The sequence below is a fragment of the Dromiciops gliroides genome, chromosome 5 (genome assembly GCF_019393635.1).
Source record: "Dromiciops gliroides isolate mDroGli1 chromosome 5, mDroGli1.pri, whole genome shotgun sequence".
NCBI classification, from domain to species: domain Eukaryota; kingdom Metazoa; phylum Chordata; class Mammalia; order Microbiotheria; family Microbiotheriidae; genus Dromiciops; species Dromiciops gliroides.
In genome coordinates, this window is record NC_057865.1 from 129,956,786 (window position 1) to 130,028,874 (window position 72,089).

The following is a 72,089-nucleotide window of genomic DNA, read 5'->3' on the forward strand; positions in this document are numbered from 1 at the left end:
TTTTCATGCTGCCTCCCTCTTTAAAACGTGTTTCCTAAGAGAAGGGCCATATTTTACTTTTTAAGAAAATTGATTTGGTTAGTTTTAGCACTTCTAGCACTTACCACAGTGCCTGGTTGGCTGACCATAATCTCAAGGTACTCTATCTCTCCATGTTTCCCATAATTCGTGCTCAAACTTCACTTCACTCCCTTACAAATCTTGAAACTATCGTTACATTCAACTCAATTTTGAACTCTACTCTCACATCCTTTGTCCTCTTACTGCTCATTATACTTTTCCAAATTCTGATCCCAGATTTTCCATACCATCTTCTTTGTTGCCTATTCTTAGACTGCCAAATATTCTTTAGATGATTGTGTGAGCTAAAAACATGTTATCACCTGAGACCTTACTGTTACAATTATCTGTGTATTTTTCCCTGACTCCCTATTACCCTCCCCAGAGTACTTGTTCCAAATTTTTTCCTCTCTCCTCGAGGTGTCTACACAACTCCCTCCCCTAAACCCGCAGGGAAACCTCTTTTCCATAATTCTACACCTAAATCACCTCAAAATCATTTCTATTCTGCCAGCTTTCACTCTAGCCTCTGATGAAGAGCTGATGGCCTTCATTAATAAAGCTGACGCCTCTATTTATCTTAGTTTTAGACTTCCCCATATCCTACAGTATATGTCCCCTTTATCACCCCCTTCTCCACTGGTTCTTCTCCTACTATTAAATGTTTTAATTCAAATTTATTTTATTTTCAGTTTCAGATTCTTTCCCTTCCTGCCTATGCCTTTCCCCATCCATTGAGAAGTCAGGTTCTTTTCCTATTGACTACACGTCTTGATATTACCTATCCTACAAAACAGAACAAAACAAAAACAAAAGTTTTCTCTGACCCTGCCAGTCCCTCAAGCTATCTTCCTATATCATTTTTTCGCTTTCATTGTCAAAGCTAGATCATTTTATGTACTCCATTTATTGCCTCCACATCTTGACCTTCTCAACCCTTTATATGACTTTTTGTTTTTTTAGTGAGGCAATGGGGGTTAAGTGACTTGCCCAGGGTCACACAGCTAGTAAGTGTTAAGTGTCTGAGGCCGGATTTGAACTCAGGTACTCCTGACTCCAGGGCTGGTGCTTTATCCACTGCGCCACCTAGTCGCCCCCCTTTATATGACTTCTTAACACTGGGCTGAAACTATCCCCACAGAGTCTATCAATGACTTCATAATTGTTAAATTTTAAGATCATTTCTCAATCTTCATTCTTCTTGACCTCTCTGTAGTGTTTGACACTGGTGAATATCCCCTCTTCCTGTACATTTGAGCTTCCTTTGTTTTTATGACACTACTTTCTCTTGATTGTCCTCTGACCTCTTTGATCATTCCTTCCAATTTTCTTTGGCTGGATCCTCCTTCATACTCCAGTCTCTGTGTACACTAGAACCCCCTCTTTCACTCTCTATACCTTCCCTCTTGATACTATTATCTACTCCCATGTATTAAATTACTATATTAAATAAGATAATTCCAAAAATCCATGTATCCAACTCTCATCTCTCTTCTGAGCTCTATTCCTGCTTTAAAAACCCTACCTGCTATGTATCTCTTACCTAGATGTCCAATAGTCATCTCAACCCAAAATGTCCAAAACAGAAATCATTTACTTTCACCCCAAACCATCCCATTTTCTAAATTTCCCATTTCTGTCAAGGGCAGCACTGTTCTTCCTTTTTACAATTTTGGAATCTTCCATAACTTTTCAATTTCACTTACTACCCAAATCTAATTAGTTTCCTAGTCTTTCTTGTTGATTCTACCTCCACAATATCTCTCACATCCATTCCCTTCCCTCCAATTGTATTACTGCCACTCAAGCCCCAATCACTTCTCACATGAACAATTTCAAGTCTCCTCATTTAACTTCTTGCTTCTACTCTTTCCCCATCTCACTTCTTTATATAGCTTCTAAAATTATCTTTCTAAGGCACAGCTCTGACAATGGCATCCCATTGCTCTATATTCTTCAGTGACCTATAGAATAAAATACAAACTCTTTTAGGTTGACATTTGAAGATGCTCATAGTCTAGCTTCAGCCTACTTTTCAAAATTTATTTCACATTACTCCTGTCATACATTTTACATCTTGTCCAGCTTCCAACCCACCCTCACAGTTATCATCAGGGAAGTAATTCCTATGCAGAAAGAGCCAATCATTCTTACCAACTGTTAACCAACTGCCAAAGAGAGGGCAGGTAAGCCAGTTAGCTCAAGCATCAAGGTACCCTGAGGGAAAGGCTGGAGGTAATATGTACTAGGCAAGTCAAACCACCTCCACCACCTTGACCACCATCTGTCTTCTGACCATAATAGAGTTAACCCAAGACCCTGAACACAAGAGTCTTGGAAGTTAGCACTGCTTCCAGCCATGAACCCTTAATCATCATCCTGGGAATTAATATCTGTGAAGATGCAGTCTGGTAAGCGCTCTTGCAGGTGATACAGCCACAGCTACTCACGGTCTAGAAAACAAAGTTCTCCTCACCAAGATCCTCAGCACTGTCAAATGGTTCAACATGGTAAACTGACAAGATTTATTAGTGGAAATAGCATTAAAGAAAAGGTATTTCTCTCTTGTTTGCCACTGCACCCAAAGACCATAGAATTCTTCCATGCGGTTTACAGCTGAAATAATTTAAATATGTTGTCTCCCCCATTAGACTATGAAATTTTTGACAGTAGGGACTATTTTAATTTTCTATTTGTATTCCCAGTGATTAGCAGAGTGCTTTGCACACAGTAAGTACTTAACAAATGGTTTATTTATTCACTCATTCATTCAGATAGGTTTCTTCAAAACTCACTGCCAATACCACGTCCAACATGAAGCCTTCCTGGATTCCCCAGTTGTTAGTCTCTCTCGCCTGAAATTAACTTGCATTTATATATACATTTGAATGTTGTATCTCATATTACTAAAGAGTGTAACCATCTTGAAGGTAGGGATTTTTAAAATTATCTTTGTAATACATAGAATAGAGCCTTCTCAGTTGGCAAGTATTTAATTAATGTTCATTGAATTGAAATGAATTTCTAGCCTCTGATTGCCATCAGCTGAAAGAATGTAAAGGAAAATGGGAATGGAGTAGTAGGCATAGGATAAGAGGAATTAGAGTCTTAGGGGAAGGCAAGTCTTTCATTATTTTCAGTGAACTTCAAGATATAGCATCTTTCCCATATGGAACTCTCATTGTCAGCATTGCGTAAACTGTAGGTGTCAGTGTAGAAAGAAAATTGCTGAAATTAATGGCTAGCCTTCCTACTAAGGATGGAAAACAAGCACTACAATACCTACCCAATAATCAATAATAATCAATTATTGAATTAGGATCAGGATTTTTCCCCCAGAAACCTCACTGGAGAACCTTACAAAGGTTTATTAATTATCCAATACAATGATTAATAAAATGACTAATTACGCAAAAACTCTGTCTCTCAAACCTTCTATATGTCACACCAACTCCTGAAGCTTGCCTCAGGATGGTTCTGCTCTGGGCCTACATCAAATTCTACCTCTTCTATAAAGCCCAGCACTAATGTAAACACCACAGCACATGGGGATCTATTCCTCCTTTGAATGTCACAGTATTGGGGCAGCTAGGTGGCGCAGTGGATAGAGCACCGGCCCTGGAGTCAGGAGTACCTGGGTTCAAACCCGGCCTCAGACACTTAACACTTACTAGCTGTGTGACCCTGGGAAAGTCACTTAACCCCAATTGCCTCATCAAAAACAAAAAATCAAAAAAAAAAAAGTCACAGTATTTATCATACATAGGACTCACTTGGCACATCATTATTTTTGTATTGCCAGTTGCATTTTCATATACATATGAATGTATATATATGTGTGTATATATGTGTATATATGTGTATGTATGTGTATGTGTGTGTGTGTGTGTGTGTGTGTGTGTGTGTATTAGGTTAGTTCTGTAGGGATCTTCTAGTGAAGAAATTCCTTCTACCAATAGAGATTGGCCCTTGTTCTTCAATTTATGGTTTTAGGGGATTGAGTGGCTGATAGGAAAGTTAAATGACTTTCACAAAGTCCCAAAGCTAATACATATAAGAGGGAGGATTAGGACCTAAATTTTTCAGACTCTGAGACCTACTCACTAAGCCACACTTTGAATGCAACTATTCAACAAGAATTTATTGGCTGCTTATTAAATTATCAATGTACACTATGCCAAGGAATGTTGACAGGCCTGAAGACCTCCATTTTGGACAGAGAAAAACAAAAGAGAAGCTGGAACAAAGTGGGAATAGAGAATGGTGCTACTGCTGACAAAGAAAAAAGCTCCTACCATAAACTACCTAGAGTTAATAGGATCCCCAAAGGCAGTTGAAAGGGACCTTAGATATCAACTAATTGAACCGCTTCATTCAATAGATAAGGCAGGTAAGTAGTGCACTGTGCTTGAAATCAGGAAGACATTTTTATGAGTTCAAATCTGGCCTCAGACACTTACTAGCTATGTGACTCTAGGCAAATCACTTAACTCAATCTCAATTTCCTCATATGTAAAATGAGCTAGAGAAGGAAACAGCAAAGTACTACGGTATCTTTGCCAAGAAAACCCAAATGGGGTCACAACGTGTTGGATGCCACTGAACAACATTTGATAGATGATGAAAGTAAGTCCCAAGATTCTACACTATTTAAGGATGCCACCCAAGAAATTCTCCTCATCATTTCCTAGCCAGATGCTTTCTTGGACTTCATTATTTCTGGAAAGTCATCATTCTGTAAGATAAAGTAAACCCAGAAACTCCTACCTCCTCAGATAATTTCCTACCCTCTCTTTGCCATCCCCCAAACCCAACCCCACCATCTTCAGGTTCTTTATATAGCTGTCTTCTCCATTACAATGGGAGCTTTTTGATGTCAGGGGCTGTCATACCTTAGATCCCAGTGTTTAGCACAGTGCCTGACACATAGTAGGTGTTTAATAAATGATTATCAACTCCAACTTTGACCTGTATGAAGGGATGTATAATGAAGTCAACAGAACAAGGAGAAAAGCTTAAAGAAAAACAACAACATTGTAAAAATTAACAAAATAGATGCTTAAGAACTGTGATCAGTGCAATGACCAAACATGATACTAGAGGACTGGTGATAAGGAATGCTACCCACCTCGTAATACAGTGGTGTCAAACTCAGAAACAGGGGCCACTAATCCATACACAAAGATTCCTGTAGATTGCATATTGACTTAGTTTTTAAATATAATGTTACCTATGTTGAATTTTTATTGGTTTTGTTAAATATTTCCCAGTTGCATTTTAATCTGATATCTTGGCACTGGAGTATTGAGGTCAGCATGCACTCCACATTTGACATCTCCATAAGAGAATGCTATCCATCACCTAACAAGAGAGGTGATGGACTCAACATGTAAAATGAGACATACATTTATGAACAGGGATAATATGGGATTTTTTTTTCTTGGCTATAAATATTTATCATAAAGGTCTTGTTTTTCTTTGTTTTTTCCCCAACAAGAGTGGGGAGGGATGGAGAGAAAAGGTTGTTTTTATTAATTGAAAAAATAATTTTAATATAAAAAGGTGAAGCAGGCTTCATAGAGGTGTGTATTATTGAAACATTAATAAAAATTCTATACTTTAAAAAATAATATATCCATTGTATTATCTCAAAATGGAAATTTATACTTTTTTTTTTCCTTTCAGGGTTTATTGCTTATTCTTTCCACACCCACAAAGCTGCTGTGAGGATGAAAAATCCCATTATTATGGAGAATTGCAGACTGAGTTGCTGCACACAGGAAGTATGGGTGAAAAAGAATGCAGGTGTCAGGTCTCCCAGCATGCCAAAGTCTCTCTGGAGGAAAAAGTGCAACAATTATGGGCAATGATGAAAATCACAGCTCAACAGGATGCCTTGTAGTTTGTTCAGACAGTACCTCCCATGTCTTCCCCAGCAATAGCTCTTCTGGCCTTGAAGCCCATGATTGTAGAGTCATCCATTTTCTCAGGACAACAGATGTTATCTTGCATTGGACAGCATTGGACATTCTTTGATGTTCTGTCCTGCATTTATCTGTCTAACCCTTCATTTGTCTGGCACAAGTGGCTGCCATCCTTGGGAAATTGGTGGGGATTATACTTAATTGGGCAGTATAAGTCTTTGCTGAGGGGATGATTGGCACTCTCAAATTATGTAGGGTTATCTTTGCAAGAAATCTGATGCTGACCTAGCAATGATAGGTATAAAGAAGAGAGGGAGGTTATTTTTATAAAATTGTTAAGAAAGAACCACATGAGGAACATGATAGCCAGTTATCAAGAATGTCACTCCAGACATCTTCATCACCCTGATGAACATGTTCATTTAACTAAATACCAGGCTGGAAGAGGGGAGCAAGCTAAGTGCAAAGAATTAGAGGGATGCCAATGGACAGACAAGAGAGGACCGAACCTATGCAGCTAGGACCCATTTGGCAATGGTAGGCTGATGATACCTAGTTTCTCATGACCCAGATTTCTGATGCCATACCCTGATCATCTAGCCCTGAAGTATGAGTTGACTCTAGGTAAGTGGGCCTGAAATAAGGACCATAGTCCTTTGGATGCCAGGAGAATTATGGAAATGAAGCATGAGTTCTTGATCTGTAGTCCATGAACTTGGTTTTGAATATGTGCATATGTGTGTGTATAAATATATATATGTATATATATGTATGTATATATGTGTTATATATATACTGTTGTATTTCAATATAATTGGTTTCTTAATAATACTATTAATTTTATGCACTGAAAAACATTCTTCTGAGATGGAGTTCATAGGCTTTACCACACTGTCAAAGCTATTTATGAAACAAAAAAGGAAAACCCTTGCAAAGGAGCAATAGAACCCAAGTGCTCTGATTCCAAACCCAGTGTTGTGTTGTACTTTTTTCCATTATACAATATTGAGGGACTAATCTTGAAAGCCCAAGTTTAGGAATTTGATTCTTTTGGAAAATGGACTTTGAGAGTATTTGCTATTTAATGTACTGTCCTGATACTTATTCTTTATTTCTATTTTAAGTAAATTTTCTTTTTTCAGCCCTATGGTGATTGCCATATATTTAATATTAGCTTGTTGTGGGAAGAGTCTCAGACAGGGGATGAAATAAATAATATGAATAGGAGTTGAACATGAACAGGTTTGAAGAGCCAGGATACAGCTGTGGGGGAGGGGGGAGGGGAAGGAGACATTAACATGGTGTAATGTTACTGGGCTTGAAAGATAGTAGTCCAGATGAAGGTAAATTGGAGTATGCTTAGTTATAAAAAGTTAAAATAAAATTTCAAAACATAGTGCATAATACTAAGAATGGTTCTCCAATAATATTGGTGCTATATTATCAATTGAATCACAATAGTAAGTATGAGAGCCTGGTTGAAATTATTAATAGATGGAAAGGAAAATGAAATTAACCTATTTTCAAGGCTAGATTTTTTTAAAACTAAAATGAATCCCACAAACACTTTCAAATGTGTCCTGAAAAATCAACAGGAAAGTGACAGACAATACCACATAATTAACACAGTGTGCTTGTTTTTCTGGGTGTCATTATTATGCTATAAAAATACTATCAATAGTTGCTGTTGTTGTTGTTGTTTTTAAATAAACCGGCTGTTGCTTGTCCCCACAAAAGATAATATATAAATGTTGAAAACAAAATTGTGTGTGTCGAATTATGAAGGCACTATGTTGTTTGTTTAAAAAAATGAGAAAAGCAAAATTTTATAGAAAGTTCTGCTCCAGAAAGTTTTGTTGCTGAAATTTAATTTTATTTCCTATTTCTCCAACTAAGATTTATATTTCCATTGCACTGGACTAGAAACAACTGAAACTAAATCATTTTCAAGTTAGAACAGAAGACAAAACACCAAATAACCAAATATTAATGGTATATTGGGATTGAATCTTGTTGCATTAAGACACCAAATTTGTATGGCTACAAAGTTCTTTGTGAAGGAGATCGCTTAGGTGTTCAGGCTACATAATTATGATTCAGGAGTCTGAGGAGAAGCTGGCCAGAATTTTCTTTTTTTGTTGTTGTTTTTGGGTTTTGGTTTTGGTTTTTTTTTTTTGTTTTGTTTTGTTTTTGCTGGGCAATGAGGGTTAAGTGAATTTCCCAGGGTCACACAGCTAGTAAGTGTCAAGTGTCTGAGGCCAGATTTGAACTCAAGTACTCATGAATCCAAAGCCAGTGCTTTATCCACTGTGCCGCCTAGCTGCCCTCAAGAATTTTCTTTATTTCCCCACTATTAGCAAGGCAAGACTCCATGGTCAATGACTGAAAGGATAAGACCATTTTGTTCTATTTCTAAGGCTAAAAATGACAAAGCACATTGTGGCTGGCTCTCTGACTCTGGTATTCTGAGGCTTGGCACATGGGAGGATCTCCTGGGCCAGGCTAACTATAGTCAGTGACCAGTATTTGAGTTTAGGGTTGGAAACAAGGTGATGGAGGAAAGGAAGCAGCACTGATTGAAGAGGTTGGGAGGAGAGGGAAGAAAAAGGGAGGGGAGATGCAGTAAAGTTCAGTGAAAAGTGAGCTGCATTAAACTCAAAGGAGCTTGGTTGGGATCCTGGCTATACCATTTACTTACCTTTGTGATTTAGGGAAAGCTATTCACACTTTCTGCACCTCAGTTTCCTCCTCTGTTTAAAAAAAATTCTATTTTTAGTTATTGATTCTCTGAAGGTGTCTTCCAGCTCTCAAACTGTGATCAAAAGTTCATGGGTTTTCAAACGTTTCCTGAGCCAAGATTTAGGTTATTACTTGAAAAATACTTTTTTTTCTGTCTTTAGAATTAAATTACTTGCCTGTCTATCCAAGATGCCAAAAATATTAGAACGCTGTACACCACAGTACAGATTCATTGTGCTAATGCTAACTATTGATATAAGTGCAACAAAAGATACATTTGCTTATATCTAAAGAGCAATCTCTATATTTTTATCCTTGGTATTCACCTTTATCTTCCAAGGTCTCAAGTGCCTAAAGAAAGCATTCAAAAACATCTTCAGACATCCCTTGAACCATATTGGTCATTTCTTTCTTTGGATAATGTATAAAAAGATATAAGTAGTATCTACATCCCCAAACCAGACTCTCTGCAACATAACGAATACAGTGTATTTCACAAGCTATAGACTTTTTAACTGCTCAGGTGCAGTCACTTGCGTTATTACCTGGCACACTTTACTCAGTTCCCTTAGATAGTGCCAAAGGAACTGTTAGCTCTCCATAATGGCCTTCACTTCCTACCCAGTGGTGGCAATTACCTGTCTCCTCCTCTTTCATAGGTTCTTAATCTCTAAACTGAAAATGTTGTCAGCCAAATTTATGAGACTCCTCCATAGAGGCAAGGACATCAAAGCTGGAGATTATGTCTAGGGAAGAGTATGCCAACAAACCAGGCCCATGACATAGAAAGTAAATAACACAGGAAGGTTGCCCAACAGGCAACACAGGCAACGCACGGCTGCCAAGGGATGGCTGCTTGAACAGAGGCAATGGGCCAGCTTCTGAGGATTGGGCCTGAATTAAATGATTAACCCACAGGGTTGGAAGAGCTCACTGGGATACCAACTAAAATCCCGGCATCCAGAGGGAGTCCCACAGACTAGAGCAGCTGCTGCTCCTGCTCTAAGTCAGGCTTCCAGGAACACACAGGTTGAATTCAGCTCTATCTTTTAACTTACCACTGAACATCCCAATCCTGATCCCTTCTCTACTCTATGTCCGCTCAGCATCGAGGTGACTCTTTGGCGTTTGATAATTTCTCCCCATGCTTTATGTTTCGAATATTTTTGAAGGAAACCTAAATAGATATAAAAGGGACAGGCTGCCCTAAATGGAAATTCTCCAATATAATTCCAGGCACTCATATTTCTGAGGCAAGGAAGCTGCTGTTTACTGCAAGGCAAGCACTGAGATGTCAGAATTCTGGGAGGCTTTTGATGCCATGGGAATTAAATCAGGCAGAGCAGATTTGGAAAAAGAAGATAAAAGAGGGAGAAGCACATGGAAGGGGACAGCAGAAAAAAAAATAACCAGTTCTGTATCAAATTGACAAAGATATTTGTAACAAAAAAAAAAACAGAAATAGGCAGCTGTAACAAGACAATATATTAAACTACTCTTGGAGAAGCTTTGGATTGTACCAATCTGTCTGGAAAATAACTTGGAATTTTTTGAGAAAAGTGACTAATCTGTTTGACTCAAGGAACCCACCTTTAGGGTATAATGAAGAGGTCAAAACACAAAAAGAAAGATTTTATAAAATACCAAAATATTAATGGCAGTAGTTTCATAGGAGAAAAAAATGAAACAAAGGCTATTACAATTGTTGGGAGATGGCTAAATTAATTCTAATAAATCTATGTAATTGGGGCAGCTAGGTGGCACAATGGATAAAGCACTGGCCCTGGAGTCAGGAGGACCTGAGTTCAAATCTGGCCTCAGACACTTGACACACTTACTAGCTGTGTGACCCTGGACAAGTCACTTAACCCTAATTGCCTCACCAAAATATTGCATATCCTGTTACACTTTATTTTTATTTTTTTGCCGGGGGGCGGGGGTCACTACTTAAATGTTTTGCTTTATTACAAGAAAGGATTCAAAGGAGAGGATATATCCAAAAGTCACTGAAGTAGAAGGAAAAAGGGCAATAATTTAGGGATAAGAAGGGTAAGCTATAGTTGAAACATGAAGCCAGAAGGTAGGCTTGGCATGATGTCCCTGAACTCAGAATTCTTAGCAGAGTACTAATGACCTAACAGTACAAGAGAGCCCTAACATCACACAATGGAACAACACTGGATCGGACTTAGAGGACCTGAGTTTGGATCCTGATGTCACTTTAATTACTGTGTGAAATTGGCAAGTCACTTAACTGAATGTTAGGACCTCAGTTTTCTTATGAGGGAGTTGAACTAGATAATCCCAAAGATCCCTTACAGTTCTAAATTATGATCTCACAAGTTCCATGAAGCAGATTGCATTGAACCATAACCTTTTACCAAAAGGTCTGGAATTGGGGAGGGACAGCATTCCTTTCATGATGTTTCTTTCTTTTTTTTTTTTTTTTTGGTGAGGCAATTCGGGTTAAGTGACTTGCCCAGGGTCACACAGCTAGTAAGTGTTAAATGTCTGAGGTCGGATTTGAACTCAGGTCTTCCTGACTCCAGGGCCAGTGCTCTATCCACTGTGCCACCTAGCTGCCCTCATGATGTTTCATTAGAGGGACTTGGGCAGTATGGCATTAAGCCAACAGGAAACAGGATACTTAACCATGCTCAGAAGTTTCAAGAGAGCTAGAGGAATTTCATTAAAAATGCCTCAAAGAAGGATCACCAAGACTCTACATTAATTGGAAGTGCATAAGGAATATTTGTCCATGTTCTAAGGAATGTGCGCTCATTAACTAGTCCTCAGTTATATTACAATGGCATGTAGAACTGGGTCACAGAGAGTTTTCAGAGCTGAAACCAACTTTTAAAATCTTCTTGACCAGCACTTTCAGGTTATAGATATGACAAAACTGAAGAACAGACAATTTAAACAATTTTTCTAAGGTTATTAAGCTAATGGTGGCAGAACATGGGTCCTAGGGCAGTGTTCTTTGGCTATGGCTACATTGGTATTTCTGTCTCTAGTCACTGGACCTTTTAAATCTCTTTAGACTAAAGAAAATGAAAAAAAAATGAAAAAAAAATCTCCTAAAACTGACAGGTGTCTCTGTCCTACTCAGAAACTCTTTTTGGTTATCATTGCCCATAGGATCAAGTTCAAGCTCCTTACCCTGGCTTTTAACACTCCTAATTCCATACAGAAACTCTGTAGTCAAGCTAGATGTTTCTAGTCACTGTCCCCACAGTGGGCTTCATGCTTTCCTACCTCTATCTCTTCATATACCTTCCTACTCTCTGCTGGCATTCGCTTCGTTTGAGAAAGTAGACTGAGCCCATTTAATTTTTTTTCTTCTATAACCAGACTTGGAAACAATACTCACAGCATAATCAATCCCCAAACCTAAGAAAATGCCAAGGCCAAATTGGCAAGAGGGTCACTGCACAGAAGGATCAAAAACAAGGAATAATGGGTTGTTTTTTGTTTTGTTTATTGTTTTTTTGCTGATGATTCTGGGCTGAAAACAGAAAGGACAAAAGGTATCAGAAATGTATAGAGTGCCCAAATGAAAAATGAGAAAACATGCTGAAGGTGTTGGAGTGGAGAACAGGAAAATAAGGCTATTCTCTCAGAAGAAGGGCTATCCAAAGAGAGTATCAACAAATTGACTCCAATTTCCCTAAACCTTGCATTTTACCATGCCAATGTAGCATTATTTTTTTTTCTTTTCTATGTCCTTTATCCAATAACATTGCTAGGTGCGTTCTATGCTTTCTTGGTGTTTTTGTGATCACAGCTGCCACACAGAGGCTCACCATAAATATACCCATACCCAAAGTTAATCAGTAAGAGCATCTGCAACAATTACTCATGCAGAGAATAATGATTTAGCAGCTGTGCAGGCTACAATAAGGCTGATGTAAGGTTGGGAACGACAGAGATAATATACATATTACCCTGACAAATGCTCCAGGTTGTGCAATTTATTTTTTTCCTTTAAAAATAAATACAAATTACTCCTACTGAGGAAGCCAAATAGTGTATGTTTGCCTCAAGCAATGCCCGTGGCTTTTAATACCTTGAAGTATATTCTCAAGTAACCACGTTTTATTGTTGTTATGGTGGTGGAGGTGGCAGTAGTACTTTTCATTATTCTCCCTAAAAATTGTCTTCTTTGTCCCCGAATCTACTTCTATTATGTGGACACAGCCGTAGGTAGGAATTAGTTCACCTGCGATAAAAATAGTTTCCAGGATAGAGGGCAATAGTTGATTATGCAATTGACTATTTGATTTAGGGTAGGGGGATGGCTAGGCAGAGGATAGTCTGAGAAGGGAAAGGAATATAGTATCAATGGCACTGAAGACTGTTAGGGTTGGCTTTTGATGCCAGGGGAATTAAATCAGGCAGAGCAGATTTGGAAAAAGAAGATAAAAGAGGGAGAAGCAACTGGGGATACAAAACAAAACAACTGGGGATATGGGCAGCTACCAGACAAAGAGACATCCTGGCCACAGAAGCAGTAACTCTAAGAGGAAGTCCAGCTTTCGTGCTTACTTGCTGCTCCTATTACTTTTTGTAGGAAAGGTGAGCACTGGATGAGGATGGTTATAGTGATGTAACATTTGGGTGACTGCCTGGAAGCTGTAACATATGGTGGCATAAGCTAGAAGACAAATGCTAAAAGTAGCCTGAGGAAAGTATCCACAGCATCAAAGAACCAAGGCCCCTGGATTTGGGTATCCTGAGGGAATGTCCCATTTGCCACACCTGAGTGACAGCATTGCCTCCTCATATTAGGAAAGGCCATCTGGAGGACATGAAACTTGAGCAGAGTCTGAAAGGAAGTTAGAGATTCTAAGAATCAGAGACTGGAAAGAAGAGGATCCCACACATGGGAAATCGCCAATGCAAAGTGACAGAAACTGAGATGGAATGTCCTTGAATGAGCCATTATGTCTGGATCAAAAAAAGTATATGGAAAGGAATAGAATAGAAGAAGATTGGAAAGGTAGGAAGTGGACAGAGTTGTGAATGCTAAACAGATTCTATAATGGATTCAGAAGGAAATGGGTCTAATGGAATTTACTGAGCCAGAGGGATGACATGGTCAGACCTGAGTTTAAGGAAAATCATTATGGCAGCTCATCAGAGTATATATTGGACTGGGGCTAGACTTGAAGCAGGGAGACTAATTAGAAGGCTACTGCCACAGACCATGTGAGAGGTGAGGTACCTATTGCTGAGCTACGGTAGTGGGCTGTGTGAATGGAGAGAAGACACAAATGAGATGTATTGGAGAGAACTAGGACCAGGAGCATCAGGTTGTTTCTTTGTCCTGTTTTTGATAGTTATATCCTGACAAGCTAAGTAGATCTTCTTTAATCCTGTGTCAGGCCTCTGAGAAATTTATATAACTGATACCAAAGTTGAGAATGGCTGCCAGGAGCTCTCCTAAAGTACTTCTCCTTCAGACTTCTTGCTTTCTTACAAACCCCTTTCCCCATTTTATACCCCTCCTTTCTATACCTGACCAGGGACTTGAGAATTTATAGAATCTTGAGAAAGGCAAAAGATTAATGAAGGGAGTGGAGCACACATGGACTCCCAAATGCTCCAAACCATCAAACTTCTTGAAACTCATTCACTGAGCTATGGAGGCAAAGTCATGTGCCAGTTTTATGAATTAGAGCCTTTACGGAAAGGGGCTAGCAATAGTACTCCCCGATTCCCTCTTTGTTTTTAGCTACACTTTTCCCCCTTGACGTGTAAACCCTGTACATCTCCTGCCATGCCAGCTTCTTATAATCTAAATTATTCCAGCCTGGGATCTTTCACTTCCAGAAAGCTGACCTCAAAACCACTCATCATATCCCATGTTTTCAGAAATTATGTCTTTGAATATAAATTTATCCCAAGAAGAAAATAGGAAAGAAACATATTTTTAAAATTATAATGCAGAGAAATTTTCTCTCCACTTTTTAAGATGGGCTTAAATTCACAGGTATGTATATTGAAAGAGACATGTTAAGATGGGGAGTCACTTACACGTACTTTGTAAATCTTCATTGATAAATTCCTCTGGACTGAAAGGTTACCAGAGTATTTAGTGTTCAAGGCACAGTGTTTCAAATAAACAAGGGCCCAAGTCCAGCAGACTGAATTAGTTCTTCATATTGGTTTTGCCTATGATTCTCAACAGAGTTTTCATATTCCCATGTCTTGTCTCATTGGCTTCTAGAACAAGTTAAGAAAATATTTCCAAATTAAGTAACTATGTATAGATAACCCTGTAAACAGTCTGAGCAGTCTGAGGTCTCTAACCAGCTGTGCTGTGAGCAGTTGGAAGTCTTTTTGTATGACAGTAGTCATTTTATTTAATGATTTCTTATACAAACTTGTAAGCCTAAGCAACAAAGCTATAGACACCATATGCAGGTCAACAATAATGTAAATGAAAATAGCACTAAAAGACATTCAAATGCAGACCAATATAATAACCTATCTTGACTCCAGAGAACTGATGATGATGAAATGCAGCTTTCTCTCTTCTGGGTAAAGGTGTCAGACTACAGATGTGGAATGAGACATATGTCATCACACTTTGTCAGTGGGCAAGTCTGTACTTTGTGATAAAAGAGAATTGTATTTGCCAAGGAGTTATTGGGAAGTAACAGACTTTTTAAAAAGCATAAATAGAATTTTTTCAAAATAGATAAACCAGAGAGGCAGAATGATAGTCAATAGAGAGCTGAACTCAAAGTCAGGATGACTTATATGGAAAGCCTACCAATCCCTGTGCCCTGATCCTGGGCAAAACACTTTACCCTCTCGCTGTCCCCAGACAACTTTCTCAAGTTGTAAATTGCATAATGGCACAATACTGGAAAAAGTCAATCAAACAATCAGCCCATAAACATTTATTAATCACTTTCCAGGCACTACAGAACTACATTAAACAATAGGGATTCAAAGAAAAACAAAAACACAGAAAGAGCTCCCATTTGAATGAGGGAAGCACCATGCAAGTAAATATATCCATGCAAACTTATAGGACAGAGGAAAATACAGTTAGTAACCATAACTATGAATGTAAATAGGATGAACTCTCCCAATAAAGTGGAAGCAAATGGCAGAGTGGATCAAAAATTAGAATCCTACAATATATTGTTTATAGTAAACACATTTGAAACAGAAGGATATACACAGAGTAAAGGTAAAAGGCTGGAGCAGAATATAATATACTTTAGTTAAAGTAAAAAAAAAATCAGAGGTAGCAATCCTTATCTCAGACAAAGTAAAAGCCAAAATAGATCTAACTAAAAGAGTTAAGGAAGGAAACTACATCTTGCTAAAAGGTACCATAGACAATAAAGTAATACCAATACTAAATATATGTGCACCAAATGGTATAGCATCGAAATTCTTAGAGTAGAAGTTAAGTGAATTAAATGAAGAAATAAATAGAAAAATATACTAGTTGGGGGTGGGGGCAGAGCTAAGACAGTGGAGGAGAGGCTGTGACTCCCACAAGCTCCTGATAAACCTGTCCACACACTCCCAAATAATGTGGTTACAAAAACAAGCAGGGGCAGCTAGATGGCACAGTGGATAGAGCACCAACCCTGGAGTCAGGAGGACCTGAGTTTGGGTCTGGACTCAGACACTTAACACTTACTAGCTGTGTGACCCTGGGCAAGTCACTTAACCCCAATTGCCTCACTTAAAAAAAAAAAAAAACAACGAGAAATAAAACAAAACAAAACAAACAAACAGCAACAACAACAACAAAAAAAAAAACAGAGCAGCCTAATGCACATAAGAACTGAGTGAGACTGTTTTTCAGCAAAAGACAGCAATTGTGATCACCTACTGACCAGGCTGAACAGTTTAGTGTGCAGTCCGGACCCAGCCAGGAACAGACAGTGCTTCCAGAACCCGTCAGAGTCTTCAGTGCCAGTAGTTTCTGAGGCTCCAATCACGAACTGGTGAGGGGGTTCCATGATAAGCCAGGGTGAAGTGGAGGCAGTCTTTGCTAGAGTAGAGGCGAAGTGCCTTGGTTCTGAACCAGTGGGCTGAATCGAGTGGTGGTGGCCCAGTGGGGGAGGGGCACAGGCACACCAAGCTTCTGACCATAGAGAATCAGTGTTCAATCAGACTTCTGTTTCTGGGTCAAAGAGAAACTGGCCATGGTTACTCACAGGCCAGGCAGGCTAAAAAGAAGCCCAATCACCCCCTGGGCCACACTGGAGCTCTAACAGTGTGTCCTGGAAGCAGCGATACACTTTAAGAAAGAGTTAAAAACCAAGAAATAGCTGGCCAAGATGAGTAAGCAGATAAAGCAGCAGACCATTGAAAACTTCTTTGAGGGAAAGGTAGACCACAATACACCCTCAGATGAAGAAAATAACAAAGTCAAAGCTCCAACATTCAAAGCTTCCAAGAAAAATATGAATTGGTTTCAGGCCATGGAAGCACTCAAAAGGGACTTTGAAGAGTAAGTAGGAGGGATAGAAGGAAGATTTAGAGACATGGAGGAAAGAATGGAAAGAGAAATGACAGCAAGAAGGAAAGTCATGAGAAAAAAGTCAACAGTTTGAAAAGCTAAATGGGAAAAGAAATAGAAAAGCGCTCTCAAGAAAATAATGACCTAAGAATTAGGATTGAACAAATGGAAGCAATTAACCTTATGAGAAATCAAGACACAGTAAAGCAAATCCAAATTAAAAAAAATAGAGGGTGATATGAAATATCTCCTTGTAAAACATATGACCTGGGAAACAGATCCAGGAGAGATAATTTGAAAATCATTGGACTACCTGAAAACCATTACACTCTTTCAGAGGAAAAAGTGGAAATTCAATGAAAAAGAGGACTTTCAAGCATTTGTGATGAAAAGACCTGAACTGGATAAAAAATTTGACTTTCAAATACAAGATCCTGGGGAAGCACAAAAAGGTAAACAGGAAAAAAGACTTCATGAGGGATATTAGAAGATCAAACTGTTTACATTCCTACATGGGGAGATAATACTTCGAACTCATAAGAATTTTCTAAGTAAAGTATTCACAGAAGACACAGGCCTGAACTGAATATGAAGGGATGATATCTGTAAAGCATTTATGTTTCAATCTTTGTGAGGAAAACAGGGTGGGGTGTCTTGTGTATGGGGCCGGATTTGGGCTTGGGGCGCCTCCTGGGTCCAGGGATGGTGCTTTGTCCATTGTGCCACCTAGCTCATCCATGATGACATCTTTAAAATAGGGTTAAGGTGTAGGAGGAATAGACTGGGGGAAGAGTAAGGGGAGAGATAGTCTGGAGAGAGGTAGTTCACATGAAGGAAACAAGAGAAAACCTTATAGAGGGGAGGGAAAGAGGGGGAAGGAGTGGGGGAGTTAGTGAACGTTAATATCATCAGAATTGGCTCAAAGAAGGAATAACATACATACTCAAGTAGGTATAGTAATATTATTTTTGCCCTGAGGGAAGGGAAGGAGATTGGGGGAGGGGTGGGGTGGGAGAAGAGTAGAAGGATTGAAGGGCATATTGGGGGAGAGAGCATTAAAAGAGCAAAAGACTTTCGGGTAAGGTGAAGATGTTCTGCCTTACTGCACAAGTATGACATGTTGAATTGTTTGATTCCATGGGGAGGGTTGAAGAGGGACACAAGAAAAATTTAAAACACAGAATTAGCTCAAATACCTTAATCTCATCAGAGTGGGCTCAAGGAGGGAATAACATTCACACCCAATTGGGAGGAGTAATCTATTAAACCCTACAGGAAAGTAGGAGTGGAAGAAGATAAGGAGGGAAGGGTGAAAAAAGGGACTGCAGAGCGGGGGAGGGGACAGAAGTAAAATACTTTTGAGGAGATATAGGTTAAAAGAAGATAGAAAATAGAGTAAATATTATTTGAAGGTAATAGGATGGAGGGAAATAGTTATGATGATTGATTATAATGGCAAAATGTATGGTACCTACTTTTCTGGGCTAATATGAAGAAAATTCTTTGTCAAGTTTAAGGTACTATATTCAGGTTATGATGAACAGGATACTATCAGAAAAACTTAGAAAGACCTACATGAACTGAAGCAGAGTGAAATGTACTGTATACAAAATAACAGCAATAGTATAAGATTATCTGCTGGGAAGCATGAGGTTATTTTCAGCAAGGCAGTGATCCAATATAACCATGAAGGACTTATGAAAATTGCAATCCATCTACAGAAAAAGAAATGATAGTATCTGAAAACAGATGGAAACAATTTTTTAATTTTTTTTTTTGTTTTGGGCAATTCCTTAATCTGAAGTTTTGTTTTTTGACTGTTTTCTCTCACAATCTAGCTAATGTGGGAATGTTTTCCATGACTACTCATGTATAACTTATGTAGAATTGATTGAGTTCTTGTGAGTGGGGTGTGGGAAGGGAGAAAGGAAGAGAAGTTGGAACACAAAGTTTTAAAATATTGATGTCAAAATTTGTTTTTACATATATTTAAAAAATAAAATTCTATTCAAAATTCAAAAAAATATATACTAGTGGAGGACCTCCAACTCTACCTCTTGGAACTAGATAAATATAACAAAAATAACCAATAAAGCAGCTAAAGAGGTAAACAGAATTTTAGAAAAATTAGATATGACAGACCTCTCAAGAAAACTAAATGTGAATAAAAAGGAATATATTTTTTTCTCAGGAGTACATTGTACCTACACAAAAACTGACCATGTATTAGGGCACAAAACTCTCACTTTCAAATGCAAAAAGGCAGAAATAGTAAATGCATCCTTTTTCAGATCATGATGAAATAAAAAATTGTGTGTAATAAAGGGCAATGTACAGATAAAGCAAAAAATTAATTGGAAACTAAATAATCTCATCCTAAAGAATGAGTGGGTCAAACAACAACTCATAGAAACAATCAATAATTTCATGAAAGAGAATGACAATAATGAAACAAAATACCAATATTTATGGGATGCAACCAAAACAGTTCAAAAAAGAAAAAAATCAATGAATTTTGTATGCAATTATAAAAGCTAGAAAAAGTATAAATTTTTAATACCCAATTAAATACCTAATTAGAAATCCTTGAAAATCAAAGGAGAGGTTAAAAAAATTGAAAGTAAGAAAACTGTAGAATTAATAAATAAAACAAATATCTGACTTTATGAAAAAATCAATAAATAAACCTTGCTTAATTTGATTTTAAAAAAGAAGAAAACCACATTACCAGTATCAAAAATGAAAAGGGTGAATTCACCACCAATAAAGAGGAAATTAAAGCAATAATTAGGAGCTATTTGGCTCAACTGTATGCCAGCAAATCTGACAATTTAAATAAAATGGATGAATGTTTACCAAAAAAAAAATTGCCCAGATTAACAGAAGATGAAATAAAATATGTGAATAAGACCATTTTAGAAAAAGAAATTGAATATCCCATCAATGAACTCCCTAAGAAAAAATCTCCAGAGCCAGTAAATTCTACCAAAACTTTAAAAAAAACAATTAAATATAATACTATATAAACTTTTTGGAAAAATAGGAGTCCTACCAAATTCCTCCTATGAGACTAATATGGTGCTGACACTTAAACCAGAAAGAGAGAAAACAGAGAAAGAAGAATATAGACCAATTTCTCTAAAGAAGATTAATGCTAAAATTTTAAATTACATATTAGCAAAGAGATTACAGCAATTTATCACCAGGATAATGTGCAAAGACTAGGTGGGATTTATACCAGGAATTCAGGGCTGGTTCAATATTAGAAAAACTATCCATAAAATTGACCACTTCAATAATAAAACTAATCTAAATCATATTATTATCTCAATAGCTGCAGAGAAAACTTTTGACAAAATACAGCACCCATTGCTATTAAAAACACTAGAACACATACTAATAAATTGAGCTTTCCTTAAAATGGTAAGTAGTATTTATCTAACACCATCAGCAAGTAGTATATGCAATGTGGATAAGTTAGAAGCATTCCCAATAAGATCAAGGGTGAAACAAGGATGTCCACTATCACTGTGTGATTTAATATTGTGCTAAAAATGTAAGCTTTGGCAATAAGAGAAGAAAAATAAATTGAATTAATTAGAATAGGCAAGAAGTTAAAACTGTCACTTTTGCAGATGATATGATGATATACTTAAAGAATCCCAGAGAATTAACTAAAAAAACTATTTGAAACAACTTACCAAAGCTGCAGGATATAAAATAAACCCATGTAAATCATGAGCATTTCTGTATATGACCCAATGAAGTTCAGCAGCAAGAGATAGAAACAGAAATTCCATTTAACATAACTGTACACAATATAAAATATTAAGGAGTCCACCTGCCAAGATGAAAACAGAAATTATATGAACAGATTTACAAAACACTTCACACAAATAAAATCATATATAAAAAATTAGACTTATCAATTGCTCATGGGAGGAGTGAGCTGATATAATAAAATGATAATTCTACCTAAATTAATCTACTTATTTAGTGCCATAACAATCAAAACACCAAAATTATTTTATAGAACTATAAAATATAATAACAAAATTCATCTGGAAGAACAAAAGGTCAAGAATATTAAGGGAACTAATGAAAGAAAATGCAAAGGAAGGAGGCCTAGCTGTACCACATCTAGAACTATAGCATAAAGCAGCAATCATTGAAACTATTTGTTGCTGGCTAAGAAATAGAGTGTTGGATCAGTGGAACAGGATAGGCACGTTGAGACACAGGACTAAATGAATACAGTAATCTACTGTTTGATAAACCTAGAGACTCCAGCTTCTGGGATAAGAACTCACTATTTGACAAAAACTGCTGGGAAAACTGGAAAATAGTTTGGCAGAAACTTGGCATAGACCAACATCTTACACTGTATACCAAAATAAGGTAAAAATGGGTACATGATTTAGACATAAAGAGTGATAATATAAGCAAATCAGTAGAATAGGGAATAGTTTATCTGTCAGATCTAGAGAGGGCAAGAATCTATGACCAAATAAGAGAGAGAGAACAATATGAAATGCAAAATGTATAATTTTGATTACATTAAAATAATAAAATTTTGCACAAACAAAACCAATGTGACCAGGATTAAAAGGATAACAGAAAGCAGGGAAATAATTTTATAGCCAGTGTTACTGATAAAGGCCTCATTTCTCAAATATATAGAGAACTAAATCAAATTTATAAGTATATAAGTCATTCCTCAGTTGTGTTAAGGGCTAAAATTCTAGCTAAACTGTCTAAAATATCTAATGAGTGGTCGCCAATAAATTATAAGCTTTAGCAAGAGTTAGATTTTTAAGCATTTATTAAGGAGAATAAGAATTTGGTAAAGAGAGAGAGAAAGGCCTAGATTCCTATCTAGTAAAGGGAGAGCGCATTTCTAGCTCTCCTCTCCACCAGCGTCCTCAGGAAAGAGCCCGAGACCGAGCGCCAGTCTCTTCCCTCTTCCTCCCATTAGCCAATGTCACTTCCTGATGCCAAAGAAAAGACTCCTGGTCTTGCCCTCAAAGACCTTCGCTTCATGGGCAGAACTCTTCTACAGTAAGTCTCCAGCAGGTGGCGTCATTCCAATCATTACAGTTGACAAATGGTCGAAGAATATGAATGGGCAGTTTTCAAATGAAAAAATTAAAGCAATCCATAGTCATATGAACAAATGTTTATATTAAAATATTTGTTACAGAAATGCAATTTAAAACAATTCTGAGGTACCACCTCACATCTAAGTCATTAGCTAATATGACAAAAAGGAAAATGATAAATGTTTGAAAGTTGAGGGAAAATTGGAACATTAATGCATTGTTGGTGGAGTTGTGAACTGATCCAACCATTTTGGAGAACATTGTGGAACTATGCCAATGTGGAACTATGCTATGGTGCTCTGCATACCCTTTGACCCAGTAATACCACTACGAGGTTTATATCCCAAAGGGATCATAGGGGAAAGGACCCACATGTACAAAAATATTTATAGTAGTTCTCTTTGTGGTAGCAAAGAATTGGAAATCAAGGAGATGCCCATCCATTGGGGAATGGCTGAACAAGTTGTTATATATGAATGCAATGCAATATTATTGTGCTCTAAGAAAAGATGAGGAGGCAGATTTCAGAAAACCCTGAAAAGACTTACATGAATTAATGCTGAGTGAAATGAGCAGAACTAAGAGAACATTATAAACAGTAACAGCAACATTGGGCAATGATCAACTATGATATGCTTAGCTCTTCTCAGCAATACAATGATCCAAGACTGTTCCAAAAGACTCATGATAGGAAATGCTCTCCACATTGGAGGGGGACAAAACAAAACAAAACAAACAAACAAACAAACAAACAAAAACTATGGTGCCTGAATGCAGATCATTGCATACTATTTTTGCTTTATTTGGTTTTTTTTCCTTGTGCTTGTTTTCCCCTTTTGTTCTGATTCTTCCCTCGCAACATTACTAATGTGGAAATATGTTTAATATGATGGTAATGTATAACCTACATCAGATTTCTTGCCGTCTTGGGGAGGGAGGAGGGAAGGGCTAAAAGGAGAAAAATTTGGAACTCAACATCTTTTTTAAAAAATGAATGTCGGGCATAGTGGATAAAGTACAGGCCCTGGATTCAGGAGGACCTAAGTTCAAATCTGGCCTCAGACACTTGACGCTAGCTGTGTGACCCTGGGCAAGTCACTTAACCCTCATTGCTCCACCCCTCCCCTCAAAAAATGAATGTTGAAAAGTATATTAACATGTAATTGAAAAAAATATTAAGGAAAAAAGGCTATTGCAATCATCTAGGTGAGAAGTAAGGGAGGTTCTTCACTGGGGAGCTCCCTACACTAATTAAATGACTCTTTCCCCATTTTTAATAGGTAGATTCCTGGTGGCTACTTTCTGGGCTCTAGGCTATGAAAGACTGTATTAACTATTCCCATATTTAATATATAGAATCATTGGATGCTGTATTTAGAAAGTATCTTTGAGATCATTTAATCCAATCTCTTAGTTCATTCAGTAATCTCTTTACAATTTCCCTGGCAGGCAATCATCCAGCCTCTGCTTGTTTCATGAGAACAGGGACCAGACGATATTTATTATTTGCATACCCCCCCCCAATATTAGCACAATGTTCTACATATTGTAAGCACTCAATAACTGACTGTTGTGCTGAATTGCTTGGATGCTTACAAGAAAAGGGGTATTGGCTTCATTCTCAAGCAGCGTTAACAGTTAGCCTCTACTTCCAATTGAATGAGAATCTGATTCTCTACCACCTTCACCCACTAGTCTTGGTTCTGCTATGCAGAGCTATGTGGATAAGAACCGCACACCCACACATATATACATACACACACACACATATATATATATATATATATATATATATATATATATATATATATATATATATACACATACATATACATATATAGTCATATATATACTTGTATACATACATTTATATACATACATATTTTCTTCCATAATATTGTCCGTTAGGGATTTTAAGACATCTAGCGTATCTCCCACATCACTTTTTCAGGATAAACATCCCTACTTCCTTTAAACATTCATCAGTATGGACAGAGTTTTGTGACCCCTTAACAACATTTTACCCTTTTTGGCATATATTAGCTTGTTAATGCCTCTCTTGAAGTTTGCCACTCAGAAGTAAATCTGTTCAATCAGTGATATACTTTGTTCATTGCTGTATTTTTTTTACTAAGAAGCATGGCTGAACTAATCTAAATTAGGTTTGAACACATATAATTTTTGCCTAATTTTTATCCCATCTAAGCAGCACCCCCAGAAATATTAGAATTTGGATGATGTCTACAAAGACTTCAATTCCCATTCAAGTACACAGACTAAAAACAGTTTTATTTATAAAATGAAAGAGAACTTAATTAAAACAAAAATGCTTATGTCTGCACTTGTAAACTGAGCAATGCTTTTGCCTCTCTTGTGGGCTTCCACCTTAGGCAATGACCCATCTACAATTATTCTCCACTGTCTACAATTCCATGTTAATATATTCTGTATTTCCATTGCACACTTATTTCTCTTTTTCTGGGATAGATATACAGGCATTGTTTTGGGTTATTGAGTATGTCTATGGTCCCTTTCCTCTCCATTTTCTCTTTCCTTGCCTCTTGCTCTCCATTTTTAAAGCTAAGCCCAATGTGACCTTTTAGTTTTCAGCTTTCATACCTCCAACTACTCTTGGTATCTTCAATAACGTCTTAAATTATACCTCTTGATCAGTGGTCATGCTACATTACATGTCTTCCCCTTACCATCAGCAAATATTTTGACTAGACCACGGCAGCAGAAATAGCACTGTGTCACATCATAAGAGTTTGGCATTTATGCATTTACCAATAGAATATTCAATTTAATTTAACAAACATTTATTAAATAGCTACTATGTGCAAAGCATTTTTGCAGAATGTTCATTCAACAATCTTATCTACAAGGACTTTGTCAAATGTCTTGATGAAACAGGTAAAATATGTCTACATTTCCTGAGATGCCAGCCTAGTTTTTCTATAAAAAAAGAAAATTAGGTTAGTTTGGCATGCCTTACTTTTAGTGAAAGTGAGGTTGCTCCTAATAATCACCACTTCTTTTTAGAAGTGTTAATGAACTATCACTTTAATAATTCATTCTATAATTTCACCAAGGATCAATGTCAAGCCCACTGGTCTCACTGTAATTAAAATAACGATAACTATAAGCTCACTTTGAGATCTCTGTGCTGTCACTGAGATTTCTTGCTCTATGGCCAAGTTCATTTATATTGTTGATCATTTTCTAGCCAAGCTTGCACTGTTCTGCCCATTGGCCTGTGGAGAGAAATTCTGTTTATCTTTGCCTATATTAGCTGAAGAGACAGATGCCCTCCCCCATACTTAGTGGTATCATTTGCCAAGATTCCCCCTTCACCATATTCTCCCATACCTGCTACATGTTTTTGCCTGCCAGCAGCTCAGGAAGTTTGCATATTTATTGTTTCCTGATGATTCAAGTGACAAATATTAAGTCTTTTCCTTTATTGCCTCTTAAAGATAATGAACTTCAACTTATTTAGCTTGAATGACCTTAATATAAAAAATTGTGCATTTTCTAGTCTGTAGAGAGCATGGTGTTTTTGGTAAACAAATATATTATCCAATTGTGTCCATGATTCAACAATTGATAAATGCTTAATGTTTATGAAAAACTTTGTTCACTGTACAGAATGAATACCCTCTCCTCTACCTTTGTATCACACTATATTATTCTATGAAGCACAGGTAAAAAACACTCTTTTTTTAGGAATACAATTCAGAAAAAAAATAAAGTGAGCTGGCAAGAGAAAACAGGGAACTCAATATTTATCAAATGACATCGTACATAGCACTGTTTTATTATGGGGCTATGAAAAATCTTTGTCTAACATACTGCAGCCAATTGTGTTGTCTAAAATGATTTTTTTCTCTTCCAATATGCTTTATTAAGTAATAAAATGCAACTTTCTGAGCATTCACCCTTTTGGGAAGCCTATAACTTGGCAGATATAATTTCCTTTGAAGTTCAAATAATCTATTTTAGAGCTTCAAAGATTCCTCATATATGAGACTTTCATAAGGGAGGCCCTCATGACTGTTCCATGTAGGCAGCAAATTTTACATAAAGAAGATGGTCGAAAAGTTACTGAGCATAAAGTATACATAGAATTGATGATCAAGTGGACTTACCCATCTATAGTCTGAAGGAGAAAAATAATGTATGAATGGCATTTCCTCTCTTATTACTTTCCAAAAAAGTTCAGTTGTTCCCATGAGACTGATGTGTCTTAGTTAAAAGGAGCCAAAGGCACAATGGCATGCTATTGTTTATCCTTCCTTCTCAAAGAGGACCATGACATTAGGGTGATGTCAAGACTTGCAGTGAATTGTATTTAAGTAAGGGAGGGCTGTGCAAAGCTTCCAACCTCACTCTCTCCTCCAGAGCCATCTGGGTCCAGTGATAATATATACATCAGAACCACTGGAGAAGGTCCGGTATGAGGCAACGGGGGTTATGTGACTTGCCCAGAGTCAAACAGCTAGTAAGTGTCAAGTGTCTCAGGCTGGATTTGAACTCAGGTTCTCCTGACTCCAGGGCTGGTGCTCTATCCAATGTGCCACCTAGTTGCCCCTATGAAGCCATGGATTCTGGCCAGGACGAACAGGAATGGCAAGATGAAAATTGAAATGAAACTACCAACAAAATTTCCTGTTAATGTCCCCATATGTTACTTGGCAATATCTGGTACTGAAAAATGAAACAAAATTAAGAGTTCTGTTACCTCATGTTACAATGGAAATGAATTCACTTTTTAAAGGAGATTGTATTTAATATTAAGGGGCAGAACAAGAGTAATAAGGAATGGGGGCAGCTAGGTGGCATAGTGGATAAAGCACCGGCCCTGGATTCAGGAGAACCTGAGTTCAAATCCAGCCTCAGACACTTGACACATACGAGCTATGGGACCCTGGGCAAGTCACTTAACCCCCATTGCCCCGCAAAAACAAACAAACAAACAAACAAAAAGAGTAACAAGGAACACTAGATTTAAAATAAGAAGAAGCTGGGTTCAAATCCTGTCTCTGCTACTTTGTAATTATGTGAACTTGATCAAATAACTTACCCTCTCTGGGCTCATTTCCTAGTCCATAAAATCAGTAGATTCAACGGAAATTCCTTATACTTTTAAATTCTCTGGTGCCCCATCCCAAAGCAATGATGAAATAGAATTACATTTCTCAGGTTTTGTGAATTTTTATAATACTTTTTCAAGCAATGGGGTGACACTAGTCATCACCAGAACTTCATCCACACATGATCTAAGTTATGTAAAGAATTTAGGAGTAAGCTCTCAAAACTCACGAGATGATCACTCCAAAAAACCTCCAAATAATGCCATAGGACCATTCCTGGAGCAGCACAATCTACAAAAGAATGGGCTGAGATCATTATCCAGCCAAAGATGGCTTAAAAGGTCAGCTAGAGGGGGTAGCTGTGCAGGGGCAGGAGTGGAGCTAAACCCCCTTGTCACGCTGACACAGATCCAGTCCCAGGCAGTCCAAGCAAGGAAAGAAATCCCCCAGATCCTCTGAATGAGCTGCATAGCCAGTGTCTTCTGGAACTAAGCTTAAGGTCTTGTGAGAGGGCTGAGCAATTGGCAAGGGGGAGATTACAGGGGTCTCTGCTCATGCTGAGGCAGAACTTGGGTTTTTTTTCCCCTTCTGGGAACCAGGAAATAGGCTTGAGTGTTGGTGGCCCAGGTAGGGGAGGGGTGCAGGCATGTTGGAGCTAACAACCATAGCAAACAAAATTTTTGCTGTCTGGTTAATTAGCAAGTTGGCCTGGGGTTATCTACAGACAAGAGAACAGTCCAGGTAAGTGAAGAACCTGTCCCTCCTTAAATCATACCACCTGAGACCCCCCTGTAGCTTGTAACAGTGCAGCCTGGAAATAGTGCCTCATTTTAAGGAGTTAAAAGTCAACTAAAAGACGGGAAAGATGAGCAGATAGCAAAAGGTGAGGAACATAGAAAGTTTCTTTATTGACAAGGAAGATCGAGGTGCACACTCAGAAGATGAAAGAATTTAGAGAAAAATGCATGGAAAAATCTGTCACAGGTCAGCTTTGCAGATAAAACCAAATGTATATATTAACACCTTTTGCCCCACTGAAGGCAGTTCTCTTTTGATTGCTGATCGTGATGTAGATAGGACATTAGGTACTCTAGGCCTCTATCAGCAGAGGAGAAACTCTGCTGGTTTCTTCTAAGATGGAAATGCCATTGAATGACCAACTTCTAATTTTAGAAAACTTATAGTCAAAGGTTTAGCCTCCTTATAATGATTTTTTTGTTGTCATCAACTTATGAAACTAATAAGTCATATAGGGGTTACAATCTATATTGGTGAAAAGAATGTAAAATTAAATTATAGACCTTTTGAAATACTACAGAATATGGAGTGGCTAGGTGGCGCAGTGGATAAAGCACCGGCCCTGGATTCAGGAGTTCCTGAGTTCAAATCCAGCCTCAGAAACTTGACACTTACTGGCTGTGTGACCCTGGGCAAGTCACTTAACCCCATTGCCCCATTAAAAAAAAAAAGAAAGAAATACTGCAGAATAGTTATCATTCCTATCAGATACCATGATTTAGATATTAAATATAACTCTGTATGAAACAGATGATTCCTAAACATTTGGATGGGAAAGGGAAAAAATTCATAAATATATTTCTAAATTCAAAGATGTTACATACATCTTTAATATAAATTTAATTCTAACCCAATAATGTTATCTCCAAAGGGGAAAAATGTGAACCAAAATCCAAGGACTGTTTTATTCAACTGAAGTTGCATCAAATAAAGCAGAGTATATGTAAAAAAAACTCTCTGACATACTTTTTTACATTAGCATAGTGATCAGAAATTGAATATGAGAATGAATAGATTCATCAAAGGGAAACCAGATTTTAAAATGTACTTCATCACAGATTATTTTTTTTTTGCAGGGCAATTGGAGTTAAGTGACTTGCCCAGGGTCACACAACTAATAAGTGTCAAGTGTCTGAGGCTGGATTTGAACTCAGGTACTCCTGAATCCAGGGCCAGTGCTTTATCCACTGCACTACCTCACTGCCCCCACTGATGATTTCTTAAAGAGCCTATTACTTTCTGACTTCTTTTGTCCACTATAGTTTTAAAAGAGGGAGTTTCTTTAAAAAGACCAGTGAAAACATTCAATTCTCATAATCTTAGAATTTTTAGCCTATACAATAAAGTATATAAAAGGTTTATTGCAATTTTAAATTGTTATTATTTATTTTCAGATGAATGTTATTATCTGCCCAAAGCATATTGCACTGTTATGAAGGGATAATTTAAGATCATACAGATGATGAGACATTGTTATATTTCTGGTCTCTAGATAAGGGAGATAATAAAGACCAGTTTAAAGTGGTTCAAATTTTTTAGTGAATAAAAGACATTTTTTTTATTCAATTTTTTTTCTTTTTAACAATAAAGATTTTTGGCATTTGTATTTCATAGACAAGTTTAGAGCAAATTTTAGAGGTTAAATTTGAGAAAGGATTTACAGAACTAATATTTCACTGTTCATTGGTACATGTTTAATTTTAACCTCACATGTAGAAATTACACTGATATTAAAACAGTTACTACAAAAAAACAGTTACTACAAGAATACTATATCTCTTGTGATGCTTGATTACTAGTAATACTATATCTTGCATCTGCAAACTATTGTGTTAATGTTCTAATCAGCAACCCAAAAAGGATTGATAGATCATGACAGTTTTTAAAGAGTACCAGACTGTGCAGGGTAAGTAACAGCTTTCAAAATTATTATGCCAACCAAATCACATACTTATCCAAAATATCACTTTGGCACTAAGGTAGTGGTTCAAAGTCTCCATTAAGCTTGCAATTTTTCCTAAGACTTATTTTGAGCATTTTCTTTTATTTCATAAAATCACTCTCTTTAGAGAATGTGATTGAGGTAATTTATGCTAGCTGAAATGATCTAGGTAATGGAGAAATGAAGGTATAAAACAGAGTCCTTAAGGGCAGGATGATTTATCTAGGAAAAGAAGAGAAAAAGAAACCACCAAAGGAATAAATAGAAAGACCACCTAAAGAGTCCATATTAAATAAGTCTTAAATTGGTATTCTAGAGAGTCTAAGGCCAAAAGTTTTCTAGTAAGAACAAAAAATGCCAGGTAAGCAAAGATTTTTATTTAACTAATAATTCATTTTGTTAACTTAGCCCATTAGTTCCTCTTGATTTTCAAAAAATCTATTCATTCTACAAGTATTTTTGAGCATTTGTTATGGTCATTGCCTTGGGCCACTCAATGAAAAGGTACAAATTTTTAAAAATTTAACTTAACAAATATGTTGAGTGCTTATCACATGCAGGGTACAGGGCTAAACTCTTAAAGGAACATAAAAATGAATAATACAGAGTTCCTATACAAGATCAGAAAGATGGACAAGGAAAGACTACAAAGAAGTATGAAATAAAGTATGATGAGAGAAACAAAAACAAAGTACTATGAGAATTGAAAGGAAACAGTTATCATTTCTGGCTGAGCACATCAGAAAAGGTGTTTTGAAGGAGGTACCATTTTACCTGGGCCTTAAAGGACGAGTAGGATTTCCATGCATAGAAACAGAAAAGTGGAATAAAAAACAGGAATAGGGAATCACTTAATTATACTCTCATCAATACAATGACCCACCAAGATTCCAGGAAAACAGTGATGAGATATCCACCTCCTAACAAAGAGGTTATATATTCAATATGTAGAATGAGATGGACATTTTTAGACATAGACAATGTAGGATCTGTATTCCTTAACTGTGAATATTTTTGTAAGAGTTTTGTTTTTATTTTTTTCCTTCTCAATGAGGGGGTGGTGGGATTGGTAAAAAAGTAGAGAAAAGTGTTCATTATCCCTTTTTAAGGGATGTGTGTAACAGGAGATAGGGAAGACACAGATTTACTTAATACATTGGGGTTTTCGTATGGAGTCTATAAAATCTAATGTATTTTTTAATTCTTTCAACTCTGATTACATTGAATTTTCTTGTATATATAATTTCAACTTGAAATATGTCAAATTTGAGGGATTAGTGGGATATACATGCTGAGAAATACAGCAGGATACTGGAAAGGCAAGTTTGAAGTTTAGGTGAAAACTCAGTTCTGGGAGAGACTTAATACCTAGAGATGATTGCTGAAGCCATGTCAGATAATGAATTTACCAAGGACTAGAGAGGAGAGGGGAGAAGCAATGTGGAAGAAGAAACAAAAAGAAAAAGAAAGTTACAAGATAATTTCATTATACATTTAAAAGGAATAGCAAGTCCTACATAACAGATTTGCAGTCCCATATGCAATCATCTTCTTTTCTATTCTACTATATTAAAAAATATAATTTTATTTCTTAAAGTTCAGAAAAAAACTCATGGTGTATATCAGCTATTTGGGAGTAACTCAAAGAAGAGGAAAAAGAGAGGCACTGGTAGAGAGTGGAAAGGTGGCCCTGCTGTCAGGAGTTCATTTTCACCTCAGCATACAATTTAGTAGTCATGTGACTTTGGGCAAGTCACCTTATTTCTCTCAACCTGAATTCTCTTGCATATAAATTGGAAATAATCATACTTACACAGTATGCCTCTCTATGTTGTTAAAGGAAGAGTATTTTGTATTTCTTTAAATGCTAAACATATATGTGTATGAGTATTTGTGTTTATATATGCATGTGTGTGTGTGTGTGTGTATGGGTATATACACATATAAGCATTATTCCATTATTCCATTATTGTAGTGGTAAGAAGGGAGCCATGATAATTCACAATCATAGAAGCCAAGAGAAGAAAGAAGTTAAAGAATAAGGAAGGGACAGAGGGATCAACTGTCAGTGAAGAAAACATACAAAGATCATGAAAACTAAGGAAAACCTATTGGATGTAAAAGTTAAGAGGTCACTGTTGATCTTTGAATGAACAGTTTTAGCAGAGAATGGTAGGTGAATCTTAGGTTTCAGGAATAGAGTAATTAATAGGCCAGTAAGGTAATGGGGGGAGACTATACTTTCAAGAAATATTGCATAGTAAAGGGAAGGAGAGATATAGGATGATTACTTAGAGAAGCAGTAGGTAGAAGAGAAGGGTGTGTTTTGGGTCATATAAGAAGGCAAAAAGGTGGGAAACAGTGGGGAGAGATGGAAGAGGCAAATAGTGGAGGAAGAAATAATTGATGGAGCAATGGTAAGAAAACAGAAGGGCATTTAATCAAAGGCACTGGTGGAGGGATAAGCCTTACTTAATAATAAGGAAGAGGGCTATCTCATCATCCAGGACAGGAGTGGTATGGAAGAGAATTTTAGGGAACTTTTACCAGATGGTTCCAATCTTTTCATTAAAGTAGGAGTCAAGTAAGATAATAAATGATGATGATAATAGCTGACATGTATTTAATTTTTTATAGTAAGTGCTTTACATATATTATCTCATTTGGCTGGAAGCTTAAGGAGAATAAAAATGGTTTGGGACAGTCACTATGAGGAATAAGAGAGGGAATAACAGAAAATAAGTGAGATGTGTAGTGGAAAAGACACTAGATTTGGAGTCAGATAAAAAGTTCAAATTCTGGATATATTACTAAATTGGCAGGGGTGGGGGAGGGTCTTAATCAAACCATTCGATCTCTGTGTACCTTAATAATACCATCTGTAAAAATGAGGGACTTGCTTAAGATGACATCCAAAGTCCATTCTCAGAATCTTAAGAAAATGAGAAAAGTGTGGTTTTGTCCCAAGTAATGAAATTTAGAAGAGTACCATTTCTTCCCCCACCCATTAGTATTCCCAAATAATTAAACCATGAGAAGCAGATATTAAAAAAGCCACAGCAGCAAGGGCTTTCTCCTATTTCTCAAACTACTTGTATGAGCAGGAATTCTTCTTGCTTGGCCCTAACTTAAATTCTGAATATTCTTAAAATTTCTCAGAAAACTCTGTTCTGTTATTTTGGTTTCTTTGGTTTCTTCTTCAAAAAGCATTACCCACAATTCTTACAGTGAAGCTCTAACTTAAGTGACAATAGCTATTCTGCTCCAAATTTTACAGCCAACTCCAATAACCTTATCAGGTACTCTTAGAGAGGAACTAAGGTGTGAAAAGCATTATCTTTAAAAAAAATATTTTCTTTACATTACATGTTTTAGGTGAGGCATAGAGTTCTTTGGGGGAATTGGGGGGGGTGAGGAGGAAGTATCTTCTTCCTTCTGTGTCCCCACACTTCAGCAAATCTGTCCAAGTAGCCTTGCAGAAAAGAGAACCATAGTAGCAACCAAGAGAATTTAACAAGTCTGAAGTTCAAGGTGGAGCACCTGAGGAGACAGAGAATTTGGAGCACAAATTGAGGAACATAAGCTGTCTGCACCATGCTTGCACCTCCCTTGTATGACCAAACCTCCATGAAAAGCAACACCCTCTTCAGACTCAATTGGTTCTATTCAGTATCCAAAGAAAATAATACTAACATGGGATGGCTAGGTGGCACGGTGGATAGAGCACCAGCCCTGGATTCAGGAGGACCTGAGTTCAAATCCGGCCTCAGACACTTAACAATTACTAGCTGTGTGACTCTGGGCAAGTCACTTAATCCCGATTGCCTCACCAAAAAATAAAAATAAAATAATACTAACACAAAATAAACTTTGGTCATATGTCATACCTCACTTTCATATATGCTAATCTCTGTACTTCCAGTTGAGATAAAACAAAGGAAAGGGAACAATGATTTACTAAGCTCCTGTTATCTACCAGACACTGTGCTAAGTGCTTTACAAATATCTCATTTGATCCTCTCAAATGAGGCAAACGGAGGTTAAGTGGATTGCCCAGGGTCACACAGGTAGAGGCTAGATTTGAACTGAGGTCTTTCTGCTTCCAGGTCTAGTACTCTATCCACCCCACCACCATGCATGTCTAATTTTAAAATATTTTACTCTCTTTTCAAAATGTGTTGTGTGCATGTGTATGTTTGTGTGTGAGAGAGACAAAGAGAGATAGATAAGAACAACAAGAAGAGCAAGAACAAAACAATAACAAGAATCAGAAGAAGAGAAGGAGAGATATGGAGAGAGAGGAAGAGATATGATATGAAGAGGAGAGAATTGCAATCAGGAAGAACTGACTTCAAATCTTTTCTCAGACACTTACCTTACTATGTGACCTTGGGTATGTCACTTTCACTTAACCCCTCTATATATCAGTTTTCTCATCTGAATAATGAGTATAGTTGAGGTTCAAATGAGACAGCAAATGCAAATCATTGTGCGAACTATTAAATTGCTATAAAGTGCCACCTATTTATTATTATTATTATTATTATTATTATTATTATTATTATTTAGGTGTTTGATTTTCTTGGTCTTTATGAAATTTTTGTAATACTATAGTAAGTAAAAAACAAACAAAAAAAACAAACCCTGATCTTATAGATCAGGCAGTCAGTGCGACTCATCTGAAGGTAGATTATCTTGGGAATCTAAGAAACTTAGCCTGAATTCTGGCTCAACTATTTACTATTTGTCCTACCTCGGGCATGCCATAAAGCCCCCTTTAAGATATAGTTTTCTCAGTGGTTAAATGTGCTGGTTAAACAAGATCAATCAATTAACAAGGATCTATTAAGCACTTACTATTTGTCAGGTATTGTGCTTAGTAAATGGGCCTAAAAAGATGAAAGTTAAATCTCTGGCCTCAAGGAACTTACATTCTAATTTGAGACATATACATATATGTATATTAAAATGTCCAGTAATAAAATACCCATTCAATCTCAATTATAGACCACAGACTAAGTGTGGAAAGTCTGAAAGCCATCTGATTTAGTGAAATGATGCCAGATAGGAAGTCTGTTCCAATTGACTGAGGGATTTCATCCACCTCACTGAGTCCTGTTTAAAAGAAGCTAGTTAGGACAGGGAAGTACCATTGAATGGAAAGGTTGGAGCAAGAGTGGTAATCAGCAAAAACCCCTAAGAAGAAACTACTTTGAGGGAGGAGGGGAAAGAAGAGACAATCTCTGGCTTCAGCCTGTGTCTATTTCTTTCAAATGCCAGTCCACTTATGCATTGGCCAGAGTTGGGAGGAGAGGGGCTTGCAAAGCATGAAGGGACCAAAGGATTTTGGATTTCCTGTGAGCATCCTAATTTTCCTCCTTCTCCCTGGCAACAGTTTCTACATCAGGAACCAAGACTAGACTAGTCAAAGATTCACTATGCTTAAGGGAAACTTCTGGAGCACCCCATGAATGAGAGAAAAGGACTTTTAGCAGCCAGCTGATGTGAATTATCCCTTTACTACATGTGCCATCTAAGCTTGAATTCACTTTGGACTCTGTAAGTACTTGTGGGACAGTGTTACAGAATTTGGGGGGTAAGAGAGGATTTTCTACCCACTGTTCTTAACATTCCACTTAAGGTTGACTGCTTAAATAATTCTCACTGATCATGTGGGGGACAGGCATCAAAGCCTCAAGACAGTAGGATTAAAGAATCATCCCTAGGACCTTGAGTATATATGTTTACATACATTTTATATAGATATAGATAGCTTTAGAGATATAGATATATAGATATCCCTATACAAACATTCATACATGCATACAAGGTATCCCAAAAGTCTTATCGAAATTTTAAGTTCTTACTATATAAAACTGAACTAAAACTTTTGGAACACCGTCTATGTGGTTATGAACACATAAATACATATGCAAGTATATGTACTGCATATATATTATGTATTCACATATATTTTTGTTGTTGATCCTTCACTTGTGTGTGTGTGGAGTTTTTTTTTGTTTTTTTTTTTAGTGAGGCAATTGGGGTTAAGTGACTTGCCCAGGGTCATACAGCTAGTAAGTGTTAAGTGTCTGAGGCCAGATTTGAACTCAGGTACTCCTGACTCCAGGGCCGGTGTTCTATCCACTGCTCCACCTATCTGCCTGATCCTTCATTTTTGAAGAAGACCAATAGCATCACAGGTGATATTTTCACTTTCACATAAATTGAATTTAAGTGAAGCAAAATTGCACAAAGTCCTCAGCCTCGCTTTCTCTTCCAGAGTCATCTAAGTCTAGTGGCAGGCCACAAGTCAAGATAACTAGAGATAGCCCTGGATGCAGTGAATGACATCAGCATCTTCCATGTGTAACCAAGCTCTACATGTTCCACAGTGCCTTCTCCAACTACCGTTATGGGCATTGGAACAAATTGTTCTCCTCCAGCCTTTAGGTTACACTAAACAGGGTTTAGCCTGTTTCAGCTGGAGTATGGCCACTGCACAGGCTAATGTTTTGTGTAGCCAAAGGTGAGAATTGGGTAAAGGTGGATACCAAAGGTGAGTGATCAACCCTGAAAAGGACTCAGCAAGCCATCACACCAGAAGTTCTGGTGCTCCATGAACATCCCATACATCTAATTTCTGTGTGTGTGTGTGTGTGTATGTATATATGGATGGATGGATGGATGTGTATATGGATGTGTATACATTTGTACATTGTGTACATGTATGTATAAAACAACATGAACACAAGGAAGTTTTAAGAAGGACATTACCACCTGAGATTCCTTTCATATCTACCACCTGAGATTCCTTTCATATCTGAATCTATGATACTATGAAAAATATTATCAAAATCCCTCTTTGGACAAGCTTATTCTAAGGAAGACAAGCTTTACATCATATTCCTTTAAAGAACAATACCTAGTTCTTGAGTTTTGTTGCATAGAATCTCACATACTCACAAATTGTGAATGAGAAAATTTGTACGGGAAATGGGATCAAAATGAATGAAATATGTTATTAGGTAACAGAATTAGAGGCAATTACAAGTCTGGGCAGCTCAAGGTAGGGGAGACTTAGACGGTTCCAATGAACTTTCTTTTCAGATGAACATGCAATAAGTATATTTTAGATGGTTGTGAATTCCATTAAAGAAAGAACTAGTAGGATAAAGAGGGGAAATTGTAGGGGAGCACTCTGTTTCTATTATAGACATTTGCTCTAGTTTCCATTTTACAGTAAAGGTAGCCAAAAAGCATTTGTAAATGCTTTCAGAAGAACACAGTAGACAAAATGTTTCAGTGCATTTGGCCTAATATAAATGTTTATTTGAAAACATGCAGCAAAGAGAAGATAATAGTTGCTAGTGAAATAAAAGAGAAAATATGTTAAAGCTTTATTAGCCTTTGCCACAGGGAGGCTTGTACTTACAAAGGTTTGAAAAGATGTTTGATGAATACATAGAGGGATGGTCCCATAAGCAGAGGCTTAGTGAAATGCTGAGAACTGACAGATTAAGAGGTTAGTGAAAATGCTAATTCTTTCATTCTCTCTCTCTCTCTCTCTCTCTCTCTCTCTCTCTCTCTCTCTCTCTCTCTCTCTCTCTCTCTCTCTCTTTCTCTCTCTCTCTCATCAGCTGGAATCTACTCAGCTGAGTACCAGGGTTTATTGTTTGTTTTTCTCTCCTTTAAAAATAAATACTGCATTGTGATATAGGGATCACACTTTTTAGGTGGTCAGGACTTGTCTATCATATTTGCAAGATTTTAAATGCTGAGGTAGGATTCTTTAAGGCTATATTGATTTTTTAAACCTTCCTGAAGAGTAGTTTCAGTTTCTCCTTTATAAGACTTTTAAATTCCCATCCGAATTTGGACAAACATGATCATTTTCACATCTTAAAATGACACAACCAAAACAGGTCACTTTGACTGAAAATTAGAGGCTGCCCTAAATCTAACATCCTCTTTGATCAGTTCAGTTTTGAGATGGAAGGAGACTCTTCATTAAATGGTTAAGAAAAGGTTTACTTTGCTTTAGCATATAAAGTGTAAGCAACAAGGATATAATGGCACTTCATTTCTCTAAATAAGGGCTCCCTCATCTCCATAAAGAAAGTCATCTATCTTTGTCAGCAGAGCAGAGTATGAAGACTCTTCTGAGGGGCCCCAACTCCGTGAGGGTGGTATTTTTTTAATTCTCCAAGGAGATCAGGAAGCTGTATTAAAGGAGTTAGGGACCAATCCAAGGGAAAGATTATTGACTTTTAGAGAAAACTACTATCTATTTTAGGAGGCAGGTAAGTGACTCAGTGAATAGAGCTCTGGTCCTGGAGATAAGAAGACCCAAGTTCAAAGCTGTCATCAGATATTTACTAGCTGTGTTGATCCTAGGCAAGTCACTTAACCTCTGTTTGCCTTAATATACTGGAGAAGAAAATGGCAAGACACTCCAGAATATTTGCCACATAATGCCATGGATAGTATTGGCATGCTACAGTCCACAGGGTCACAAAAAGTCAGACACAACTGAACAACAAGGACATCAATGCCATTTTGGAAAAATGTTGGGTTGGAACTGTGATTGTAACACTGAGTTTCCTCATAGAGAAAAGTAGGAAAGATAATTGAGGGAAGGATAAAAAGTGGGAGAGGGAAAAGGAAAAACTTGTTATCTTTGAGGAAAAAGCAAAGCAAAGGTATTAAATAAAACAGAACATTATTTAATAACTAACATTTCCAATATGGTAAAAATCCTGCAAAGCTCTGACTATAATTGTCAGCATTAGGGAAGGAAACTAAACCAAATAATGAGAAGAAGAGTAAGTGAGTAGGTAGTCAGCCAATATGAAATCAAAAAGAGCAAGGTTTAAGTTGTGCCCTTCACAATAATGGTGATCTGGCCATGGAGAAGAAAAAACATCTGATTGTTGCCAAACAACTTGCTAGAACCTTTTTTATAACATAAATTGCCAATCTGCATTGAGGGAGGGAATTTCCATACTGGTACATCATTCCATTAATGAATTCACATGTCTAGAATATCAATTTAAGGGGGAGGGGTGGACAAGAATACCAACCATTAGAGGGAAACTTTCAAATAAAACACCTCCTTTATATGTCTCATAGTTCTTTTCCTCCTGGTCCAATGACGGAGTCTAGCAATATGTTGCTATTATGCCAGACATCTCTGGGGCCATCTCAAAGGCAAATGTGTTCTATTCTTTCAATATAAAGTAACTGGAACACATTCAATGAACAAAAGACCCACCTCTTCCATCAGTGGACAGTTAGGTAGATAACACCTGAGGATCTTCACTCCACTTATATTTCTGGTCACACTACAAATCAATCAGAAATGGGGGCAGGGAGGGGGAGAGATCATATTTATATCAATTAATATCCACATATGTTCATGATGTATACAGCATGAAATGTATGCAGGAATAGTTTCCAAAAATATCCTTGGAAACTACATGAAAAACATTCACTGAAGCACAGTCTTCCTTGAACATTTCTGTTATTTTTAATTACTATGTGACTCTCAAGGTGAGCAGCATAAAGACCATTTAAACTTTCCAAATTGCAGGATAGTGAGGAAATGTTAATGCTAAACATGATTTAATAATTTGGTGAACTCAATAAAACCAGGAGAGAGGAAGAAATACACACTCTACAAATTGAGCTGCAGAAATTGATCTTAGCTTCTCTCTTACAATGGGTAAGCTTGGTTTTATCAGGACCTTAGACAATGAAAGGGACTCAACAATGGTGTGGAATTTTCATTCAGTTAAGCAAAACAAGTAGGAATATTTGTATCCAAATCCCTTCTAGAAGTAAATAGGATTGTTTTTTTTTCAGATTTTCTATTAAAATAGTACAACTTATAACCTTACCTTTTGTCCTATCTTAAATTTTACTGCAGTTTGTTTTTGCCATTGCTCCTAAGTGTTCTGCCTGTGTTATTTTGACCATGCTTTCAGAATCCTCAATAATAATGTATTTATTTACATTATCTGAGGTCAGTTAATATAGGGTCATCCATTTAATGCAGTGGCTTGTAGTTAAGAAAAATCCTCCTAATGTATCATCATTTTGGGGGGGATATGTTTTAGGATTGTGCCATTTTGTTTAGTAAATTATGTAGCACAGTGGAGAGAGTGGAAGGTTTAGAGTCACAAAGACCTGAGTTTTAATCCAGTCTCAGACACTTACTAGATGTAAGTAAATGATTTGGGCAAGTCACTTAATCTCTGTTTGCCTCAGTTTCCTCAACTGGAAAATGGGGATAATACTACCACTTGCCTCCTAGAGTTGTAATGATCAAATTAGATCATACCTGTAAAGTGCTTAGCACAGTGTCTAACACATAGTAGGCACTATATAAATGTAAGATGCTATCATCATCATCATCATTTCTTAAATACCAAATAACTGCATAAAATCCTAAATTTCACTGCCTTTCTAAGTATCCAGATGAAGCACTTTGAAAGAAGCTAAAGCTTATAATCACATACTAGATGAAGACACGAGGCAAGCGATATGTGCACAGATCATCCAAAAAGTCAATGATGGATACAAAATTAGAATAGATTTATAAATATAATCATAGTAATAATAAGGTCTAGGTGACCTGAGCCGTTCTGGAAGAGCTAATCCATATATTTCTTTCTTGGAAATGGAGCTGTCCATTATTTCAGAAATCAAGGGTTCATCTTCCTTATATGCCAAACATCCGAAACCCCTCAGGGGTTTCGTAAACATCTAAGCTATATAACAATAACCATAAAACAACACTTTGTGAAATCTGATGGAGCATTCTGTTTGAGTTAACTTCAGTTTCATATGTAGTTTCAGATGCAACAGTACTTTATTTGTTTCACTATCTTTAATCAGATCAGTCAGGTGGACCACCAAGTTCAAGTTTTTACCCAATTTTACACCTGAGCTGATTGAGGCAAGGGAAAACCAAATGACTTGTACGATTCTTAAAGTGAGTTAATGATGCACTTAAAGTTAGAAACTATCACCCTTTGTCTTCTTTTTTGCCAATTACCCCTCTTATAGCCTTAGACAATTTTGCTTTCTTACTGTGACAGAGGATTACATTTTTAGAAACCAAACCCTTTAATGAGCAATCAGCAGGCTGCTGTTAAATAATTGGGAAAAAAATAAAACCCCTAAATAGAAAGGGCCTATTTTCAGCCTCTCACAAACCAAAGTATTCTAGCCCAACTAAAAAGTTTTCATATTGCAAAACCATCTTCATTTAAATTTAGTCTTCTTATTACCCATCTTATGTAAACAGCATATGACTGCAATGAATTACTAAGGATGCTAGGGATAGCGGTCACTTTTAAACATTCACAGACAGGATCCTCTGTAACAAGCACTCTACAATGTGACTTTCCACCCTTTGGCAGCATTGGCTTCATCTGCCCTCTCTGATACGGATTCTCTAATTCCAAATATTATTTATGTAAAGACCATGTTTCACTTTACTGCAAGTAAAAATAAATAAATAAACCATCATACTTAGGCATGTGATGCCACATTTTTTTTTCTTGGCATCAAAACCAGTGATTTCATTGACAGAGGTAAATCCTGTAAGGGGAATTTCCCCCAATAACGCACATTATAACCTGTTTGGAAATGGATAGCCAGTGCCTTAAGGGAAGTGAACATTTAAATTCCTTATTCATAGGGACACAGCTAGTGAGTCTAAGGCAGCACTTGAACCCATGTCTATTAATTGTGAGACCCACCTTCTATTCAATTTCCCACTCTGCTTCTCAGATTGCCATTTAGCATATGCAAAATGATAAGGACCAAAAAAAGTATTGCTTCTTTGCTTAATAGCACCATTTGGAAGTTAGGACCTTATCCTAAACAATTCAAGAGCTTTCCATGAGCCAGACTTATTTCCATAGTCACTGACCCTCAGTCTCCTGTTTGATTTTGGAAATGAATCTAGAGATGGATACTGATGGATGGATGGATACTTACCTATGAAATGTAATCTATCCTTAATGTTGGCACACTACTCCACAGGAATATAGGGAAACAGCTCTAGAGTTTGAAGGGACCTCAGTAGATACTTATGCCAACTCTATTATTTAAGAAATGATGAAGGGGCAGCTAGATGGCACAGTGGATAAAGAATGGACCCTGGATTCAGGAGGACCTGAGTTCAAATCTGGCCTCAGATACTAGCTGTGTGACCCTGTGCAAGTCATTTAACCTGTTTGCCTCAGTTTCTTCATCTGTCAAATGAGGATAATAATAGCAACTAACTCCTAGGGTTGTATTGTGGATCAAATGAGATAATATTTATCATATTATCTCATTTAATCCCCACAAATAGTAAGTGCAATATAGATGTTAGCTATTATTATGACTATTACCTGTAAAATGAAGAGGTCAGACTTGGTAACCTCTACAATCCTTTCTAGTTTTAAATCTGTGAGCCTATGCTAAGCATCAGAAGCAGAATTTGAACTCAGGTCCTCTGATCTGAGAGTCAGCAGTCTTTCCACTATAACATGCTATATCAGGGACTCCAGAAAGGAAAAGATGCTGAAGTATGAGACAGCAAAGAACCCTTTTCCTGTTGTTCAACTCATCTTTATTGGAGTCTTCCCTGATTACAATACCTTGAAGGAGAATATCATCCCACCGGGTTGTATGTTGAATCAGTCATTCCAATTAAAGTGGAATATGCAGAAAAAAATCAATATTAGAGCTAATTATTCGGCCTAACAGGAAACATCCATTTAATTTCTGTGACTCATTCCTGACTGGAGAGGTGATGAAAATCTGATGGAAACCAATGATGAATGTCAAATTGGCGAGGCCTATCCCATTAATCTAGGATGCCTACATTCACTACATTCAACCCTGCAAATTATTCTGCTACAAGTCCTAGGCATTTTCTTTTTAATATACAAAATAGAGGAAAGTAAGTTGCAGTGTTTGGTAAGTATCAAGACAGTTCCAAGACAACTTACTGGCTAGCGTAGCTTTATATTCAACCACTAAACAGCCACCCTAGATTTTTTAAAAAAACAATAGTAAAGATTCATTGAAGAATTCATTTTAAGAATCTGCTGAATTTTAAAAAATCATCTATATGACCATGACAATTAAGTTTAATTTTGAAAGTGAATCCAACACTGATAAGAACAATCTTCACCAGGGTTGTTATCGCTCAAGATAGGCAGCATTTCTGCATTTTCAGCCAGCAATGCTGCCCTCAGCAAACACATTTGACAAACAAACATGGTCTCTCAGCTACCTACATTCATGTCCATCTGTTTGGATGGCATAGTGCCCCCTCACAAAAGGGAATGCCAATTTTTTTATCGGAAAAATAAACCAGCCAAAGATGAGGTAAGAAGATTTATCTTTAAATGTGTATGACTTACAATAGCATTTATAGGATTTTAGGGTTTGCAAAACGCTTCACATAATTCATGTGAAGTAGGTTAATTCATTTGAGCCTCACAATAACTATGTGAAGTAGGTACTATTAATACCCTCATTTTTCATTAAGAAAAGTAAGTGGTCAAGTGACTTGTCCAGGGTGATACAGATAAATGTCTGAGTCAGGATTAGAATTCAGATCTTCCTGACTTCAAGTGTATCATTCCCACATAGATACCTTGGATAAGATATACTCCAGATCTGGTCTTTGGGGGCAAGAAGGCATCCGATAATTGTTTTGGTAGCAAAGGGAAGAAGACAGGATAAATGGATTCTTAACAAGACAGGAGAACATAGAGACAAAGACAAATCTAATTATTACTTTTTTCTCATCAAAAATTTGTGCAAACTGGAAATAATTGACACCTAGATAGAAAAACAATCCTACATGGTATCTTTTATTTTCTTTGGAGATTTGGGGTAATCTAGACTTTAGAACTTGAGAGAACTCCAAGAAGTAGTGTGAGAACCCCTTCTAAAATGCATTATTTCATCTATCAATGACCCATTTCTATTCACTTCATATAGATAGAATGCTAGACCCAAAGTCAGGAAAACATGAGTTCAAATCCCACTTTTAATAACTGTGAGCTATGCGATTCTGGGCAAATCACTAAACGTCTCTTGAATTTGACTGTCTCATATGTAAAGTACAGGGGGAAGATATGTGGTGCAATAGAGCACCAGATTGAAAGTCAGAAAGATTCTTCTTCCTGAGTTTAAATCTGGATTTACACACTTATTATTTGTGTTACCCTGGCAAGTCACTTAACCTTGTGTGCCTCAGTTTCCTCATCTGTAACATGAACTGGAGAAGTAAATGGCAAACCACTCCAGTATCTTTGCCAAGAAAAGGCCAAATCAGGTCACAAAGTGTCGGACATGACTTAAGCAACAAAAAAGGACAAAAGTTGGAATAGATGTTCCTTTCATTTTTAATTCTATGATCTGTTACTTGATAGGTAATGAATGTTTGGCAGAAACCAATGATAAATGGTAATTTGATAAGGTATATCCCATAAATCCAGACTCATCTACATGCTAAATAAAGCCTTGCATTTTTATACTAATGTCTTACCAAGGCAACTGTTTTGTAACATCATTTTAGAGAGTTACATAATGCAGTGAGATTTTAAGTGATTTGTCCAGGGTCACACAGAAAGTATCATATATTGGCTCTATGAGCATTATGTTATAATGGATTTATGGTAAAACACTAATTTTTCCAGCTGACAAAATTTGGAAAAGATAGAACTGATTTTTTAAAAAAAGGAATGCTTATAAAAGAACAGATATGAGACCTGTACTTTCTTTACAGAAAGAACTTGGTGTGCCATTAGAGGTAAAACAATTGAGAACCATATTAGTTGACATATTAGAAAAAGGGATCAAGCAGCAAGTACTTCATCCCAGTGAAATCCCTTGGAATATACTGGCATTAAAATAAATATTAAGTGAGCAATAGGAATGAGCTCAACCATAAGCCTTTTATAATATTGTTTGGGCTGCTCAAGGTCTTTCAAGGGCTTAAGTGCCTAAATAACATTACAAATAGGAAGTAGCAGTAAAAACCTTAGCAGATCATTAAGTGTAATTGGTTTGGGATTTTGTTTGTGTTTTGTCTAGGGGCTTGGGGGGCAAGTTCTTTCCTTCCAGAAAATAATCACATAACATTTTTTGGTGGGAGGGGTATAGTATGAATTACTCCTCTTTATCCTCTGAAACAAAGAGAAACACATTGAAGCAGTGTTTCACTTATGAGAAAATTGCAGATGATTTCCCATATAACCATTCCACCTGGGAGATCTATACCATTACAGGATAGCTATAGGTGAGTATTCATTGCTCTTAGATTTAAATGATAAGTGATGCAGTGATGCTTAATTGTTTTTCTTAAGTGGGAAAAATGGGGAAAATGTAAGGAAAATACAAATTGTGTCTTTCTTTGTTCTCTACCCTCATTTATTCAGGTTGACATATTAATAATGTATACTTTTTTAGTCTAAAATATCTAAACATATACTAATCGTATTCTCAAATTTTGAAAAAAAAAGAAATTTCACCACTTAATGTCTCTGTTCCTAATTAATCTCTTCTCCCTGAAATCAGAAATATAACTCGCTGAGGACATTCATACACAGTCTACCACCACATTCAAAAGGCAGTTGCTATGAAGCATAATGAGGGCTATCCTGACAGAAGCTGTGTTGGTTGAGCTAATACACATTTAGAAGTATCTGGAGGGGGTAAGGCCAGGAATAAAAATTACATAGAACCCTTCAGAATGTTGAGTGGAGAAAACTTAGAAAGTTTTCCAACAATATCAAGCCCTCCTTGTCCACCTCAGAATTTAACCTATATCATGAGACCAAATACCAACCTGACTTTCTATTTGGAAGGGTGTTGATTCTAGTTTTGACACCACTTCTAAACCCAACATTCTTTTTCACATGCCTTCATTCTGCTTTTACCAATTTTGGTTTGGTCTACACAATGACTCTGGAGTTTATCTGCAAAGAATCCTACTAGCTAGGCCAAAGCTATGCTGCTCCAAATGGAAAAGGCCATAAGTATCACCATTTAGAGCTTGATAATAGCCCAGGAAAAAGTTGAATGACAGGGATGGGCTTGGGAAGAATTGTCAATATATGTTAAAATACTAACCAAATAACTATTATGCTAGCAACTACATTCTCAGAGTCAGCTAGATGGCTCTATAGGCAACTAGATGGCTCAGTGGATAGAGAACTGAACCTGGGGTCAGGATGATCTGAGTTCAAATACAACCTCAAATACTTTTTAGCTGTGTGACCCTGGGCAAGTCACTTAATTTTGTTTGCTTTAATCCACTAGAGAAAGAATTGTCAAACTACTTCATTATCTTTGCCAGGAACACCTCATACAGGATCATCAATAATTGGGAATGACTAAAACAACAATAATCTTTGTGGTGCATCCTTACTGGGCACCAAATTCCAACAAAACCAATTGAAAGACTCCTCCAATCACTCTGAAGTCCTCACATTGTTAAGCAGAATATTCTATTTTTAATTATCTGAACCCATGATTTAATTAGTATGGACAATTTAATTTTGATCCCCTTCCTCCCAAATGGTGGAGATAATATAGACTGACTATTTACCAAGTTAATTCTTCTTCAATGTTGCAACTTAAAGAGTTCCCAAGGACACTAAAAGATTAAATGACTTACCCAAGGTAACATGGCAAGTATAAATCAAAGGTCTTGAACCCAGGTATTCCTGACTCTATGTCTGACTGTTAACTCTATCCAAATAGAGTAACAAGGAAGAAAATACAAAGTATCTGGGGAGGAAAAAGATTTGGATTTCAAAATGGTCTAGAAAGCAGATGTTTTAACTATGCTCTGAAAGCTCATAATTCTTAATTATTTTATCCCATATGTCATGATTCAGTTGCAGCAAGAGAATGCAGATAATGGTTATTTAACTTTTATTACGTACCTATAACATGCCCTACTTCTAACGGCAGAATCCAAAAGATATCCTGAAACTGCATCCAACTCCTTTGAATATCGACTATGTGGAACTGACTTTCCTAGAGTCCAAACTGGGCATGCTCAGAACTAAATCAGTGACCCACTGGACTCTTGAGTCTTCTAAGAAAGCAAAGTTACACAGACAAAACTACTAACAATATGCAAACTTCAGTATATGTTCTTTTTAGAAGGTGTTCAAGATGCCACCAGCTGAACATATTGGGATGATTCCTTATACATAATTTCAAAATGAGGTGAAGATTACAAATAATTTATGATAATCAAATCTGTTTTAAGAGAGGTAGCATTGCCTAGTCAATAGAAAAAAGGCCTTGGATTCTAGAGGACTTGGGTTCAAATTTTCCTCTGCCTCATTCTATCTATGTGAAAGTGGGCAAATCATTTAAACTCTCAGCAAACCAAGCAATTCTTTGAGACTGGAAATTATAAATGAATTGCCTGCCTGCAATAGCTGAGTGATTTTGCACATTGAAATTCCCTCCACTGATAAGGAAAAATTATTTTAAATTTAAGGTTCAGAAAATTATCACATTATATAATGTATCACATGATAATTCCTTGTGATGATTCACTGACATGGAAAAACCCAGTGAATATGGAAAATACATTATCACATTAAATTTGTGTAAAAGTAGATTCTCATTTATCAATTATCTAAAATAATTATTAAACAAGACATCTTCATGGTCTGAAAACTATTTGGAATATATGCATACATAGATATATAAGTGAAGTTCAAGATTGTTATACTAAAGATAACTGGGTTTATAGTGATGGCTTGGTGGTCTTGAATTTAAAGATTGCTTTTCATTCTCAAGGATCCTGGAGAGATTTAAATTGGAACAGACTGTGAGAGAAGCACAAGGAATTACTTCATCCACCACTAAAGAGCCACTGTCCTGGAGAGAAACATGACAATTCATTAATAGCTATGGATTAAAGTCCCAATGTTCCCTCAATATAGAATGCCATTTGACTTTTCTCACTCTCTATTGGATTTCTCTCCATCCAAAAGTTTTAATTCATAACAAGATATACTGTTGTAGGCTGGTCATATTTTATCTCAGATGAAGTAACTTGATTTGAATGAAAAGAAAATAGTTAATATAAAATGAATATTATATTTTTCTACAACTGAATATAAACCACATTTTCAAAAGACCTAAAGACCTAAAAAATTACTACATTTTCTGATAGAACTTTCTTAGAATGATTATATACTTTATACAATTTACATGAATTTAAAACTTTCATAGGAGTTTAACTCTTTCAACAATGAGAGTCTTTTGGGGGGCAATTTCACTGGCTACCCACTGACCTTGTAAAAATCTGCAAAATGTATAATAGAAATATAAAATAAATAAATTTTAATAAATATTGAATTATACTTTTGAACTTAAATTGACCCATCAAATTCTAAAATATAGAATATAGAATAAGAAAAGTACAATTTCTTTTTTGCTCTTTTTTACATACATACACACACATAAACACACATATGTACTCCAAAAATGTAATAGCTCAACTATATGTAGAGGCTTAAAATGCTTTCTTAATTTGTTTTAATTTACTAAGGCTGCTTTAGATATCAAGTCAAACCATGGCTGCCAGGGCTTCTATTTTAGCATGGATTTTATGAAAATTTCCGTTTTCTTTATTTTAGACTACAATTTGGGGAAAAAATAAGTTTTTCAATAAAAATGGTATGAACAAATTTCATTGAAATTTTGTTGTTGCTGAAATTATGTCATGATTTTTTTTTATCTTACATAGCATATTTTGAGTACTTAGCTGAATAGTCCCCATGGCTATTCAAAGATTAGAATCCTAGCATTCAGCAATGGCCTTATACTCATTGAGGATTGATGGTTTGGGGGTTACTTCTTTAATTTGATAATGATCATTTAAAGATTGTACACCTTGCTACGAAGACTTTGAATAAATTTAGAGTATGGTCTGAGGAATACATGGATAAAGAAGAATTCTACATCACATAAACCAAAAAAAGCATATTCCAGAATAACCTAGGGGCAATTATTAATACAATTATTTGAAAACAAAGTATTAACTCCTTTCCCAACCCACTTCCACTGATCAGGTGATAGGTAGAATATTTAAAGCTGTTCTGGTAATAACTGAGACATTGGACCACGTAAGATGCCTACTGTGAGTGTGCAGGGAGATGGCAATAAGGAGATGTCATCTCACACACACACACACACATATTCCTGCCTGTGTATACTGATTTAGAGGTAATCCTTTTCTTACTTTCTAATGTGCTTGTAACATTACCATCTTCAGAAGTCATTGTTCATACCTTCTTCCTCCAAAAGGAATGACGTGGGGGGCAGTTACGTGGCAGGGTGCAGCTAGGTAGCACAGTGGATAAAGCACTGGCCCTGGATTCAGGAGGACCTGAGTTCAAATGTAGCCTCAGACATTTGAGACTTACTAACTGTGTGACCCTGGGCAAGTCCCTTAACCCTCACTGCCCTGCAACAAAAACAAAAACAAAACAAAAGCAAAAAATCAAACAACAACAAAATACCCAAAAGTAATGATCTATAATAGCAGTTACTCATGGAGGATAGACTGTCAATCTACCAGCAGTACTATGTGAGTCTCGCTTTAAAAAGCTAAAGGGAGAGGGAAGGCTTCCCTAACTCGCAAGAATGAGTTCCCATCAAGTACAGGCTAGGAAATGCTTCAAAAATAATGTGAGGGCAGCTAGATGGTGCAGTGGATAAAATAATGGTCCTCGATTCAGGAGGACTTGAGTTCAAATCCTGCCTCAGACACTTAACACTTACTAGCTGTGTGACCCTGGGCAAGTCACTTAACCCTCATTGCTCCTCAAAACAAAACAATATTTCCTTGAACTTTTCAGCCTGAATTCATTGGAACACATGCAACAGTGACTGAAGATTAAAGATTTGGTGTCTTGCTGTGTTTGACAATTAGTGTCAATGTCAGTCATTTTATGAAGGACAGACATTTCAAGTATGCATTTGATAATTGCTTCATGACCTAGAACTCAGTGGGTTAAGTGAAAATTATCCCACTTGAGATACATAAGAAAGAGACTGGAATTACTCAGGGAAGTTGTGGTTATCAACAGTTAAGGAAATCATCACTGGATAATCAGCGTTGTCTTGCCAGCTCTTAGAAGAGGTCTTTGCTGATGTCCCCATCAGCACCATCTACCCTCTCTCCAAAATTACTATTTATTCACTTAGATTTGCATGTGTTCATATGTTTTTCCACAATAGAACTTAAGTCCCTTGAGGGAAAGGACTGTTTCTGTTTCTCTTTTTTTGTTTGTTTTTTTTTTGTTTCCTTTAGAATATAGAATATAGAATGTTTCCTTTGCATTTCCAGTGTCTAGTAGAGTGCCTGGCACATCATACACATGTAGAAATATTTAACTGATGTTCTGCTCCAGTCATTTCAAATTATGAAGATTACTGAAGGAACAAGCCAGAGCTTATGATTTGGATAGCCACAACACTTATACCTCCTATGAGGAAGTTTACAAGAAGACAGAGATCAATGATGTTAATAAGGATCAAAGAAGCCCAGAACTCCCTCCCTAAAGGGACATCTAGAGGAACTGAACTTTGAGGATTATCCAGTGTCAGAGGTATGGAAGGATCCTCTGATGAATGGGGCCCATATAAGGCTCTCTCTGAACACAGAAACAGAATCTTAGAGCTTTAGAGTGCATCTAGTCCAGACTTTGTTTGAATAGGAATCTTCTCCAAAATATCCTGGTAAGTGGTCATCAAGCTTCTTCTTCTTGACGATGGTGATGGTGATGATAAGCTAAGATTTATATAGTGCTTTAAGCTTTGTAAAGCACTTCACAAATATTGTCTAAGTTGAGCTTCACAACAACACCAGGAGCTAGATACTTTATATGCTTTTTACAGTTGAGGAAATGGAAGCAAACACAGGTAAAATGGATTGCTCAGAGGCAAATTTAAGCATCTGAAGTTAGATTTGAATTCAAGTCTACCTGGATGCAGATGCAGTGCTCTAGTCACTCTGCAATCTAGCTGCTTGAAGATTTCAAGGGGAAAAAAGCCCATTCAATTTTGAGATAACTAATTATTAGGAAAGGTTTCTTTACTGAATATCCACCTCTCTACAACTTCTACTCATTGCCCATAGTTCTGTTTTATGAGGCTCAGGAGAACAAGTCAGACCTCTACTTTGCATGACAATTCTTCACATATTTGAAGACAGCTTTCAATAACTCCCCTAAGTCTTCTCCTGGCTAAATATTGCTAATTTCTTTGATCAGACCTATTATGGAATGCTCTCCAGTCTTCTCATCATCTTGAGTGCATCCTCTGAATACACTTGAAATTATTCATGAACTATGATAGTGTACATGAAAAATGAGCAAAAAGTATTTCACAGAGTCACTCTAACAAAATAATAATAACAATAATAAACTATCAAGATATTTATAGGCTAGAATAATCTAATTCAAAGTAATAACAGAGAAGAAAATCCTCAAATATGGCACCATTCCGAGTTCTCATATTAATTTGTTCCATTTGTTTATATCTTGGTAACTCCTTCCCTGATCAAGAGAATTTACTGTTCAGAACTAATAAGGATTCAAACAAAAGTATTTATTTCTTTTTTTAAGAATTTACATAAGCAGTCCTCAAAACCATGAGCATAATTTATATTCAAATCTCATTGTGACCAAGTTTGGAGGGAAAATAAAATCAAAACCTTTTATAGGATATTTATAAATAAACCAAGCTAGCTTAAAACAGGATCCAAAAAACGTTTATATGGATTCAAACTAATATATCTTCTAAGTCATATGACAAATAAGCTTAGGCATTATTTGGAGGCATCTATTTTCATAGAATTTGAATGGGATTGAAACAATTCCAATCACATCTTCCAAAACTTCTTAGCATAAGCAGGATAATTCCAAAATTTTATTATTAACAACTCTGAGAAAAATATCACTTTGTATTTTAGGAATGTCTTTTCTCTAGGGATTAATATATGATGTAAATGTTGGGGTAGCTAGGTGGCACAGCAGATAGAGCACTGGCCCTAGATTCAGGAAGACCTGAGCTCAAATCCAGTCTCAGACACTTAACACTTACTAGCTCTGTGACTCTGGGCAAGTCACTTAACCCCAACTGCCTCACCAAAAAGAAAAAAAAAAAATATATATATATATATATATATGATGTAAAAGTTATACTATGCAAAAAAAAAAAGAATTACAAGCAACTAGGGCTCTTCTATACCAAGAATTCAAGCATTTTTAATATTTTGCAATATTTCTTAAAATCTATTGATTATAATTTTTGAAAAATAAGCTTATTTTATTTGCAAGGTTTTTGCATTTTAATTAATATTTTAAAATTAAAATATTAAAATAACTAGCCACTGTAGCTGTACTTTTATTTTAGAACATAACAAAGATTAAGTTATAAAAGAAAAAATTTATTCAGAAAATAAAAATCATATCTATTACAAATTTAGTGAAAATTTAATATACAATGAAAGGAAATAAATATGTGTGAGGACCCATTAATCATTAAATGAAGTGACAAAATCATGGATATTTATCTAATATTATTACCTGACAATAGTCTTGTATTTAAATTGTGGTATCGCATGTCCAATTAGAAGACAAAATTTATAGGACTGGGACAGACAGAATAGGCAAAGCCAGATATTGATTTGAGTCTAAGAAGTAACATCTGCTTCAAGGTTGATAATGGCTGGGAAAATGGTGAAAACATAATTAGCTATATACTACAAGGAGGCTGTGATCATATTGTGCACTTGATATCTAGAATATGTCTTTTATCCATAAATTTTGTATTGTATCAGAACTGTGACTAGGGAATCATGGCTAGAGCTAAAGTGTGATGAGTGGAGGGTAGTCAAGAAAATAAACAAACTCTGAAGTGTGTACCATGCTAGCAAGCATTGAAGACACTTTTTACTCAATTTGTGGATCAATAGGAATGTGTTTTTAATATACTACTGGGTAATCTAACACTATTTTCATCAACTTTCCTTGAAACTTATGAATTAAATAGGTAGGAAGTAAAATAAGAATTATTTCAGACTAAATGTGAAATAGGAAAATGGAAATTAGTGAAAAGCTAGAATTGCATATGATTCATTACTTTCTAGATACCATTTCTGAGCCTCTAACATTTCTCCAACATAACACACTAGCCTCCTCAGACTGGAATTACACTGCATAGCTATAACCCTATCTTTTCATTGTTTACTTCTACCCAGAATCTCTATTTTAAGGTAAGTGTCCAAGCCAGGTATGTCTTTATCCTTCACCAGAGCTATTCTGACCATCCAGACTTTCTGCACCAAACTTTCATATGATACTTTTCCCTCCTCCTTTTTAGCTTCCTTTTATATGTCTTCTAAGTTACTTGAGTGCCTGGAATATAGTAAGGGCTTAATAATTGCATGTTGACTTTTAAAATAAATGTAATTATAATACCTTTGATTGCAAATGGAAACTTGAGGGCACTATTATGTCTAAATGCCTCATTAGGAGTAATAGATAATCCTTATTATATCAACATATGTTGCTAAAATAATTGGAAACATATCTACATACAAACAATGTGTCTCCTTCCTGATTACTTACTTCACCTACCACTATTGTAATATTGCTGTCTTTACAAAAATATTTCTTATTATTATTGTAAGGGGTGGGGGATAAACCTTGACTGTTCACTTTTCTAGGGCATATGTCTGATTCTTCTGAAATAGTTCATTTGCCTATTAAAAGCTGAAGAACATACAGGTGAATATAGTGCAAAGTCTATTTCATTGCTTTGTGCTTCAAGGTTTGTTTGCATATGGAAATTAATTAACTTTGAAGTTAATAACAGAGAAAATCTGAACAGCAGAAGTGTTTTATGATTATGGAATAAATGTGCTTTACTGGATTATGGTTTAGTAAGAAGATGAGAATTTGGTTACTAAGCATATGTTTAGGAGAGGTATTTCACAGGGTAAAACCAACTGATAAATGAAAATGATAGAGTAGTAAAAGAATGAACTTCAAAGCTGTCAAAGTGGGGTTATAACTTTATATGTCTCTGCATGATCACCAGCTACACAGGAGAAGGAAGAGAAAGAAGAAGAAGGAGAATATACTTTATTCCTTTCTGACATTTGATTCTGAAGAAGAAAAATAAAAGAGAGAAGAAAAGGACTAAGATACTTGTCTACATTACCATCTCTTGTTACTGAGAAGAATCTTGCCAAAGGAGTAGAGGCTATTAGAGAGGTTTTTCTCATACTTAGTGTCAAGACAGCTCTATTTTCCTAAAAGAATATATAATATATAATATATGAAGGAATCTGCTAAGCTTAGAAGTGATAGATACTATGGTTGCTATCAGGGAGTAAGCTCAATTAATCTCAACATTGAAATAAACATTTTAAGTAAACAGAGAGCCTATAGATGTAGAGTATCAGAAAAGTTCCCAGTAGATCAAATATTCCAGGTAAGAAGCTATTCTTAGTGTGGTATTACTCCAACATAGCATGAGGCAGCTCTGTATTTGTTCATGTAGAAGCTCTACTTAACAGGAATTTTTATATATAGTCCCTAAAGAGAAAGAGGATAGTGAATACTACAGTTCCAGAATTGAATCACTCTGTCCACAAGCCTTTTGATCTTATATACTTTATGACCTTTGGATTTTAAGTGGATGTACAATTTTCTCATTAACACTATGTGCATTGGCAGGAGTGAACAGTCCATATTTATGTGGAAAGACAAGAATTTGGTTACTAACCCTTCAGGTATATGTAAATGTTTATATTTATTTTGCATTTTCAGTAAATATTTGGGTTAAGGGTAATTGAGTGTTAGTTGCTGACTTGTAAATATGAAATACATTGGTGGAGGGTCATGAACTATGGAGTTAATAAAAATAATCACTCCAATGGTTAGCCCTAGGTTACGGGAGAACAGTGACTTACAGCAGCTGCCATTTCTCTGAGGAAACCCAAGTCATTATGGTGGTAGGTCATGGGGACATGAGGTACAAAGAAAGAATGAGTACCCCTAACGAAGAACATGGCAAGATAATTGCTACATTATAAATTTACGTTATCAAACAAAAAATATTTCAACATGTAACAGACAGGGAGTGGAAGGGGAGAGGATTGCATATAGTTGTGAAACTTTTATATAGTCTGTGATTCTATAAGGATTGTAATACACACACACAGTTTTTCAATTTTTTTAAAGAATTTAAATCAGTGGTAACAAAAGCTCTCTGCTCACTTTCATTAGAATTCTTTTCTCATAACAAATAAGTATAATCAATCAAACAAATCCAAATGTTGACTATGTATGAAAATGCATATTTTTCCTATATGCAGCATCCACTAGCTTTCTGGAAAAGGCATAATCAGGTTTGTATCATCAGTCTTTAGAGGTCATGATTGGTTATAGCTTTGATCATATTACAAAGTTTTTCAAACTTGTTTTCCTTCACATTATTGTAGTCTTTGTATTAATTGTTCTCATGGTGGTTCTCGTTTCACTTTACATCATCACATAAGTTGACCCAGATTTCTTAGAACATATATTTGTCATTTATTATAACATGATAAACTTATATTCATACAGCACAATTTGTTTAGCCATTCCCTAACTGATGAGCATCTATTATGTTTCCAGTTATTTGCCATAGTCAAAGTACCATTATAAAGTTTTATACATATAACATCTTATCCTCCATACCATTTTAAGCATATATGAATGGTAGTGGCATTGCTGGATCAAAGTATTAATTTTTTGTACAGTTCCAAAATGTTTTCCAGAATTGTTGGACCAATTCACAGCTCCACCAAGAGGAAGGATAGCATGTCTATCCTTGCACTCAGCCTGCAGCTGCTATTTTTCCCTTGTTATCCCTGCCAATCTGATTGGTAGGAAAGGGGATTCTTAGAGTTGTTTTAGTTGATACTTCAATTATTCAGATTCAGGGCACTTTTAAATATTTTTCATACAATGAGTTTGAAAACTACTTTATATCATTTAAGTAACTTATTAGGGAACAGTTATTGTTTATAGAATAAATAAAGCTATAGATATACATATAATATATATATTTGCATACATATATATGTTTATGTAGTTTAGCATAGTTATTTAACATTTAAGATACATGTATATATGCATATATAACTGTTAAAAGTCAGAAGCCTCAATTCAGTGCTTTGTTATTGTTTCATCTTGGTCAAGTCATTGCTATATCAATCCAAAAAGATGGAACAATGTCATAAGAACATAAACAGGCCATTATAACCTCCAAAGGAACCTATAACAAGTGGTAATTTTGGATTTGGATGTTCTTCATATTATTTTATTGATTTTTCCCCCGTGTCTAAAAAATCAGAGTTTTCTCTCTCTCTCTCTCTCTCTCTCTCTCTCTCTCTCTCTCTCTCTCTCTCTCTCTCTCTCTCTTTTTTTTACTAACCTAATTCCTAAATTTATTTGAATCTTTCTACAAATTTCCTAATGTTTGGAGATATTGTCTAGTCATTGAGAATAATGAAGAAATATCTGTTACATCACAGAAAACAATTAGTATACCATGTGGTGCTTGCAGTATTGGAAGTGAAGTCTTTTCTTGGAATATTAGGCAACTGTGTATGCTGAAACTACTCCCAGTTGTGCTTGACTAAATGTGCATTAATTACATTATATTATATTACGGAAGGTCATACTGACATCTGGTGGCCCTTAACACCCATTAAAATCATCCCATCACAACTCAAACAAGCAGCAACAGTCAAAGGGAAGCCATTATATCTATCTGTGAAGGAGTGTTTCACACATATTTTCTTACATTTCTGGCAAGTATCATTCAAAGACTCTTGGTTAAATAGCTATTCACAAATGTACTCTCAAAATACCATACTGAAGTACTTCATTACAATTAGCTATCTTATTCTCTGCTACTACTACAGATGAATGCCAAGATGGTTGGACAGTTGTCATCAATATTTGCTGTTTGTAATTCACCGGCATCCATAAACATCTAATATCAAAGTACTTGATATGTATTGATTAGATCGTTATCATAAGGTGTCCCAAGATTCAGACTATATAAGCTAAAAAATCCCAAGAATCCCATTGAGCAATATATAGAACTTCATTTCACGAAGCTCTCATTTGCGAATGTCTACTGTTACAGAAAAATCAAGTGAACTGTTACTTAACATGGGCAAAGAATATCCTATTTTCTTACCTCATACAGAAAGTCCCTGACTCTGAGCTATGAGAAATGAGGACTCTCATTATCTGCAATGGTAAATGAAGAACATGAGGCAATCAAAAGAATCAAAAATCTCTGCTTCACATCATCATATATGCATATGTGTAGATATGCATGTATAAATAAAGATATAGATAGAGTAAAATTAAAATTATTATTGATCTAATATACATCTTTTCAGCCATTCTTGCATCCATGGATCCTAGGACTATTGATCCATAGCAATATCTTTGAATGTGGAAGTTAGTATGCATTCACTATCTATCTATCTATGTCTCTATCTATCTATCTATCCATCTATGCCATATAGCATCACCAAGAATGTCTTAAAATTATAGACTTTATGTGAGGGAAAAATATGAAGTTATTGAAAATAAAACACAACTTTTCAAAAGCAACCCAGACTACTTTTCTATTTAATTTCAAACTCAACTCCCTGTTCTTCTGCAGGACCTAATGTACAAACACTTTGTATTGCCCAAACAACTGCCCATTATAGGATGGTTATAAGTGGCTGACTTCTTCTTGGTGGTCATAGATCTCATTAAGGAAATTTTGAAATCCTCTAGGATTTGATTCAATCAGCAACATGTTATCCACAAATATGAACATCTGAAGAATCTCACATAAGAGAGGACATCTACTTCAATTTTTACTCTGAACAAAACATCCTTCATAAAAGAAGTAAATACCTTCAGCAAAATCCATATATCTCTGTTCTTTCCCAAACTTTAAGATATTATGACATTCTCTGAGGAAACAAAAGTGCAGGTGAGATAAAAAGCAACAAAGATGTTGGGGATGGGGTAGGGTTGTAGCATAAATGCCATTGAAAATTTAAGTACAAGAAGTGGCATAAAGAATATTTTCAAGGAAAAATACAATTAGAAAAAGTTCATAGGTCAACCACATGACAATAGCAAAGGATTTAGAAATTCACTAGAGAAGTATCAAAAGTTGAGTAAGACATTAGAGGGATAGATGGCAAGTAAAAAGAGATGGCAAAGATAACCTTTTTCTTTGTTGTACTCTTATGTGACCACTGTAATTAACCTCAAAATCCAAGATATCACTAATGTATAAATTTATGCCTATAGAAAAAGTCTAATTGCTGGACAAATCATCTATGTGGGACTTGATCCATTTATCAGTTTTTGTATCCTACAACCATCATAGCAAACTCTATTTTGGAAGATTCTCATTCTAAGTAAAAATAAGTTTACCACAATATTTTATAGCTGTTTTTACATTAACATTTAGAGTGAATAGTTTTCTCTGAAATACATAATTAAAACCTTGTAAGTTCTGAATTTTCCTATTCAAAGTTCATCTTCATCCTTCAACCCTTTTTATAATTTTTACAAAATGCCTTTCTATTTTTCCTCTCTGATAAAAGTTGGAAAGTCTACATGGCTTCACATCAAAATAGATCCTGGTCCCAAAAGAGGTAATGTATTTCTATCCTCTTTTCAGAAATTGTGTTCTTTAGATTTTGAGAATTGTTGATAAGGATTCATTTTTTGTTTCATGGAAGTAACTTTTGATAGTACAGTACAGTGAAGGAGGTGAATTTGGAGTAAAAGGACCTGGGTTTTTTGCTCTCACTCTGCCACTTAATACTGTGTGACCTTAAAAAGTCATTTTAATTCTCTGGACCTCAGTTTTTTCATCTATAAAATTAGGGAGTTGGACTAGATGACTTCTAAGGTACTTTCCACTTCTAAATCTATGATCCAATGTTTACATTGATTAAGAATTTCCTCTGATAGTCTATGTAGTTAATAAGTCAACTCATTGTTGAGCTAAATTTTCCCTTATATTTTATGTGCCTTATAATTGTCATTAAGTATTTCTCTTCTTTATCTAGAGAAACTGTGTCTTTAATGTGAAGTTTAGTTTCAAGGCATTGTGCATTGTATTGGTAAATGTCTAGGAAGACCTTGCAAATACTAGCCCTCAACAGTTTAAGGGAATGAGGAGAGAAGGGAGAAAATATGTTTTCATTGAGTGTATGGTATATTAAAAATCTCTTCTTTTTCCTCAGACTATGACAATTGTGTCACAGTGTGTGGACAGTGTCTCTCTCAAATTCTCCCTGTTCTAAATTTTATTATCATGTCAGAATTCTGTTCAAAATTCTTCTGTGGCTACCTTCATTATAAGGTCTAAGCTCCTTAATTTACCATTCAAGATTCTCCAGGGCAAAACATAGTTCTAACTCTTTATATTCATCTCACACTACTCCCTTTCCATTATACTTGGGCCAAACTGGACTACCTGTTTTTTCTCCTATATAGAAAGTGGTTTCCAACATTTTTGTTGGTGTCAATTTTTTCCACCTGAAAGCTGAGGGCTTTTTTCTTCCTTTATTTTTTTGGGAATCCTACCCACTTGTCAAGATACAATTTGAATGCCACCTCAACCAAGAAGACTTGTTTGATTTTCCCCCCATTAGAAGTAAACTAGCTTGATAGAAGACTGTTTTCAAAGCATCCCTCCTTTCCGCACCCCAGCAGAGAGGTGGTAGACTACACAACGGGAATGGGGAAAATGCAACTCACTTTTTGAGTTCCACCTAAAAAGCCAGGCCACGGAGCAAGGACATAGAGAGGAGCTAACAGCTACTGGGAATTTTTCCCCAGCTCCAAAGGACCTTAGATTTTATATGGGAGAGGACTACCCAGAATCCCACTGGCCCTTATCTTGAGAAGGGTATTTTAGTTGAGAAGTTGGAAGGAAGGCAAGCATTAACAAAACAAAAAGTAGATGACATCCCAAGCAAAGCCCATGAGCATGGAGCCATGGAAAATGCAAAGTGAGAGGTAGGTAAGTAATACAATCCATGGTTATAAGATAATAACATCCTCAGCTGGTCAGGGTGTCATTCTGGGATTCAATTCATGAACTTACATCTTCAAAAAATATATACTGATGATCAGAGTGGAGGGAGCAAGCAGATATAGTGAAGTTCCTCTCCTTTCTGATTTTTCCTCCCTGGAGATAGAGGTGGATATGTTATGAGTCACCAAGTTTGGGCTCATCTCAGAAAGTTATAAACTTTTGTTTAATATGTTTACTTCATTTCTTAAACCATTACATGTGATAAAATTACTGAATGACTCAAGCCCAGACTAAAATATGAGAGAGTGATTTCTTGTTTTCAGAGATGAGATACTTGGCTGATACTGAACTTTGCAGTGGAGCCAATAGGCAAAAGTGGAGAGAATAATAGTGTACTATTACAAGTCTGGCAAAAGCAACTAAATCCTAAATATCCTTTATTTTTAAAGTCTGTTAATAATAATCCCAGTCAGTGAAGGAGAAATGACAAAGCATGTTCTTTTCCCTTATTTTCCTGAAGGCTGCCCTTTGTCACCCCAAGTTTGAAAGGAAACTCAGGTCCTTGTGAATGAATGAGAAGCAAGAATCATGCACACAGAAGGAGTAAAGAGTGAGTTCGTAGGTATGCTCAAATTTATCTCCTTATTCAGATAATGGATGATTTCCAGCTCAGTTAATTCTCGCTCCCCTGAAACCACTGGGTATGGATTACACATAAATTTTCAGATAGACAATAGGACTATATTGTTTTTGCTTCACCATACTTATTTATTTTTCTAAAAAGGAATACATTGAGAGAAATGGGGTATAGTCAATAGAAAAATGTTATGGACAAAAAGGTATTTTTTACAAAAAAGTTGGGGTTTTTTTGTTTTGTTTTGTTTTTTTACCAAAAGTGTCTGGTTTAATGTAATTTTTTGCAGATGGTATTATATATTCACATATGTGTCATACAACTCCCACACTCATTTGGAATATAAGTTGCATGAAAGCAGGAAGGATATATTCATTGTTATATCTCTCCTAAAAAACTCTGTTCATACATAGCTATTATGCACTTAATAAATGGTTGTTGAATTAACCAATGAATATGTCTTTGACTCCATTCTCTCAAATTCATTTAATATGTATGACAAATATGTTATCAACCTATTCATTGTTTTTCATCAAAATATCTCATGTCCTTCATATGTTTTGTAATAATCACAGCGACTTTCCTCATTCAGGCCTTTCTTATTCTGTAAGAGCTGTCTCATCTTCTCCATCCTCTCACTTAACCCCTGTCTAACCCGAATGTAACTTCCAGTGTCTTTTTTTTTTTTTGCAGGGCAATGAGGGTTAAGTGACTTGCCCAGGGTCACACAGCTAGTAAGTGTCAAGTGTCTGAGGTCAGCTTTGAACTCGGGTCCTCCTGAATCCAGGGCCAGTGCTCTATCCACGGCACCACCTAGCTGCGCCCTCAGTGTCTTTTTAACCAACCTATAATTTCATTAGTGAAGGTAACTCTCATTGAGGAATTTCTTTTTAGGGATGAATTTAAGCACCTTTTTGTAACTTACAATCTTTGACAGCTTTCTGAGACACTGAAAGTTTAAATGGTTTGCCAAGGGGTACATGTCAGTACACATCAGAGACATAACTTGAACTCAGATCCTTCTGACTCTAAGACCAGCTCACTATCTACAAAAAAATGCTGCCTCTCATACTTCTAGACCAATCTTCCTAAAATACAGATTTCATCTTGTGTCTATTACTCTCTTACCCATATCTAACACTTCATCCAATCCAGTAGTTATGGCCTAACTATGCCTTACACATTCATACCTTTGTACTCAGTACACATCTTTCTAAAACTTTCTGTCAAGAATCAATTAAAATCCTACTCTTCCTTGAATCTTTCTCAGATTTTATTAGCCTATGCTGATTTCTCCATCCTCTATATTCACAGTGTATTTATAATTTACATCACAGAATTTTGCACTAAATTACATTACTTTGTTGTTGCTGCTGCTGCTGCTAATGCTGAACAACTAATACTTATGTTTAAAAATCGGTTTCTTGGATAGAAGTTCCTTCATGGCAAGTATTGAGTACTATAGTTCTTTTTTACCAGAGTAAAATATTCACACAACGCTAGATGCAAGGATTATATTCCTGCCTCAGTAGTTACCAGCTGGCTGACCTTGGGAAACTCACTTAACCTCTGGAGTTCACTTTTCTCATCTGTAAAATGAAAATAACAATTTGAAGATTAATTGAAAATTGATACCAGCCTGCTTTGAAAAATATCAGATACAGAATACCATTATTGTAGACAATAGTCATTAAATAATAACTGATAAAGTTTAAAAAGCAGATAGCATATTTAGAAAAACCAATGTCTTTAATTCTTGACTTGCCAGGTATCTAAGTCCCAAACAAAAGATATTAGTCTTTTATTTAGTTAAAAGACTAAGAAGATTACCAAAAATATCCTTACCCTCTTTGGCATTTCTTTAAAATCAGGTAATTTTGTGGAAACTTGGGACTTTGAGTTGGAGAGCCAGATGCAGCACAGGCATTAAAAATGCATTTCACAGGCACTTTGAAATGGCTAAAACTATGAATCAATAAGAGCTCAGTTTCTTATGTAGATTTGCCATTATGTTCCTGCCTTTCTAGTGTCCCTCTGATAAGAAGCACTTTGGTGGGTAAAGTGGAGCTCTCCAAAGGACAATACACGAGAGACCACATTCAAAAAAATCTCTACACTTAACATCTCACAATGAATATATGACTTTCAACTAATTATTACAGAATTCTAATGCCTAATTCGTATTGGATGTTCTAAAATGACTCCATTTAAGTGGTGGCAACTGCTATTTTTATGGTACATTTCATTTATGAAGTTTTCCTTGTCATTTCAATAACAAAAGCATATCATCTTTATAGAACAATGACAGTTTACAAAGCATTTTTCTCATAATAATCTTACAGGTAGATGGTAGAACTATAGACCTGTTTTGCGGACTAAGAAACTGAGGCTCAGAGAGGCCCAGTGGAACACACTAGTAACTGGCAAAGCAAGAATTCAAGCCATGGTTTCAGGCTTTGATTTAAACTTCATTTTTGCCTTAACTTTGAGAAGACAAGTAATATCATGCCACTTTAAACATACAGCTGTCATCCATAGTTCATAATCTTTTCAAATATAAGGACATATTTTTTTCAAATATAAGACATACACATATGGATATATATGTTTCATCTTGATAATATACATATATTTATTTATATGCAGAAACACATGCCTGTGTGTTGTTTTCTCAGGAAAAACAGAAGATACTCTTGATGTTTTTTACTGTGCTATATTTTTTTGGCTCAAAATAACAATGCTTGGCATATATGTGGATATATAGACCCCTTGCAATAAATCCATGGCCTCATCAGAGTTTTCAGTGCAGAAGCCAGGAACAACTTATCTAAATTAAGCATTAATTAAGCTTTTGAGTCCATATGGTGCTGTTCTAGGAGCAATGAATGATCCCAGACCTCTAGGGCATAATGATCCAAATTTTAAATTCTAAAGTCTGATTTGAAACTACCTTTCCAAGTTCATTTTTCACAGCCATTCATCCTCAAATACTGTACACTTGAGTAAAGCCAGACTCCTTATCATACATGAGTGTGTCCATCATTTTCTTTTTCCACATTTTTATTTATGTGTTCCTTCTTTCCACCATTGACTCCTATCTACTATTCAAACTTCACCTGTTAAATTCCTACTCATTCTTGAAGATCCAACTTAAATGTTCTCTTATCCATGAAGGCTGCTTCTACGCTGCCCAAACTTCATCCCACCCAACTCTAAATGATATTTCAGTTGTCATCCTATCTTTATGCCTCTCTCATGCACTTGCCCTATTCTAATTTATGAAAGGCAGCATTATGTAGAGAGGAAAGAACTAGATATGGAATCACCAGAGTTTCAGATTCTAAGTTCTGAATCCAATTCAAATGTTTCTTAGTCACATGACCATGGAAAGGCCACTTAAGTTCTCTATGTCTTGATTTTCTGATCTGTAAAATGGTATTAATAATACTGTAGTACCTACCTCACAAGGTTATTGTGAAAATCGAATAAGACAAGTCATATGAGGCACTTTGCAAAACTTAAAACCCTGTGTGTACTTATTAATAATATTATTATTACCATCTCTTATACTAGAGTATAAATGTAGGAAGACCTGAGTTAAAATCAGCCTCAGGTATTTGCTAGTCCTGTGACGTTGAGCGGGTCACTTAACTTGCCTCAATTTTTTTGGCTATAAAATGTGGATAAGTAAAGCACAATCTTCAGAGGGTTGTTGTGAGGATCAAATGACAATTTTTGCAAAATGCTAAGCACACTGCCTGGCACATAGCAGGTGCTGTATTAAGGCCTATTTCTTTCCTTTTCCTTTCCATAAGGGTAGGGCCATATCTTATTTATCTGGACATCTCTCCATTAGCTTGCATATAATTCTTGCTTCAGAGATTAATAAGATTTTGGACTATCTTCTTTAATAAGCATTTGTTGAATGAATATTGTAAAAAAGAACTAAAGAACACAAAGAGCACAGTCAAAACATTAAAGGACTGTACCATCATATGTATAATATTATTTTGCTCCCACCTCCAAAACCAATGAAACAGAACAGTCTAAAGAATTTGGAGATCTGATTTGCTGAATGAATACATCATTTAAAATATATTAGGGGAGCAGCCAGGTGGTGCACTGGATAAAGCACCAGCCCTGAATTCAGGAGGATCTGAATTTAAGTCCAGCCTCAGATACTTGACACTTACTAGCTGTGTGACCTTGGGCTTAACTTTCATTTAACCTTCATTGCCCTGCCTCTCCAAAATAAAAACAAAATATATTAGGATACTTTTTATCTTAGTTTGAATATAATTAAGTTTTCATTGGATAATTCTGGGTCTTAGAAGACCTTAAAAAATCTTTCACAACTTCCCATCATTATTATTTAGTATTCTCACTGAAGGAAAGCTGTATGAAAACATATTAATATTGCTCTATATTTAACAGGATGACTATGACAAGAGTAGCCATTGTGGTTCAAATAACACAATGTTCAGATAGCCCAAGGTCAACAGTATTTGCATCCAAAGAAACAGGCTAGTCAAAAAGACAGAAATTAAATAGTCCAGTGTCAGCTGGGTTGAGGGCATTAGCAAGTGTCAAAGGGCATTAACAAGGAGCCAAACAAAAGACAAAGTTGAGTAATTCAAGGTCAGAAAGTTGATAATCCAGGTCTATCCTAGTACTGTAAATAGCTACCTGAGTTGTGCTAACAAAGGGCTCAGGCCAGGCCTCAAAGCTATCTGGGACCTTTTATTCTTATGCAACTGAAGGCCATTTGGTAAGCTCATATCCAAACACAGAAGATTTTTGGTTGAAGGTACCTCAACCAGTCTTGACCTTTCTGACAGAAGGGTTTCCTATGGTTTTCCATGTAATACAGATGTCTGAAGGTAGTGTCATTCCCTAGTTGGATCTGAGATTCATCAGTGAAGTTGGCGTTATCAGAAATATCAGTGGGTCCAGTTGTTTTGAAGGGAGGAGCTTGTTCTGGTTTCATCAGCTGACAGGAGACTACCCCTTCTTCAGAGCCTTCTCCCACCTGCCAGCTAGGAAACCTAATAGAAAAGACCATCAAAAATGGCAAGATATATCCTTAATGCTAATCTGTCATTGGTTTGTATGTATTTTGTATTTCTTTATATTTATATATGTTTCATTCCACCAGTAGAATATGTTCCTTGAAGCTAGGGTCAATTTTTTCTCATTTTCTCGTTGTATTCACAGTCCCTAGCACAGTGCTAGGCATGCAGTGGGAACTTAAAAAGTGCTTGCTCATTAATTATATAAGCATTTACCTAGCTATTGTGTGCCAGTACTAGGCAAGAAATATTGATGCAAAAAATCAAAATAATCTCTTCTCTCAAGAAAATAGATATTGAATATTGAATTAATAAATGGATTAATTTTTAAATGATATGAATATATTTTCTTGATGATTTCCTCTTTCCCTCCTAAAAAAAGGATACTGAAAAACACATCCATGTTAATGCAGGGTTATGTTTTGAGTAACTGACATATCTCCTGTTATACTCAATAACCTTTCAATCTTTTGGAAGGATATAAAGCAAATATACATGAAAAAACTTGCATGAGAACAGAAGCAACTAAAAACCATTTCCCAACAGATAAATGGTCAAAACTTATGAACAAACGTGTCTCAAAAGAATTGCCAACTATTAGCAAACATATGGAATATTATTCCAAATTGCTAATGAGAAACACAAATCTAAACAACACAGATTTTATTTCACGCCCAGCAAATTGGCAAAGATGACCAAAAAAAAATCAGAAATCAACACTGAAGGATTCGTGAAAAGATGGGCACATTAAAGTGTTATTAAGGGTAATATAAATTTATACAACCATTCTGGAAAAGAATTTGTAACGATGAAAAGAAAGTGGTTCAATTGTACATATTTTTTTTATCCAGTGATTCTATTACTAGACTAGACTAAACTGCTAGAGGTCACTGATGAAAAGAAAGCCTCCATATAACCTCCAAAATTTTTAGAAGCATTTTTGTGTTACATAAGAACTTGAAATAAGGTAAATTTCCATCAACATGGGGATACTATGGTACACAAGCCTTATGGAATATTACTCTGCTGTAAGAAATGTCAAATATAATAAATACGGAGAAGCACATACTTACATTCTTACATGAACTGATGCAAAGCAAATTAAGCAAAGATAAGAAAACAATAAACACACTGACTGCAATAATATAAATGGAAAGAGTTACAGCTCCCCAAATCAATAAGGAAATGTAGCTAAATTACAAACTGAATCCAAAGAAGACATATGAGAAGACATTTCCCCCATTCCTTTGTGGAGGTAGGGGGTCCATGGATGTGTAACATTGCATATATCAGATTTTTGGTGGGGGTTGATCAGTTTTGCTGATTTTTTTTTACTCTTCATCCTCCTTTAAAAAAATCTTTGCTATAAAAGATATGGCTCCCTAAGAGCAAGGAAAGGTAGCAATATAAGGGAGGTCTAGGCAGTATAAATATATAATTGATGTCAATAATCGATTTAAAATAAATTAAAAATATGGGCAAATTTCAGAAAGGGAGAAACTAGGAATTCATGAGGTTAAGGGACTTGTCTATGGTCAGACAGGATAAAGATAAGGGCTTCCTTTTCCTAAGCCAAGCACACACACACTGCCATCATCTCAACCTAGTTTTAGATTTACACTATTTCCTTAATCTTCATTTCAGAAAAAAATTCAATAATGTAAGTGACATCCTTGCTACCGGTGCTGCCAGTCATACTGTTTCTTTTATAAAACATATTCCTATTAGAATCAAAATCATGGTATAGAACAGTATCCATTGCTCCTGGAAACGATGTTACATCTGGAACACACAAATACATAAAAGGGAATTGTATTAGCCATCTGAATCCAGTGCTTGGCTCTAATAAGCAGAGAGATATTTCTGTACTAGCCACTGAATCAGTATTCAAGTGGGGAGAAGAAGGCTAGCTGTACTATAGAGAATCATTTGTTTCTTATTAGCCAAGGGAACCTGGAGAGATCAGCTTACAGACCTAACCTTGAATGGTAGGTTTGTCTTTTTTCCCCCCACAATACATCCTTCCCTCAGATGCCTATCTAAGCAGGCTTCAAGCCCCTCTCATGGAGGGGCCAGATAAGGCCCCCCAGGTGGTGAGGGCTTGCTTATAATTTTCTGCACTGAAAGTCTCAACCCTTTTTGTTTCACAGATTATACTGGACTCAAGCCACTCAAGTGCAAACAGTGCCTCCAGCAATCGTCAATAGAGAAAGACAGGCTGACTGCTTCTAACAACACACCTGGCACTGGGAACTGACTGCCAGAGGAATAAAACCTTTGAACATCAGCTGAATCCCTGGCTGGATGTTTTTTTACCCCTTTTAGAAAATCAATTATTTAGAGGGCAGCAGCTCAACTTAACTAAAATGAAATGCAGTTTCCTTATGGCACTGACACCATACACATCAACAACATAATTAGACATTATGAAATGCAGACCCAAAATAGCTTAAGCTTTAAAAAGTACAACATTCACTTTTTTATCTATTATTCACAAGCCTCAGTCTGCTATCCTAAGAGATACACCTGTAATAAATGGTTCTAGCTGTCCATTATGACAAATCTCAAAATACTGTTTGAAGGGGCAGATGGTGAGTCACAGAAGCCCAATTTAGGGTGTCATCTCCCGGATCCTAATTCTAACTGCTCAACTCTAGTTGCATTCATATCAGGTGGATCTTCCTCATTTCAAAATCTTGTCAAAGCTTCAATCCCTTCCTATGACCATCCTAGAATACTAAAAATAACAGGAGCAGCATTGCCCATTTCACATTGAAAAGCCACATAGTGATACCATGAAAAAACTATCAACCGAAAACAACACTAGTGATCATATCCCTTCTTTGCCTACAAAGGGAACCAATTAATTATACTGAAATACAGTTATCCTGAGGCAGCTGAATAGCACAATAGATATAGTTCATTACTTGGAGCCATGAAGACCCGAGTTCAAATTCTGCCTCAAACTTGTAGGAGCTCAATTACCCTGGGAAAGTCACTTAAGCTCTGTTTGCCGCTGCTTTCTCATTTGTGAAATGGGGATAATAAAAGCATCCACCTCACACAGTTGTTGGGAAAGTCAAATAAGATAAATATGCAAAGCTTTTTAGAACCTTTAAAAAAATGTGTCTGTCTTTCTCTCTTACACACACATACACACACACACACACACATACACACACACATGACAAACTGCTGTTATCTGTGCTCTGAACCTGATATTACACAAGTAACATCAATTGGTCCATAAAATATCCCATGCCTGGAATGTATTTTTTCTGTTTTTTTGGGGATCTTTACCTTCTTAAGTCAGGGGCCATCTCTACTATGAAGCCATTTCTGATCCCTGCTCCCAATTGTTAGTCTTTTCTCTCTCTTCAAATCGAGTGGTATTATATTTATTTCAGCACACAGTATGCCCTCTCCTCAAATAGAATGTAAGGTTCTTGAGTACCAGGAATTCTCTTTCTTCCTTTTTCCTTTGTATCCCCATCACCTTTGTATCCCCTAGAACATTGAATGGCATATGGGAGGGGCAACATGAGAGAATAATTTGTTGTTGTTGTTGTTTATAAAGATTAGAGACAGAATTCGATTACATACATCTCTCTTCATCCATCTTTTATGCATTCATTTATTTGTTTGTTTATTATGGGGCAATGAGGGTTAAGGGACTTGCCCAGGGTCACACAGGTAGTAAGTGTCAAGTATCTGAGACTGAATTTGAACTCAGGTCCTTCTGAATCCAGAGCCAGTGCTTTAAGCACTGTGCAACCTAGCTGCCCCAAGAGAATAATTTAAACTTATGGAGAACTCGGTGCGGAATTTCCTTGAATAGATGTAGACCTAAATCACAATTTTATTTTATTTTATTCTATTTTATTTTATTTTATGTGGGGTAATGAGGGTTAAGTGACATGCCCAAGGTCATAAAACTAGTAAGTGTCAAAAGTCTGAGGCTGGATTTGAACTCAGGTCCTCTTATATCCAGGGTCAGTGCTTCATCCACTGCACCACCTAGCTGCCCCCTAAATCACATTTTTTTTAAACTTATGGTCTTAGGGACTTATCTGTTTTGTCCATGCGCGTCAGAGACAAACCTTGATTCCTAACTCCAAAGCCTAGCTTTAACTACTACACCATGTTGACCCTCACCTTGGTTAATCAATAGGCTCCTAATAAATAGATGAAATGAATTGTTTCCATGAATTTCATATTTCATATTTGCATGGCATCCCACTTTACTGGTTGGAGATGTATACAAGAGGACTGTCTAAAATTATTTGTCATATTACACCCTGAAGACACATTGCTTATAATTATTGCTGGTATTAATCATAGAACTTTAAGGTTTACAAAGTACATTATATTAAATATCACATTTGGTTTTCAAGATGACCTCTTATGTAGGACCTAAAGGTATTTTTTGTTGTTGTTGTTTTTTGTTTGTTTGGTTTTTGGTGGGGCAATGATGGTTAATTGACTTTTCCAGGGTCACACAGCTAGTAACTGTCAAGTGTCTGAGGCCAAAATTGAACTCAGGTCCTCCTGAATCCAGTGCCAGTGCTTTATCCACTGCACCACCTAGCTGCCCCCTAAAGGTATTATTAATACCATATTCAAGAGGAGGAAAATGTAACCTCTGTGCACAAAGCAACACTAAGAGTATACACTGCAAAGGCACCTGCCTGCATTGGTACAGGTATTTTCCTTACCTGAGAGTTCTGTATACCAATCAAATCACAGGTCTTATTCCTATATCCCTAAGAATTTTAACCTTTCTTACAGTATTTACTTACTTAGCAACCCATTTTTTCATGGGCAATACAAAAATAAACTTGATCATAACCCCTGACCAAATTATCACAACCTCTTAATCACTGGCATTTGAATTAATGAGACTTTTGCCACATTTTCTAACCACTCTCTCACAGGGATGCTAAAAATTTCATTGTCAGTAATGTATTTTTCAAACCTTGATGAAATACCTGAAATAAGTTCTGTGTCATTACAAAGTAATTCCTGCTGGAGGGGAATATTGAATCTGCCTTAATATACCTGCTAAATGTGACACTGCAGTACTTTGGTAAGCATCTACACAGAGATACTTAACATTATGTGATTAAGTTTGCATGTTTTAAACATTTCCGATGCCTTTGCAAAACTAGCAATAAATCAGCATGTTTCCAGTTGTTGCATAGCAACAGTAATCTCCTTCCGTGGAACAGAAGTTTTCCCATTTGTCCGAATATTATTTCCTCACTACAAGATTCCTTTTTCCATTCAAGTTCCACACATGAATCACTTTTAATCAGAGAAAACTAAGAATGGTAATCAAATGCAAAGTAGCATAACCTCATAGTATATGTTTCCTCTAATGAGGTCTTAACTTTCGCTTACGTCAAATAATTTAGCACTCTAGCATGAACTGCCTATTAAGCCAAGAAAATGTCCAAACAAATGTACATTCCATTCCTACAGGAAGCAAGCAAAATTTCCATCCATAATGTTTATTCATTCTTCCATTTTCATGGAGGGAGAAATGACTCTCCAGAGCCCCAAGCGCACCCACTTCCTCTGCCTCATTGGCACTCAGTCGGTGTACAACCCTTCAATTAATATCCAGGGTCATACTGAAAACAGGAATGAAAACTCATGCGATCATCCAACTTGGCTCATTTGTTAAGCCTGCAAGGTTAAACCAGCCTAATTAAAGGTGGTGGTGAATTTCAAAATGACTTTGAAATCTACTCTCCTATCCCCAAGACATTGTTCAAAAGACCTGAATGTTAACTTAGTCTTCAGGCTCTCTCTTAATGGCATAAACAGTCAATGTTGGAAGGCTCTTTATGGAAAAGAATAAGAGGACTGGCAAAATAACAGAATACTATGTGTGGTGATTAATTTGTTTTGCTGAGCTTGAGGGTATTCAAATAGTAAGCTGCCCAAATTCACCAGGACCCTAGAGAGTTGCTAGAAAAGCAACCCTAAAAGCATGGCATGGACATTGTCATAGTTACAGCAAGGGAAATTGGACTGGAGATAAGC